At 30.6% G+C, this 72089-nt stretch overlaps 1 long non-coding RNA gene and 1 pseudogene across 2 annotated transcripts; one reads left to right on the forward strand and one right to left on the reverse strand.

The window, feature by feature from the left end:
• Window positions 1-37407: 37407 nt before the first annotated feature.
• LOC149519325 (uncharacterized) lies at window positions 37408-39251 on the forward strand. The gene is made up of 2 exons (XR_016341695.1): window positions 37408-38323; window positions 38910-39251. It is a non-coding gene; the product is annotated as an uncharacterized LOC149519325 (long non-coding RNA).
• A 912-nt stretch (window positions 39252-40163) lies between these two features.
• Window positions 40164-42118, reverse strand: LOC149519326 (uncharacterized; annotated as a pseudogene). Its single transcript, XR_016341694.1, has 2 exons — window positions 40896-42118; window positions 40164-40573 (listed from the first exon to the last, which is right to left on the reverse strand). The product of XR_016341694.1 is annotated as an uncharacterized LOC149519326 (transcript).
• Window positions 42119-72089: the final 29971 nt, after the last annotated feature.

Here is a 72089-nt window from a genome sequence, read left to right on the forward strand (position 1 = left end):
AGAATTGAAATAACTTTCATGAATAAAAAGATATAACTTATACAAGAAACTAGTTAATGGCCAAAAAGGAAAAAGAATTTTCTAAAATAAAAAAAAAATTGTTACAGCAAAGCTCAAATGGAAAAAGTATGCGTATGAAGACTAAATGATTCACCTTGATATGTACCACAAAGTTCTAAAGGGGTTTACATTTATTCCTGAATTACAAGCTTGTTTAAAAAGGTTTTTAAGAGGATGATCATGCCCTTTTTTCAGTTTAAACTTAAAAGCTATCATATACTAGTTTGCACCTATGTTTCATGTTTGTATCTAACAATATCAAATAATCTGACTACATATTTAGTGATCATTAGGGCTTTTCCTTATGAGTCGAAGTAGTTTTCAACCCATATTAGGAAAACATCCTTAACTTGCATAAAATGATAGAAAAATTTTGAAATTCAAATCATATTAACGTAAAAAATCATTCACCAACTTATTGCAATTATAATACAGAGGACTATCTTTTAATTTGCAGATCTAAAAATATCAAACTTTTGAACCTTTTGCTGTTTAGGGACATTTTGCTGGTTTCCTTTAACAAGTAGCTTTTTCTCTAGAGCCTTAATTTTTTCTAATGGATTTGAGGAATGTTTGTTCCATGTCATCACCACTACTTGGCTTTGATTCACTAATAACATTAAGATTGTCTCTACCTTCTTTGGTGGTGTTGAGTTTCGAATTAGGGGTCAAAATCTTGAAATCACAAGAAAGAAAAGAAAGAGGTTAGGGCAGAGGTAGAGAGTGTTTCTTGCATTTGCACTCTGATGTTTAAGTTAGAGGTCATATCAAAAAGGTTGAAAGAGGAAAAAAATAATGATCTAAGAATAAAATGAGAATGGAATGATAGTACTTGAATGTCTCTATTTATAGGTGAAGGGTTAGAGGTTTATGAGGTAAAAAGGTGATGTAGTCAAGCTGACGTGTAACTATACATGTTAGGTCAGGCTGACATGTTAAGTCAATCCAAAAGTTAGAAATGCCTCTAACTGTCTGCTGGTGGTCTCTAATGTAAGGAATGACTTATATACCCTTTGGACCCAAAAATACCTCAAAACTCTATGCCCCATCGAACAATCTGAGTATCAAATTGATGGGTGCTTGATTGAACCCTTTTAATGTGTATACTCGCTAATCCAACCTTAGTTTTTGTGAGTGCGAGCTTTTGAAAATAATGTCAAGGATCTAATCTTACATGCTAAGGTTTGACGTTGACGAGGTTGATGTGGAAGTATCGGAGAAGTTTGTGACATGTTGAGTGTAATCGTGGTTGTCTTGACTTGATGTGTGATTGTGGATGTCGAGCTAGATCTTGAGCGTGGGTTTTAAGTTGTTCATGTAGCATGTCCATTTTGAGGTTGCTGAGGTAAGTGTCTTTATGCCAATGAGCCTCGAGGTTAGGCTAACTAGCTTATGAGTAATTATTTTTGAGGCTCTTATGCCCAACATGAGACTTGTAAACTTTATTCAAAGTTTGATCCTTAAACCTAGGTTAAGGTTAGCTTGGTACTTATCATTTAACTGGTCCGCCCTGGGTTTTGTAATAAGTGTAGCCAATTTGAATAAGTGAGGAAATTTATTTACCCCTAAAATATTTGAAAATCACATTTAATGATGAAAAAGATTTTTAGGCAGTAAAATCTAGAACTAGGAAAGTGAAAAAACTCTCTCCAATAGTAGTTTGACACATGGCTTGATTTGGACTATTTATTTGATCTGAATTTTGACTACATAAATGGCTTATTATGGCCTTCATTTTTTATCTTTCTATTTTTTTGCTCTTAATCTGATCTATTTTAACCAACCTAAAAGCTTTCACCCTTTTTTCAACCTAAAAGTTTTACCTTTTTTGGTTCATCCGTCCTTCTTTCACTTTCATACATTCTATTTCTTTTTCATAATGTCTACTAATGCAAGCTTTGAGGTTCAAAAAGTTTTAGGATAATACCCAAGATAGGTCAGCTCAACTGTGAAGACAACAACAACAGGGTCCTTCAATCATTACGGGTAAGATTACAGTCAAATGGCATATTGGTTAAATCCAATGTCAAAGAAAGAGCAAAAGAAAATTGAAGACAATGCTTGCGTTAAGAGAGAACGAGTCTATCATAGTATAGATGAGTTCTATGATGCCATTGACTTCAAGCTTTAGAACCCTTTAGTTATATTTCCTTAGGTCTGTCAGGCTTCTCTAGCTAACCTTCATTCTTCTATTATTCTTTCTTCTGCTCATTCTAAGTCAATTGTAGTTGACATCCTTCATTACTCTTCTTTTTTTTTAGAAGTCTCTTTGTCAGTTTTCTTCCTTTGATATTATGGTGTTGTCCAACACTGTTCTAGCTCGGAATCATACTCTTGCTCAAAAGTTTAAGCCTTTTGACAATAAAAGCTCCTATAATAAAAAGGGTTCTAAGAAGGAGTAATAAGGGAAGGCTAACCAAGCTGAGAAAGCTGAGGAAGAGGATGAATCCTTTTCAGATTCAAAGGCTTTGGCTCAGGTCTTTTTTTTTTTACTCCTTGTTCCTTAGGCTTAAATCCTAAGAATGTAATAAAGAGCTTAAAAGGTAGAGCTAACCTTAAGGATTACCCTAACATGTGCTCTGCTCATCACGTTTGCTCTTTAGGGGTCAACTTTGACTTTCCAAATAAAGGGTACAATATGTTAATGACAACCACCGAAGATCCGGTTACTAGTCCTCTAAAAGGTCACCAACTCTAGGTGTGCTAGGATTCAATAGTGATCGATTTAAGGTTCCATTTACATGTTTTGTTTATTGAAATTTTTTTTATAATTTAACTATCACTCAGCTCAACTTAGATTCTTTCTAGTATATAGTAGCTTTTATTTTTTCTGTAGAAATTTAGGTATTTTTTTCTCTTAAGCTTTATTTAGAAAGTTCTTTTTAGTCAAGAGGTATCTACATGATAAAATATGGTTCTATGTAATAGCTCATCCGTTTAAAAAACTATTCATAAACTACTCGAGCTCAATAAAGAACTAAATGTTATTTTTTCTTTGCATCTAGAAGGATAAAAAAAATAAAAATAATGAGCCTAAGGTGTGGGAGGTTTTGAATGAGCCCAAAATTTTTTGTGTCGAGGCCATTCATCTCTCCGTGTCTGACCAAATCGGGACAAAATTCTAAAGTTCACCAAGAGGGAAGAGTTGGTAATAGACATGAATGAGGAGACCATCTTTGAAATAGTAAACAAGTCTAAGTACTAAGTTAGGTGTAAAGTAATCTCGTAGGGTACTTAGTTTTATCAATTTTTTCTAACTGTTAGCTTGTCTTGTAGATATGTCTTCCTAACCCTCTAAGGATTTTGACTTTCACAAGTACATTCATAAGCTAAAGGCCAAGAAAGCCAAAAGCAATTGATTCAGCTTGGGGCTTTTTCTTGAGGAGAAATAAAGTAATAAATCCCCCTACTAATCAAAAGTCGAGCTCCTTAGGTTAAATTTTTCTCGCTACCAAAGAAAAGCAAAAGTGATGGCAAGTGGACCTCGAGATCTAAATTTTGAAGCCTAGTTTGAAGAAGTTCTCTATTATCCTGGGTACGACATTGGTGAGAACCCTCTAGAGAATGTCGACGTGGCCAGGAAGTTTGTAAAGGTCACGGTCCCTCTAAATAGTAAATTGTCCTTTAGTTTGGTTTTTATATTGTTCTTGTTAGTTCCACAAATTTTCAAGTTTGAGCTTTGTTTTCTTTTGTAGTTTATGACAAGTTTCAGTTCAACCAAGCCCTTTACCATGCTTATATGGCCTTGGCTTGTGCCTTGAAAACCAAAAAGGATCTGAAGGTTTAAAGTTTGAAAAATTACAAAAACAATGACATGATTGCCAACCTATGGTCCAGCATCATTATCTCCCATAAAAAGGAGTTTGAGCAAAAGAAGAAGGATGACAACCAAATGGTCAAATTAGAAGAGATGCATGTGGAAAAGGCCTTAGCTAATTCTATGAGAAAATAGGCCAAGCTTAAGCTCAATAAACCTCAAGCTAAAATTACAAGGCTGGGTCTTAATTGGAAGTTGAGCAAAAGGCAAGGGAAGAGGCCAAAGAATAATGCAAAAAGAAGATCATCAAGAAATATCTCCAATCTAGTCTAACGAAGAGGAAGAGGATGATAAGGATGATGTTGCCATGAATGCGAAACTGGAGGTTGCCTTTGCACTTAAGGCCAATGAGGTACCTGCCACTGTTGTTGAAGAAAAAAAAGATGATTGAAAAGGATAAGCTTTTTGTTTGTTATTTTTTGGTTTCTTTTTTTGTAAATTTTTGTTGAAATATTTTGTAGGTATGAGGTTGAATTTTTTGTAAGGACCTTAGGTCACTCAACCAATCTTCTATCAATCAATTTTTTGTAAACATATTCACTCAATGAAGATTTTGTCAATGAAAATAAATATTTTTTGCCCAAGTTTTAACTCGTTTTATTTTAGTACTTCTTTTGTTACTTTCATAGCTTGTTTGGATAAAGTTTCAGCTCGGATAATGAGCCTAAATAATATAAAGTGATTTAATAAATTAATCTTTTGGTAAATCAAATAACCATGAAGTCTTAGCTCAGATTAGACAAGCTTAATGGAATTTAATTAATCACTTAGAGATTCATTAAATTAACTTTAAAATCTAAATTAACACAACTCTCTGCTTGGTTGTGAGGATTTAATGAATTTTCAAGGTTAGATCAGTCAACACTTGAGTTCAGGACTTTTATAATAAATGTAATCATGTATAAACTTTATTCAATAACTTATGTATTACAAGTGTGAACTCAATTTTGTCTAAGCTATTAGTGGTAAACTTTGAGATTATCCACATTTCATGTCCTCGAGATGGGATTACCATTCATATTCTGTAATTTAAGGTTGCATCATGGGTGACCTGTTTGACTACGTAAAGGCCTTTTCAGTTTGGGTTTAACTTGCCAAATAGGTCATCAACTCTTAAGGCTTCAACCTTTTTAAGCATCAGGTCATCTTTCTTTATATTTTTACGTCAAAACCTTTTGTTGTAGTAATTACTTACTTTCTCATGGTAAGCTACTATTTTTATTCAGAACTTCATCTCTCTATTTTTCTACTAAGTCCTGGTTTTATTCTCATATTCTGATCCAAGCTCAACTCTTAAGCTAGGAAGGCTAATCTTAATAGACACCACAGCCTTTATTCCAAATGCCTAGTGAAAAGGGGTTTCTCCTGTGAGACCTTAGTGGTTGTTTCAAAGCCCATAAGACTTTATGGAGCTCATAAGCCTATTTGCTTTTGGCTTCATCAAGTTTTTTTTCAAGGCTTTCAGTATTGTCTTGTTGGCCTCCTCAACTTGGCCATTGAATTGAGGATGAGTAACAGATGTGAACCTCAGGTCAATGAGAATATTAGAACATTACTCTTTAAACCTTGAATTTTCAAACTGTTTGCCATTATCTGTTATTATGGATCAAAGTAGGTCAAATCTGTAGACTATAGTCTTCCATACAAACTTTTTAACCAAGGCTTCGACCTTAAGCAATTTTGTGAAATAATCAACTACTACCAATACAAATATTCTTTGTTCTATGATTGAAGTAAGTAGGCTGAAGATGTTTTTTTTTCATTGCATAAAGGGCCAAAGACTGATGATTGGGGTTAGCTTGGTAGATGAAAGATGTTATGCATGGATAAATCTCTAGCATTTATCACATTTATTTATAAGGTTAGTCATATCTTTCCTTATGGTTGGCCAATAATAACTTTGTCTGAGTACCTTGTAGGTGTCGTAACATATTGGTTCGGAGATTCGATTGCTAGGCGTAAAAATTTTGAAAGTTGTGAAAAACACAGGGAGTCATTACCAATTTTTTTTAGGGTGTGATTGGCCACCCAAAAATTTATCTTTTTAATAAAAGAATAAAACGGGTTTAAAGCTTTATTAAAAAGACACTTTTTGTCTACAAAAACAAGATCAGGTTTAAGAGTTGGTTACATGTGGGGAAAGATTAGCACCTCCATAATACTCATAAATTATACTAATTAATTATGCGCTATCATTGGTTTTTGGATAAAAATGGTTTGATTTTGAGATTTAATTATAATTCCCTTTGTCTGTAATAAATAAAATTAGTTTTAAAAAATCTTTTATTGAGGAATATTAAGAAAATCTTCAAATTAAAGAAATACCCTCAAAGTCCCTAACATAAAGGCAGAATTCGAAAATAGTCTTTTTATCTAAGATTTATCATAACATTTCTTATAAAAATACTAAAATAACATTATTTGTAAATGATAATTATTGATGATTCTCTAATGTCTAGGCAGAGTACCAATCAATTATATTTCACATAATGCTATTTTAATTTTATTTATTTAAAACAAAAAATTTAACAAAACTTTTGATGTAAAAGAAAATGGAATGTAATACAATTAATACTAAACATCCATACTAGAGCAAACATGTATATATGCATTATAAGTGAAGACATTAATTTAAGAATGAAACATATGCAAAGTGATGATTAAGTGTGAATTTAAAAATCGAATCTTCAAATATAAAGAGACTACTTTGACTCTCCAATATCTAGGCAAAGTTTGGGTGTGAGTTTTTATATTTAAAAATCTCGTTCAATTATTTTTATTATTGTATTTTTATAATCAAGATTTTAACATAAACAAATTTATTTTTAAGCCGTGGAAATGTATGAAAATCCTTAATGAAATAAAATTTCCTAAATACCTCAACATCTAGGTAGCATTCGAGAACAGATTACTTCACAAAAGGTTTTCAAATCCTTATAAATTTAAGACAAGTTTTAGGTTTTAGGTAAGTTCAGGTTTAAATTTTAAGAATTTATGAACCTTTCTAAATGTTTCCAACATCTAGGCAAACTTTAGGATTAAGCTCATTTTTATAATTCTTTAAAAAAATGAATTTTGATATTTATTCGAAAGAAATTTTTTTTTCCATAATTTCTCGAAAATAATCTTTACAACTAGTTGGAACATGCTCATTTTATAATCTCTAAAAATTACTTTTATGTTTTATACATTTTCTTTTCTAAAAAAAATTTATTTAGTTATTATTTGATAATTATCCAACATTTAGGCAGAATTATTATTTATTTTTTGAATCCCTCAAACATCTAGATAGGGACATAAAATTTTTATTATTAATGCATGGGAAATGAATGGCATCAAGAACAATATTGAAGCACGAAAATTTAAATGATCTAATAAGTATAGAGATCCAAACATTAGTACACAAAATTTTGATTTCAACAACAATGAAAGAAATACGTATGAGATCAAGTTATCCACGATGGAAAACATAGGTAATTAGACTTTTAAGAGAAAGGCTAGGTAGTAAACTTCCTTAACCCATGAGATCAATACAAGCAAAATGCTTAGAAGCAGTATGCCTACTGACATACACAAACCATTTAAAAAATGAAATTCTCGATTTTTCTTTTTCCACCATAAACCACCTTCATGGAACAAGATGGCTTCTGTGGGCATACTAAATCAAAACAACACAAAAAACAAAATAAAAACTTTAGATGTTCCAAATAGCAAAAATGATAAGCAAACAATGGTAGGACCATAAGTAAATGCAGTATGCCTATATCTATAAGTGATTCATGCACTGGTTGAATGGACAAAGCATGTAATAAAAAAAGGCCAAGCAAAAAAAAAAAAGAACATCCTAGTTTAGGTAGGGCTTATACTACTAGAATATTTTTAGCTTTCCATTTTTTAATAAGAACCAAACTAAACAAACCCCATACCAAAGAAAAAAACTAAAAAAAAACATAAAGCTTAAAGCTTTATAGCTTGTACAAGACCTCAACATGTGAAATAAAGAGATGGAAAAAAAAAAAAAACCTAAACTTTTAAACCTTTATTCTCCTTCCAACAACTTATCTCCTTACTTTGGAAATAATTTTTCTATTAAAGCCATCTTTTTAGTCGAATAAGGGGTAGTATATAAAAACATCCAAATCATGATTGCTCATGAAAAGCTAGGCAGCACGATTTGGTCACTCCAAGCTGATTTTCATGTCTTTGTTTGTCATAGCTTAAGCTAACTAAAAACCATTCATGAAAGATGGAAAAGTTTGTGGTATAGACTGAACAACTGCTGTAAGAAGAAAAAATAGAAGCAATTTGACAGTTCTAGCTAGTTTTCAGGTCTTTATTTATTAGTTTATACTAACTAGAAAATTATTCATGCAAGATGGAAAAGCAACGGTGGAAGAGTTTATGGCATGGATTGGACTGTTGCTACCATTGGAAGAGGCAAAAGCTATTCTGCGATACTAGAAAAGAAGATTAAGTCCAATCATTTTGAAAAAAAAAATGAAACAGAAACATAGAACAAATAAAGCTTGAAGCTTTATCAATAAACACACCAAACACAAAGCATGTAAGGAATAAATAAGAATATTTTACAGAAAAGATCATGGTAGGTTTAAGAATGGTATAAAAACATGTGATATAATCGGCAAGCAAGTGCCCTTCTATGGGCTATCTTGCCTTTTTGAATTTTTTTGTTTTTTTTTTCCTTTTTTGTGTGTTTGTGCTCTCTCTCTTTTTTTTTTTTTTTTACCAAAAGTCTTACTTCTCTTCCTTCATTTCCCAGCTAACCTTTTTTTTTCTGTTTTTTTATTCAATAGACATTTCCTTAAGAGTAAGATCTTAATCTTGATCAATAAAGGGAGCCACCTTTGGCCCTTAGATAAAAAATAAGCAAAAGATCCAATGGCTCACATTAAACACTGCAAAGGTTGAATTTTTATGCCCCCTTAAACCCATGAAAAAGACCATTTCACCTATAGTGCAAAGTTTTGGTATTTATGATTATTTTCTTAGAAATCAATGTTTCCATGATCATTTTTGAGATTTTAAAGCACCAAAAATCATGAAATATTATGAAATTAAGATCTAGAAAGTTTTGTGAAAATCTATGGTTAGAAAGGTCAAATTACAAAATACCCCTATAAGGGTATTTTGGTAATTTCACATTTTGGGTATTGTTGTTGTTTTAAATGCACAAAAAATCATGAGATATTATGAAATTAAGATCTGAAAAGTTTTACAAAAATTCAATCTCAAGAAGGTTAATTTACGAAAATACCTCCTATAAAGGTATTTTGATAATTTTACCCTTCTCAGTGCACGATAAAAATTTTAGTGTTTCAAAAATATCTCAAATTTAATTTTTAACCACATTGATTTCAGTTAGGATTTTAAGTTTTGAGAATTGATTCATGCTCTTATCTATTTTGATCAAGTTTTGTGCAATTAACTTTTTTAGATCAGATTTGACTCGAGTTGACTTCAGATTTTTAAATAAGTAAATTTATAATCCTTTTATGGGTCGTAAATGGTCTTCCTAAATGGTCTCGGCCCATGTTTACAAATGAACCTCAGATCAATCATGTCAAAAAATATCCCAAATAAAATTTGGTGTTTACAGCTACCCCTCTTTGTATACTTCTGAAGAAAGAAGTAATGCAAGGACATAGACAGTGATTTTGTCTAAATAATCCTTACGAGTGAGCAAACCTTTGCTTTTTTTTTTTGCTTTTGTTTGTTCTTGCAATGTCACCAGTTGGAAAGTAAGGGATGACCGGGATGACACCATAAGTTAAAAAATAAAAAATATGATCGGAACAATACTACAAGTTAAAAAATAATGGACGACTAGGACGATACCACAAGTCAAAAAATAATGGACGACTGGGATGACACCACAAGTTGGCAATAAAGAATGATCGAGATGACACCACAAGTCAGAAAATAACAAAATGACTGGAATGACACCACAAGTTGAAAATAATGGACAACTAGGATGACATCACAAGTAAGAAATAAAGAATGACTGGGATGACATCATAAGTTAGAAATAAAGAATGACTTGGACAACACCACAAGTCAAGAAATAACAAAATAACTAGGATGATACCATAAGTCAAAAAATAACAGATGACGAGGATGAAATTATAAGTTAAAAATAAAGATTGATTAGGACGACACTACAAATCAAAAAATAACAGATGATCGGGATGACACCATAAGTTTGGAAATAAGAAAATGATCGAGATGATACCATAAGTAAAAAAATAATGGATGATCGGGACAACACCACAAGTTAAAAAAAATGAATGATCAGGACGACACCACAAGTTAAGAAATAAAAATAATTAAGATGATACCATAAGTCAAAAAATATGGATAACTGGGATGACACTACAAGTCGAAAAGTAAAGAATGATCGGGACGATACTATAAATCAAAAAATAAAGAACGATTGAGATGACACCACAAGTCGAAAAGTAAAGAATGACTAGGATGACTCCACAAGTCAAAAAATACGAACGATCGAAATGAAACCATAAGTCGAAAGTAAAGAATGACTGGGATGACTCCACAAGTAAAAAAATACGGACAACTGAGACGATACCATAAGTTGAAAAGTAAAGAATGACTGGGATGACACCACAAGTGAAAAAATAATGGATGACTAGTATGACATTACAAGTTAAGAAATAAGAAAATGATCGGAACGACACTATAAGTCAAAAAAATAAGAAAACGATCGAGACGATACTACGAGTCAAAAAATAACGGACAAGCATGATGACACCACAAGTCAAGAAATAAGAAAATGACTGGAAAGATACCATAAGTTAGAAAATATGGACGACCGGGATAACAAGCCAAGTTGAAAAGTAAAGAATGATCTGGACAATACCGCAAGTCAAAAAATAAAGGACGACCGGGATGACACCACAAATTGGAAAGTAAAAAATGACCAGGATGACACCATAAGTAAAAAAATATGGATGATTGGGCTGACACCACAAGTTAAAAAGTGAAGAATAATCGGGATGACACTACAAGTCAAAAAGTAAAGAATAACTGAGACAACACCACAAGTCAAAAAATACAAACAATCAGGATGATATCACAAGTTAAAAAGTAAACAATGATCGGAATGAAACCATAAGTCAAAAAATAACGGATGATCGAGACTACACCATAAGTCAAGAAATAAAAAAATAACTGGGACAACACTACAAGTCAAAAAATAATGGATGAATGAGATGACACCATAAGTCAGGAAATAAGAAAATGATTGAAATGACACTACAAGTCAGAAAATAATGAACGATCAAGATGACACCACAAGTCAAGAAATAAGAAAATGATCAAGATGACACCACAAGTCAAAAAGTAAAGAATGATCGAGACGACACCGCAGTTAGAAAATAAAAAGACAATTGAGATGACACTATAAGTTAAAAAGTAAAGAATGATCGGGATAATACCACAAGTCAAAAATTACAGATGATTGGGATGACACCACAAGTCAAAAAATAATGGATGATTGAGGTGACACCACAAGTCAAAAAATAAGAAAATGATCGAGATGACACCACAAGTTAAAAAATAATAGATAATCAGGATGACATCATAAGTCAAGAAATAAGAAAATGACCTGGACGACACCATAAGTCAAAAAACAATGGACAACCAGGATGACATCGTAAGTCAGGAGATAAGAAAACAATCAAGCGATAACATAAGTCAAAAAATATGGATGATTGGGATGACACCACAAGTCAAAAAGTAAAGAATAATCAAGACGACACCATAAGTCAAAAAACTAAAAGATGATTGGGACAACATCACAAGTTAAAAAATAAAAAATAATTGAGATGACATTATAAGTAAAAAAATATGGACGACCGAAACGATACCATAAGTTAAAAAGTAAAGAATGACTAGGATGACACCATAAGTCAGAAAATAACGGATGATCAAGATAATACCACAAGTCAAAAAATAAAAAAATGATTGAAACAATACCATAAGTAAAAAAATAACGGATAATCTGGATAACACCTCAAGTCAAAAAATGAGAAAACAATTGTGATGACACTACAAGTAAAAAAAAAAAATGGATGATTGGGATGACACCACAAGTTAGGAAATAAGAAAATGACTAGAACGACACCACAAGTCGAAAATATATATGATCGCTAATTTGGGTTTATATGCTAGCTAATTTTATACTTATGTACCAGTTAATCTAGGCTCATGTTTAATCTTGTATCATATCTCATTTTTCAATAATCCTGTTGCTTTTTGCAGATCATTTTTTTTAACTTTTTTAACTTTTTTGACATTTTGGTCTCCAATCAAACTATTTTTTTCTTTTTTTTTTAATCTTTTTATGATAGATTTCCTTCTCTCTTTTTGTCTTTTTTTTTCTTTTCCTCTTTCTAATATTTATAAAGTTAATAGATACAATATGATATAAATATTTGTTTCCATCAAAGATGCAAATGTCAATGCGAATGCAAGAATATGAATGCTTAATGCAAATACATGTGGCTTTTTCATAATGCAAATGCCAATGTTCCTTTTATATAAATGCCCTTACAAATACTTTTTCTATGATGCAGATAGCATGATGCAAATGCTAATGTCTTATACGAGTACAAATGTAAGTGATACAAATGCAAATGTCTTTCTTGTGATGCAGATGCAAGTGATGCAAATGCAAATGTCTTTTTTGTGATGTAGATGTGAAAGCAAATATTTTTCTAATAATGCACATGCAAGTACAAATACGAGTGATGCAAATATGAATTTTTTTTATGATACAGATACGAGTGACGCAAATGTGAATATTTTTTTTGTGATGTAGATGTGAATGCAAATGTCTTTCTTGTGATGCACACGTAAATACGAATGTGAATGTCCTTTTTTATGATGTAGATGCAAATGATGCAAATACGAATATCTTTTTTGTAATGTAGATATGAATGCAAATGTCTTTTTCATGATACACATGTAAATGCAAATGCAAGTGATGCAAATGCGAATATGCTTTTTTATGATGTAGATGCAAATGATGCAAATGTGAATATTTTTTTTACATTTTTACAACATACAGATTAAATATCTTTTACAATTAGAGCAAATTCAAAGTCTTTTTTTTGTTTTATTTTTTTTAAAATCTTTGTTCAAAATTTCAAGGTTCACTTTTCACAAAAAATGAACTCAATATCTTGTACAAAAATGCTTAACTAATTTATTAAGTTTTCAAAAATGATCACAAAATTGCCTCACATAAAGTATCGTTGCAATCAATGAGAAAAGTTAAAAAGTCATGACTTTCGAATCTCTAATAAATTGATGATTACTATTGGGAATGCTTATGGATGGCATGATTGACAATTCAATTTTTTCACTAGTGGGCATATTTCAAAGAAAGCTTGATGATTACTATTTGAAATATTTGTGGATGGTGTGAATGATAATTCAAAATTTTCACTGATAGGCATACTTCAAGAAAGGCTCCACAATAGTTGCAAGGATTTCTCTTGGGGTCAACAAAAAATAATTTTTTTAAAACACTTTTCTTTTATTAAAAACATGATACTTTAATGTACATAAAAACTAATCAATATTTTTTAAGAAAGATTTGGAAAAAAAAAAAGGGGCTAATTTTTTATTTTCATGTTTTGGTAAAATACAAAGTCTTTAATGGGTACTGATCCTTTAAAGGGTTTTGCATTATGACTTTTTATTTTGGATGGAACCTTAGAACTCTAAAATTCTTTTGGGGTCTCAAAAGTGATTGTAGCTCTAAACTACCCTTTTTGAGTTTTTACCTTAGAGTTGTATTTTTTAACAATGAAGGACTTGTTAAAATCTTCAAGGACAAAACTCTTCAATTCAAGTATCCACATCAGAATAGACTTTTCAAGGTAAATAATGTAGGCCAAGGTTTGGGGTTCAAAAAGAATGGATAAATAGGTTTAAACTATATTATTTAAGGTAATTAGGTCAAGGATCTTATGGGGCATTCTCTAAAAGAAAAAGCCATGCGTCTGTCATTCTTTGCTCTTTTTTTGTGATTGTTTTTTTGTATTAACACACCATGCACTTAAAAAATTCAAAACTAATCCGAAAGAGTAAAAGAATTTTTTCAAAAGGGGTTAATGGTCCAAACAAGAAATTATGTAATAAATAGGGACTTAAAAGATTCGTGATCATTTTTTCAGGAGAAACTCTTTAATTTTAAGCTTTCATGCTTGATTCAATATGAACTTTTCAAAGGTTATAACGTAGGTTAAAGTTCAAGGTTGTCAAAGAAAAGGATATAAAGGCCCAAAACAAGTATTTAAGGGTATTTAAAACCAAAGATCATTTTTCTATTCAAAGGATACACTTTGAGGTCTATTCCATTTTGCTTTCTACCCATTCATTTCTTTTCTTTTTTCTTTCCTTTCCTTTCATTTTTTTCTTTTTCTTTTTTTTTTTCATTTTCATTTTCTTTTCTTTCTTTCTTTTTTTCTTCTTTTACTGTGTGGATTTAAAACCTATTGTGAACTTTCATATTAAGCCTTTGTCCTAATATATGGGATTCCATTCAGATATCCCCATTCTTAACCCTTAAATGTGTTTCTTTTTTACCCTCTAGTGTAGATGGTGATCCTTAGTTAGGGATTATTTCGAAAGAATTGAACAGGCTTAAAAGGGTAACAAGAGATAAATTTTTACATTTATAAAAAGATAATGAAAGATGGCCATTTGTCATTTCAAGTATAAAAATTTAAATTGAATAGCAGTTCTCTTTAGAAAGATGATCTCGAAGAAAAATTTTCATTTCAACAATTTTTTTGGTATTTTTTATTTTGGGCTTTTTTTTATTCCCTTTCTAAAACTTTGAATTTGTTAAGACTTTATTAGAATTCGTTCAAATTTCTTAAGTGTATGATGTCATAATTATTTTTCATTCTCTCTTTTTTTTAGGGACATTTGACTTCATTTTTAGTAATCAATTTCTTGAATTCTATTTTCCTAAAATTTCACTCACTTCTTACCTTTGACTCTCATTTTCGAAATGCATATTAGATGTTCTCAGTATCATACACTTTTCTTGAAGTTGGACTTTTGAGGATATCCTTATTTTGCCCCCAAATTTTAAAAATAATCCTTGGTCGAGGTTTATTTTGGGAACAATAAATTTAATAGACTCAAAGAGGTAGTAAGTGGATAATTTTCTATAAGCGAAGGATAGAGAAAGATGGCCATTCATCATTTTAAACACGATCACTTGGTTAAAAGAGCAATGTATTTGAAGAAATAGATAAAAAACTCTTCATTGTTTCTGTTTTTATTTTCATCATTTTTTATTTTTTTATTATTACCATCAATCATTTTTGTGTGACTGATGTCCTATCTTGTTTTCCTACTCAAGGTTCGTCATATGGGATGTCCCAATTTTGATTGCACAATTCACAAAAAGGCTCATTTTAGTTCTAAATTGTTTAGCATTTTGGTAAAATGAGGAAACTATTATTAAGACATGAAACAGATTGTCTTATGTGAGAAGGAAGTTTACTTCTTTTAGTCAATGTGCCTTAAAACATGAAACAATGATTACTTGAGAAAGAAAGTTCAGGCATTTTTTATGTCTATGTCACTAAAAGAATTTGGATGGTTCAATCATATTGGCAAGAGTATCAATTAAAAATTTTGAAAGAGTATCTTACTTGGTTTTCAAGATGAGTTTTCAAAATTAACCTATTTCATTCATTGCCCAAAAAGAGATTATAGCCTAAATGTATCAAATGACAACAAGTTTCACCAGTGGAAATTCATATCCCCTCAAGGATTATGACTGGTGAATAAAATTATTCAAAAAGATTGAAACACAAAAGTGGTCAAGGAAAAATGTAATGGTATTAGATGAGGTTTTATATATATATATATAGTAATCACCAATTACTTTGAGATTCTCGCCAAAAAAATCGTATAATTCTTTTTGAAAAAAACTTTTTTTTATTATTTTTTATATGAAAACTATTTATATAGGACTTTATTGCGAATCATTTTTTTGCTTTGAAGGTTTAACAAAAATATAAGTACAATCATCATTCTTTATCCTTAGCTAGCATGAAAAATAATAAATTCAAATAAATGATGCATGCTATGCAAGTCAAATTTTATTATTACTGAGGATAAGCTTAAATACCCTCCTATATTCAAGTTATGTTATTTGAAGACATTATTTTGCCTCAAAAGCTTGGTTTAGGCATATTTACAACCATCATTCTTTTTTACGAACTCTTTTAGGTACATTATCATTAAAAATGAAATGTAAACAAAGACATCCATTCATTAAAAATTTAAAAGTTTTCCTTTATTCCCAAAAGTTCTAAGTTTATCAAGCACAATCCTAGGACAAAGACCACAAAATGATAGACTAGCTTTTACTTCCTCTTGCCTTACCTAAGAAATCCAAAAGAATTAGACTATGATTATTAGTAAGAAAAACCATTTGCTTTAAGGCTTCTTCTTTTCATTTATCATCTTAGTCAGTTTGACTACCACCTATAGCATTACTTGCTATCTCAACATGGATCAATGAATGATTCCAATCAAAACTTAAATATTTGACTTTCATCAAACCTTGTACCCTATGTTTCAAAACCATGTAGTCTTTTAAAGAATGGCCCGCGATGCCAATATGGTATTTACATCAGGTATTGGGGTCATACCATTTGGAAAAAGGTGGTTTACTGGGTTTAGCAAGGATGAAGGTAATAAGGTAGCTTTTTAAGAGCAATGGATATAACTTTGTGTAGGATATGGGTAATGGGTTGATAAGAGTTTTTCTTTGATGAGAATTTTTTTGTTCTATAGTTAGTTTGCTTTGTTGGTAAAATGGTGGTATAGTTGGTCTTAAAGTGAATTGGGAAACCCTGGGTCAAAAATTGGGTTCAAAAGGTAGTGATAGGATAGCATGTTGAACAAGTAGTTGTGAAATGTGAAGTGGTGGGCATGAATTCAATTGTGAAATTCTAGGAGGTTGCGTGAAATTTGGGGGCTTAATCCTAAGTACTTTGAAAAGATATTGAAAACAATCATGAGAAGAATTTAGGTGTGGGTTTGGAATCGATATGGTTAGTAAGGGTTGTTTGAAGCCAGGTGACTCTGTATTGGAAATGAAACTTTTGAGTTCAATCGTTTGTGTGGCCAATTCATCCATTCCTCTTTTAAGCTCACCCAAACTTTGGTCACTATTCGAATCACCTAGTGCCTTAGTATGCTTGGGAAAAATGTTGAAACTAATAGGAGCTAGTTGATTTTGATTTGATGGAATCGAAAGTGACAACGGTCCTTGAGGAGCAACAAACTCAACCATGCCATTACTTTTAACCATTTCTATCAATTGAGCAATTTGTTGTTTCATCTCTCAAAGTTCAAGCCAAAATTTCTCTTGAATCAACTCCAATACACTAATCATTGCTTCTAATTGATCTCTCATTTTTGCCATTCTAATTTCCACCAAGATAGACACCTTATTCCAGGACTTAAGCAAAAAATTTTATATTATTATCTTTATTATATGAATGCCACAAAAATAATTTTTAACTTATATGACACACAGAATCATGTTTATGAATACATGAATATGATGAGGGTGTAAAAAAAATCATGAAATGCAAATATGCTTAAGGCAAATGGATTTTCACATATATAAGCCCAAAATGATAAAAATTTCCTCATCCATAAATGTGTATGCAAGGAAGGTAATGTTATGTTGCAATGATGGTGGGATATGAAATGCAATGCATTTTCTATAAAACCTTACCATTCATGAACCCATATGCATGAAATGCAATGACATATTTACATGAGTGATGAGATATATACCTATGACTAATGTAACATACTTGTATGGAATGCATGAACCTATCATATGCATAAAATATATCTACTTGAAATACAATGCATGTGTTATATTGGCCTAATGAGGTTGACACTGCTTTAAAATATATGATGAGATGGAATACATGCACCACCTATTAAAATGTGCATAAGAGGCATATGCATTTATCAACATGTGCATGAAATGAGATGCATACTATCCACTAATGTGAATGGGATGCAATTCATGTATTATCTTATTATGATGTGTATCAGATAGGATGCATGTATTATCTATAAGGATGTATGGAATGAGCTGTATATACTACGTTATTATTTTTTTCTTTAATCATGATAAAAATGTAAGTAAAAGATTAAATGAAAATGTAAAAGATGAAACAACATTCAAATTTAAAGTTCCTCTTTTTTCACTTCTCGTCATTTTTTTTTACTACTGATGACTTTATGAATGCTTCATTTACTATCGATTGAACCAAAACAAATACCCCCTTTAAGAAGTATGATATCTATATAATGCATGTAGCAATGTTAAGAGTAAAAAAAAAAAATCAGTAATGCTGATAAATAAATAAACAAACAAATAAATAGTCAAGCATAGCATATAACAGAGTAAATTATACATAGTGTCCTAGCTTTAGGTAATTTTCTCCAAGAAGGATGGCATGGTTCTATCTTAGGTTGGATCCTTAGGGTTCTTGATATGCTGGGTTTGGATTTATATGTCTAAAGGTTCCCAGACTATTCTTTACATCATTGTTCATCATAGGCTAGTAAAGCTCCCCGATCCTCACTCATTATAGGCTACTAATGGAAAATGTTCAATCTAAGTGGAAGTATTTTGCTAGCAAATGTATAGGCTATCATCTCACAAGAGCATAACTACTTTACTTCTTCCTAAAAGGAAAAGAGCCCAAGTCTAGAGCTTCATGCATGCAAGTGCATATGCAAAAATGTGCAAAGTGAGATATTAATCAAAATATCACAAATAAATCATAAGCATAAAATTAAAATAAAGTAATAACTAACATGCAATTTATTTTATCGAAATAAAATATTAACTAACATGTAATTTATTTTATTTGTTAACTTGTATTTTTTTAAAAAAAAATTAAACATAAAAATAAAGGGAATTAAATTAAATATCAAATAAAACCAACTAAATCCAACAATTATTAATAGCGCATAATTAAAACTTTTGGCCTGACTCTCAAAATTTTTCAGTGAAATCACCAAGCTGTTGTAACATATCAGTCTGAAGACTCAATTGCTAAATGTAAAAATTTTAAAAGTTATGAAAAACACGGAAAGTCACCACCAATCTTTTTTAGGGTGTGATTGGCTACCCCAAAATTTATCTTTTTAATAAAACAATAAAACAAGTTTAAAACTTTATTAAAAAGATGATTTTGGTCTACAAAAACAAGATTGGGTTCGAGAGTCGATTACATGTGAGAAATGATTAGCCATCCCACAACACCCACAAATTAGTACCAATTAATTATGTACTATCATTGGTTTTGGATAAAAATGGTTTCATTTTGAGATTTAATTATAATTCCCTTTGTTTGTAAGAAATAAAATTATTTCAAAAAATCTTTTATTGAATTAAAAAAATCTTCAAATTAAAAAAATATCCTCGAAGTCCCCAACATAAAAACATAATTCGAAAATAATCTTTCCATTTAAGATTTATCATAACATTCCTTCTAAAAATAATAAAAAAAACATTCCTTATAAATGATATTATTAATGACTCTCCAACATCTAGGTAGAGTATCAATCAATTATATTTCACATAATACTATTTTAATTTTATTTATTCAAACAAAAATTTAAGAAAACTTTTAATGTAAGAAAAATGGAATGTAATACAATTAATACTAAACATCTATACTAGAGCAAACATGTATATATGCATTATAAGTGAAGACATTAATTTAAGAACAAAATATATGCAAAATGATGATTAAGTGTGAATTTAAAAATCAGGTCTTCAAATATAAAAGACCACCTAGACTCTTCAATATCTAGGCAGAATTTGGGTGCGACTTTGTTATATTTAAAAATCCCGTTCAATTATTTTTATTATTGTATTTTTATAATCAATATTTTAACAAAACAAATTTATTTTTAACCTGTAGAAATGTATGAAAATCCTTAATGAAATAAAATTTCCTAAATACCCCAATGTCTAGGCGGTATTTAGGAATAAATTACTTCACAAAAGGTTTTCAAATCCTTATAAATTTAAAACAAGTTTTAAGTTTTAGGTAAGTTCGGGTTTAAATTTTAATAATTTATGAATCTCTTTAAAAGCCTCCAACATCTAGGTAGACTTTTAAAATAAACTCATTTTTATATTTTTTTAAAAAAATGAACTTTTATATTTATTCGGACAAAATTTTGTTTTCTATAATTTGTAGAAAATAATCTTTGTAACTAGTTGGAACATGCTCATTTTATAATCTCTAAAAATTAATTTCATGTTTTATACATTTTTTTTCTAAAAAAAAATTATTTAGTTATTATTTGATAATTCCTCAACATTTAGGTGGAATTATTATTTATTCTTTGAATCCCTCCAACATCTAGGCAGGGACATAAAATTTTTATTATTAATGCATGGAAATGAATGACATCAAGAACAATATTGAAGCATGAAAATTTAGATGATCTAATAAGTATAGAGATCAAAACATTAGTACACAGAATTTTGATTTCAACTGAAATGAAAGAAATACATATGAGATCAAGTTGTTCACCAATAAGCTAAACCTAACCCACGATGGAAAACATAGGTAATTAGACTTTTAAGAGAAAGGCTAGGCAGTAATCTTTCTTAATCCCAGGATACCCATACAAGCAAACGCTTAGAAGCAGTATTTCTACTAACATACACAAACCATTTAAGAAATGAAATTCTCAAGTTTTCTTTTCCCATCGTAAACTACCTTTGGATAAAGGGAACATAGTTAAAAACTATGAGACAAAATGAGGCCTTAGGTTTCTAAGCATGGAATATGATGGCTTTTACGGGCATACTAAATCAAAATAGCAAACAAGAAACAGAATAAAAAACTTTAGACTTTCCAAATAGATAAAATGATAAACAAACAATGGTGGGACTATAAGTACATGCAGTATGTTTATATCTATAAGTGATTTTTGCATCGATTGAATGGATAAAACATACAATAAAAAAAAAGGTTGAGCAAAAGAAAAAAAGAAACATCCTAGCTTGGGTGGGGCTTGTACTACTAGAATATTTTTAGCTTTCCATTTTCTAAACAAACCCTACACAGAAGAAAGAAACCAAAAGAAAACATAAAGTTTGAAGTTTTATGGCTTGTACAAGACCTCAACAGTGAAACAAGGAGCTGGAAGAAAAAGAAAACCTAAACTTTTAAACCTTTATTCTCCCTTCAACAACTTATCTCCTTACTTTAGAAATCATTTTTTTGTTAAAATCATCTTTCCAGTCAAATTAGGGGTTCTATATAAAAAAAATCCAAATTGTGACTGCTCATGGAAAACTAGGCAGCATGGTTTGGTCACTTCAAGCTGATTTTTATGTCTTTATTTGTCCTAGCTTAAGCTAACTAAAAACCATTCATGAAAGATGGAAAAGCAAAGGTGGAAGAGTTTGTGGTATGGATCAAACAGCTACTGTAAGAAGAAAAAATAGAATAATTCAGTGGTTCCTATTGGTTTTTAAGTCTTTATTTGTTTTGAGTTTATACTAACTAAAAAATTATTCTTGCAAAATGAAAAAGCAATGGTGGAAGAGTTTGTGGCATGGACCAAACTGTTGCTGCCATTAAAAAAGGTAGAAGATATTCGGCAACACCAGAAAGAAGATAAAATTTCAACCATATTGAAAAAAAATAAAATAGAAACATAGAATAAATAAAGTTTAAAACTTTATCAACAAACACACCAAACATAAAGCATGTAAGTAATAAATAAGAACACTTTGTAGAAAAGATCATGACAGGTGCAAGAATGGTATAAAAACATATGATATAATCGATAAATTAAGTGCTCTTCTATGGGCTATCTTACCTTTTTGAATTTTTTTTATTTTTTATGTGTTTGTGCTCTCTTTTTTTTTTTTTACAAGAAGCTACCTTTCTCTTCTTTCCTCTCCCAGCCAGCCCCCTCTTTACTTTTTTATTCGGTAAACCTTTCCCTAAGAGCAAGATCTTAATCTTGATCAATGAGGCCCTTGGATGAAATCTCATCCAATGGCCAAAGTTTCTCTTTTTCTTTTTTTCAAAAAGTCACCTTTGGCCCTTTGATTAAAAGTTAGCAAAAGATTCAATGGCCCACATTAAACATTGCAAAGGTTGAATTTTGCCCCTTCAAACCTAAGAAAAAAACCATTTCACCCTAGTCAAAATTTTGGCATTTATGGTCATTTTCTTAGAAATCAATGTTCCTATGATCATTTTTGAGATTTCAAAGCATCAAAAATCATGAAATATTATAAAATTAAGATCTAAAAAGTTTTGTGAAAATCTAAGTTTGAGAAGGTCAAATTACAAAAATAGCTCTGTAAGGCTATTTTGATAATTTTACACTTTTGGGGGCACTGTTGTGGTTTTGAATGCACCAAAAATCATAAAATATTATGAAATTAAGATCTAAAAAGTTTCATAAAAATTTGAGCTCGAAAAGATTAATTTATGAAAATACCATTATAAAGGTATTTTGGTAATTTTGCCATTTTTGGGGCACAATGAAAATTTTAGTGTTTCAAAAAAATTCAAAATTCAATTTAAAACTATATTGATTTTATTTAGGGTTTTGAGTTTTGAGAATTGATTCATGCTCTCATCCATTTTGATCAAGTTTTGTGCAATTGACTTTGTTTGATCAAATTTGATCCAAGTTGACTTTGGATTTCTGAATAGGTAAATTTGTGAGCTCTTTATAGGTCATGAATGGTCCTCCTAAATGATCTCGGCTTATGTTCACAAATGAGTCTCAAATCAATTGTGTTGAAAAATGCCCTGGATAAAATTTAGTGTCTATAATAGGTAAATGGTCGAGGTCTAAGATAATTTTCACATATCCTATCATGTATTTCCCTAATTACATAGTTTGCCCTCATCGTTTATACATCTCAAGTAAGGCAAATTGAAAGATCTTTTGTATTATTTTTTGTTGATCATTATATATCGAGAAGCCTACCTCATTAAGGCTTTAGCTCAGGCCTTATTTTTAAGAAGTTTTCTTGTAACCAAGTAGGCCTTGATCAAGGTCATCTATAATTTTTTCTCTTAGACCTGTCAGACCGATTTTTCTTCAATGCTCATTTATGCTAGCTTTTTCATCAGGATGTGGGATGAGATTTTTATTGTCATCTTCAAAGCTAGCTTAGATAAAGAATCTACCAATGTATTTTTTTATCTCGATATTTTTTTAACTTCAATCTTTTGAAAAGGTAGCTAGAAGGTTCAGTGCTTTGTTTAAATACTTTCTTATCCCCTTTTCTTTGGCTCCAAACTCACTGTTTATTTAGTTGACCACCAATTGTGAATCATTGTATACAATGATGTTCTTCACATTCAGCTCAGCTGCCAACCTTAGGGCAACTAGTAGTGCCACATATTTGACCTCATTGTTTAAAGCTTTAAATCCAAACTTAAAGGCATACTAGAATCAAAGTTTTCTCGTTTGATTAGGATCAGGCTTGCCCTACTTCTATGGCTGGTAGCTAACCCATCAACAAAGAGTTTATACATTTTTTTCTCTAACTTTCTCATTCTCTTTAGGTCGATCATCGATCCTAGTCGAGGTACATTCCATAACAAAATCTGCCAAGAGTTAGGATTTCATAGTCGACTTGGGCAATACGTGCAAGTTGTATTCATTGAGTCTATTACCCATTTAATTAATCTTTCTAATAGCTTTGGTTTCTGTAAGACTTACCTAAGTGGCTGGTTAGTTGTTACATTTATTATGTGAGCTTGAAAAAATTGTATGAGCTTTCTTGTCGATGTGATTACTACGTAAGCCAATTTTTCTATTTTAACGTAGTTTATTTCTAACCCTATTAGCATTTTGCTTGCAAAATATAATAGCCTTTACCTTTATTCTTCTTTTCGGACCAGTACCGAGTTGATAACCTGATCGATTGTTGTCAAATATAAATATAATATCTTGCCAAGTCTTGATTTAGAGAGAATAAGAGGGAATGAGATAAACTCTTTAAACTTTTCAAATACTTTATGATATTGGGGGGTTTATTTGAAGTCATTGATATTCTTAAAGATTTTGAAAAATGACAAGTAACATTCTCCTGACATGGACATGAATCTACTTAAAGTAGCTATGTTGTCTATTAATCTTTGTTCCTCTTTCACTAAAATTTGTGCTTTCATGTCTATGATGGCCTAAACCTTTTCTAGGTTCACCTTTATGCTTTTTTTATTAATCATATAGCCAAAAAACTTACCTGATGTGACTTTAAAGGCATATTTGCTTGAGTTAAGTCTTATGTTGTATCTTGTCAGGGTGTCGAAGGTCTCTTTTAGGTTTTTCAGGTGCTCAATAGGGCACTTGCTTTTCACAGTTATGTCATCTATATACACTTCCAAGTTTTAGTCGATCTGATTTTTAAAAACCTTATTAATCAATCTCTGGTAGGTCGTTTATGCATTCTTTAGGTCAAAGGGCTATTTTTTCGTTATCCTCTTTCAGTGTTTTGATTTGATTATAGCTTAAATAGGCATCCATAAAACTAAAAAAATCATGCTCGACACTATCATTAATAAGCTGATCTATGCTAAGGAGAGAAAAACTATCCTTTAGGTAGGTTTTATTGAGATCAATAAAATCAATGCACATTCTCTATTTTTCATTATTCTTTTTATCATAATCATATTGGCTATCTATTTGAGGTAATAAGCTTCCCTAATGAAGCCTATTTATAGTAGTTTACTGACCTTTTCCTCAATGGCCTTTTATCTCTTTGAGGTGAAAATGATCTTCTTTTGTCGAATTAGTTTCATACTCAGGTTCATGTGTAGCTTATGAAACATTACCTCAGGGTCAATCCCTAACATGTTAAATGATATCCATGCAAATAAATCAACATTATTTTTTAGAAGTTGAATTAAATGTTCTTTATGGTTGAGTTTGGTTCCAATTTCTATACATTTTTTAAGTTATTCTCCTAGAATGGTACAGAGATAAGGTCTTCTGTCAGTTCAAATCGATTTCATCTATCTTAAGTTTTTTATCAATTATTTCTTTTTGTTCAATTAGATTGAGATTATTTTTTACTATGATAGATCCCGACATGGCAATTAGTTTGCTGTTAATAAAATGAAGCATAATAAAAATGTAGAGTTGAACAAAATGTATATTTTCATTTCATTTTTCTTTAGTTTGCTTAAGAGCTCAATCTTTGTAAAATCAATTCAAAAATTGTAAAAAAATCTATGGCTTGCACAAGTATAGAGCTTAAGAGCTCAGAATGGCTTAAGAGCATGCTTCTTTTAGGTTGGTTTATATTGCTGTTGCTTACCCTTACTTTCTTATTTTTTTCTTCTTCTCTAACTTTAACCTCTATGGCTTTTTTTTTTCACTTTTTCAACCCTAATCAAGTTGTCAATTTATTTCCTAATCCTTTTTTTCATTGTCCTGATATAGCATTGTCGTGCTACGGACTAATCTCCCTTAACTTTTTTAATCCTATGAAGTATTGAAAACTTTACTTTCAAATGGAGAGTTGAACCTATGAGCCTTATAATAGACTAACTTGGTCAATCCAATATCATATTATAAGCTAATGGGATGTTTATAACCATTAACTCTATAACCGAGGTGACCGTTTTCAATTCTGTACCCAAAAAGATTGGTAGCTTGATAGTTTTTTTGGTCGACACCTATTCATTCCCAAATTAGATCAATGTAGTGGTAATCAGTTACAGTTATCTTTATTAATTCTCATTTTCTTCATGGTATCATAGTATAAGACATCGATCGAGCTCCTAATCCTTTTAGTCACATAATTATACACTACTACTATAATTAATATGGTGTCATTAAAAGGATGTTGGGTTCCCTTTAGATCTTTCGCATTGAAGTAGATTAGTTCATCTTTTCAGTCATTTTCACTTTTAGCTAAGGAGCTAACTGCCATAACCAAGCCCTGACTAAATTTTCTTTTGGTCAAAATAAAGCTCCCTCCAATAATTACATTAATTATGCTTGCAATAGGTTGATTATCTATAACTTAGCCTTTGTTCTTCTTTTGCTCATTTCTCTGATTTTGACCACCCTTATTGCTTTTTTCTCAATGCTTTAGGTTTCTTTTTATCCATTTTTCTTTAATCCTTTTTCTATATTTCATGCTGCCTTGACCTTATCTCACTTAGTGCATAAGTCTATCCAATTGGCCTCTCTTGATTAGATTTTTTATTTCATTATTTAGGTCAACACAGTTTTTTTTATTATAACCAATGTCTCTGTGGAAAGTACATCTCTTGGTTAAGTCTCTTATAGTATTCTACCTCAGTAGTTTTGGCTATCTGAGCTCTGAGTCTTTTTTATTTGCACCAAAATCCTCTCTCGGAAGGTATTCAATATAGTGTAATTCCTTTCTCTACATAGACTCTTGTCCCTGTGTTTTCTCTTTCTTGAAAGAATATCATAAAATTTTTTAACCTTTTTTTTTTACCAAAGAGGTAGATGACCTTCTCTCACATTGATTGTTTTTCATGGTAGCTTCAGCATTTATATATATTTCAACCATGAGTAAGATATCGACTAGTGTCATTAGTGGCTCTAGAGACAAGGTGAGCTTAAGGTGGTACTCTCTATCACTAAGTCTGCTAGTCAAGGTGGTTACAATGGCCATTTGCTTTAAATCTTTCACTTGTAGAGCTTGCACGTTAAAATGCATGATGTAATTTGCTTAAGACTCATTTCTACCTTGATAGATTGACATCAAGCTTAGAGTAATTTTCTTAATTCTTTTACTGCTGATGAAACAAAAGAGGAAAGAGTGGCTAAGCTTTTTAAATGTGGTAATCAACCTTGACTTGAGGCTACAGTACCAGAACCAATTTGCCCATTTGAAAATTGTGGTCAATCTTTTGCACATCAGGGCTTTATCTACACCTTACAACATCATGTTAGTTCTATAAAGTTCTAAATGATCAAAGTGATCATATGTACCATCATATGTTTCTAAAGTCGACATTTTAAATCCCTTTAATGTTATGATTCTATCAATTTCCTTGGTGAAGAATGAGGTCTCGAGGAATTTCAGTTCATCCTTAAAAGTGACAGCTTTTTTCCTCAGTTTTTTTTCCATAGCCTGTATTATAGCGTCCAAGTATTTGTTCGGTTGGGATTATAAGTCAATTTATTTAGATTTTTATGTTGTTGCATGGGGTGAAGTTGTGGCTTGGATAATGGTGATAAATGATTGGGGTAGGTTGTTACTCTTTCCTAAAGGCTGAAAAGGCCTTTACTTCTTCATAGCTTGGTTGTCTTTCTATGGGTTATCTACCAATGGTGACCAGGTCGGGTACTTTTGAAGCTTGGGTTGGCATTATGGTTTGCAACATCTGTTTTAAGGCTTGAATTTGTTCGGTCAAGGCTTAGAATTGTTTCATGATTAGCCTCACCTGTGGTAGCAGAGGTCGATTTATATGCTGGCTGTTGTGGGTTTCGATCCTAGCCGTGACAACTGTTTTTCCTTCTTCATTAACTCTTTTTTTGGGTGGCATTGTGTTTAGCTCAACTAAAGAATAATGCCCTTGGTGCCAAACTTCGAGCTAAGGGTTAAAAACCTATAATCACAAGAAAAGAAAAAAGTGGTTAGTAAAGGTAAAAAGTGTTTTCGATGTCTGCACTTCGACACTCAAATCAAAATTTGATATAAAAAAGGTCAAAAGGAGAGGAAAATAAAGATGTAATAATATAATGGAAATTGAATGATAGTACTCGAATGTCTCTATTTATAAGCGAAGGGTCTGTGGGACAAGAAGGTGACATAGCCAAGTTGACGTGTCACTCTACATATCTTGTCGGGCTAATATGTCAGGTCAGCTCAATAATTGAAAATGCCTTTTATATGCCCTTTTATTGCTTTTTATTGCTTTTTTTGCCTTTTTTTAATATTAAATAAACATTTTTCTCTTTAAATTTTTTAAAAGTGGGACTACCTTATAGCTTTTTTTTGCATTTTTTTTTCTTTACAATTTTTTATAAATATATTTTTAAAGATTTTAAATTTCTTTTTGTATGAAACCTACCTAATATCAAGATATGCAACATATTTGTTTTTTGTTTAACTTTTTTCATTTTTCTATTTTTTTATATATTTAATAAATATTTTAAAGATTTTAAATTCTTTTCTGTGTGACCTACTTGATACCTAAGATATGTCATGTGTCAAGTTAATTACTTCATTTTTTTTCTTTTTTTTTCCTTTTTTAATATTTGATGAATATTTTTTAATATGATAAAATTTTTTAGTGATGGTCGTATGATATTATTGATTAAAAAGTATTTTTTTTCTTTTTTTATTATGTATATTTTATTATCTATTTAATTTTATGTTTATATATATATTTATTATATTTATTTATTATTTGGTATTTTAATTGAAGATATTAATATTTTAAACTCGATTTAAATGTTCATATAATAGCTCAATGATCTCTCTTTTCCCTTTTCCTTTTTTTTTTTCTCTTTTTCTTTGTTTATTTATCTTTTTTCACTTAATTATCTTTTGTGATTTTTAATTAATTAATTTATTATTTGATACCTTAATTTGATATATTAATATTTTAAACTTAATTAGAATAATGAATGTCACATTATGCCTAATGAGTTTGATTTTCCTTTTTCTTTACTTTTCTTTATGTTTTTTTTTATGGTTTTTTAAGTTAAATTAATTTTGTGAAAAAGGAAAATCAATAAAAATGCCTGCATGGCACCCCTAATTGACTTTTTATCTTTCATATTTTTATTTTTTTATTAGATAAATTTTAAAATAAAAAGTATTAATTTATAGAAATAAGAAAATAATTCGTTTTTAACGGATTTCGATCCATTATAATCCAATAGGGATAATTTTTTTAAATCGAAATGAGCTTAAGACTAAGTTGAGTTTTTTTAGAGAAAAGAAATCGAAGTAGAAACGTGATTAGGATACTCTATCTCAACTCATTTTTTTTTGTATATATAAAAATATATATATTCTATTTTTTAATTTATTATATACATTATACCAATAAAATTATTATTACATACTTTAATTTTAGAAATTAATCTTTTAAGCTCAATGGGAGTGTCTATGTAACATCCTCTATAATTTTTGTATTTTTTGTGTTTCCTTTTCTTTTTTCTGATTTGTCTTTTATATTTTATATTTTTTTAATTAGATAAATTTTATAAAAAAAATGAGATCATTTGAAATATTATTGTGCTACCCCCATTTGAATTTTGTTGATCTTTCATATTTTTTTAATTAAAAAAATTTTGTAATAAAAATAATATTTAAAAATAGCAAAAAAAAAAGACCTGCGACATCACTAGGGACGACGAACTAACCCGTCTCTGACGGGTTCCAGCCTGACTCGACCCCACAGGGTCGATTTTTTTTTTTTAATTTGGATTTCGGGTCAGGTCGGGTCGAGTAAAATAAAAAAAACAATTGGGGTCGGGTCGGGTTCAAGTTTACCTAAAACCCGACCCAACCCGATCCGATATTATGTAAAAAATTATTTTTTAATTAATTATTTAATTTTTTATTATATATATTTATATAATTATATTTTTAAATATTTATATTTAAAAAATAATATTTTATATTTAAAAAAATAATATTTTATTAATTTCGGGTCGGGTCAGATCGGATCGGATACGATTTATATGGCATCGGAGTCGAGTCGGGTTCGAGTATGAAAAAAAAAAATTTCAGGTAGGATCGGGTTCGGGACGAGCCAAACCCGCCCCGAACCCGACTGGATGCCAACCCTAGAGATCACCCCTATATTTTACTAATTTAGTTTAAAATTTATACATTTTCCTTACCTACTACAAAATTGGCGACAAGCCGGGATTATTTCAGGTCGGCCAACATTTGAGTTTTGGGAGACATTGTCTAGTAATAATGGTGAAAGTAGAGGTTTCTTGTAAACAAAACCAGCAGTTTGAAATGGAGAAATAATTTTCTTTGGTGTTGTTTAAATGTTAAAAAATTCATTTTTTTTGTGCTACTACTTTTGTGTTGGTACTCTTTTCAACCATAAATTACTGGAAACATACACTTCGAATTTAAAGATGAGTACCATGAAGGGAGAAACAATGAATATGAAAGCCCTATTAAACCAGAACCAGGTATTCAATCTTGAACAATTTCACCGGATTATAGACCCAATCTTTCTATATTAGGATAAAATGGAATTACTTGCCTAGTGAAAGAAGATGCAAAACAATACCTGGAGTAAAGAAAAATCTATGCCATAAAAATAGTCTCAAGAGGCATTCACTGCCCGGCGGATGATATTAGGTCCCTCAATTATGCGCTGAATATGTCTAAAATAAAACCAAAATATATGCCATTTGAAGCCAATCTGGCAAATTTCAGTCGATTTCAGCTGTCGTTGACATGCCTTTGCCATAAAGAAAAATGGCATTCATATTTTGTTCAACACGAGCTTGAAGGCCAACGATCATATGATCATCAGGGGTTAAAAATTCTAAAAACTTTGCACCAGCACAGGAACAAACTTTAGCCCGAGTAACAAAATCCTTGACTCGTTCTTTATAAACGTATTCTAGAACAAACCCAAAAAAAGTCTGCCTGCAATCAATTTCTTAGGCTAATTCCTCCTGGATTTGACCTTCTGCAACAGTAGAAAGATCTCATAAACATCCAGAAATAAATTGATTAAAAATAAAACTGCAGAAATGTTAAACCATATCCTGCAAGCCTCACCAGCAAGTTTGACAGCCAAGTTGGCTTGAGCATCAGCCTCGGCATTCAATTTCTTTTAGAGGAGAGGTGAGCAAGAAATGCAATCAGAAGGCAAAAGTGGCAGCAAAAGAATCTTATTCAGAAATGTATTTGTATCACCCAAGCTTTAAAAACAAAGTTATAAAACACCAGCAATGGTATAACAAAGAGGCGATTGTGGCGCTAGAAAAAGAAACAATTATTCTACCCATTACATAGCTATCAAGCATAGAAACTGGTCATACCCTTAAAATATGATTGATCTGGAATGAAAGAAAATTATTTTTCAGTTTCAGTGCTTGCTCACACAACTCAGACATGTGCTCATGTTTGACTCTCCATAAACCCTGTATCTGTTCAAGGAAATAACAGCTATAAGCATACTTGAACAAATGAGAAATGAAGCTGCTTAGCTTGAAATGATAATACTTCAATAAAATGGAAAAGTAAACTAAATAGCTCTAAGATTTAGACCCTTATTTGAAGGCCCAGGAATATCAACACTTGAGCTACAAGTTTGTCCAGAGTAACAGGACAGACAAAAAGTAACAAAAAATTTCTTTCTTTTTTCTTTTATTTTTTGGAAGAGAGGGAGTGTTATAACAGGAAAGACTCTAAATCAGATTAAACACTTTTCCTATAGAACCAAGTTGAGAAGGAAAATTATGACTTTCTTATTTTAATAGTTTGTGGGGAAAAGGGGAGGAAAGGGAATGTTCTTCCCTGCAAGACCAACTAGCTAAGGGAACAACCGTCTAAAGGCTACAACTCAAAACATCTAGTCCAAACTAATGGGGTCCTAAAATGAGGAGTCTACTAGCTCACTAATCGAAGTCCGAGAAGAGATTGAAAAGGAATTGGCATACTGCATTTGTTCTAAAGTATTAGCCTAGTTCCCAACATTGTCAATCCAGAATTTTCTTTCTGAGAAAAATAACATCAACAAAGCAACAATAAACTGATAAAAAGTTAGAATACCTGCATACAAACGAGCTTTGAGTCACCTTTAACAGAAATGCTTGTATAACCTTTTTTAAGAGCATGTTTCAACCCTAAAATTATGGCACGATATTCAGCAGCATTACATGTTGCTATGCCCAAACCCTCACGCAATTTGCAAATCTGTTCAAATATCATATTATGGAGAGAAGTGGTAGTTGTAAAGATACAATTTCTAGATGGTGAATTGCATACCACATTTCCAGCATCAGTTCTCAACACAGCTCCTGCACCAGCTGGTCCAGGATTTCCTTTTGATGAACCATCAAACTCAAGAATACAGGACTGCTGCCATAAATACATAAGTTCAGGCATCAGAGCCTATTTTTGGAGCATAAAACTATCACTTTATCCAGTTAAATTAATTCAGAAAACCTTTACTATCCTCCCTCTCACTCTTTGCTTGAAAGAAACCCTCTTCTATCTGATGAATAAAAAACCTAATAGCCGGATCTTAAAGCAAGAAGCCCTCTAGTTTTAGGAACTAGATTCAACCGTTGACTTGAAAAAATAAATAAATAAACAAAGAAAAGACAATGGCCTTCACTGACTATTTTTTATTGCATCTGCTCAATTCTCTGAACTAAGATGATGCCTATATTCACCTGCATACATCAGGTGTTACCATCAAATCTACTTATACGATCAGAGGATGCTATTTGAACCTGAGCATGACGATCCAACTTGATATGCTTTCTCACATGATCAGCTACAGCTACTGAACCAAGTGCTCCCATTCTCTGCAAAAGGTTAAAGGTATAACGCAAAAAATAATGTTACATCCAATCATATGTGTGTGCATGAGTATTAATGATGATGTTGTAGCTCAGGAAAAATTACAACTGCCAACCTACCCCATGCTCTGATTCGAACAAATCCTGTGATCTCTTTTTGGTCGCATCATTCTGAGATGCTTCACACCTGGAAGAAGCTGGTTCCTTAAACCCAGAAAGAAATGGGAACATTAACCTTCAAAATTATAAGAGCCAATATCTTCACCTTCTGTGAATGGTTTGAAACAGTCTTTGTAACAAAGTGAGCATGTGAAAGAAGTCAAAGTACAATAGATTGATGGCAAAGTACAATAGATTGATGGCCTATTCAAGTAGACCAGATTACTAGGGAGATGCAACTTTTAGGTGAAATTGCTGTCAAAAGAATTCATTCAAGTAAACAAAGGCATGGTGCATGTGCAGAAAGAGGGAGACAAGGTCAAAATCTTTTTTGAGCACAGTCCTCTATAAACAAACAGAAAATTCTCCATCTGCATAAGGTTCAAGCTTAAGGTCCCACCTGGAAAGTGCAGGGAATAAGTGCTCCGAAAAGATCCTCTGTCACATCTGCAGCTTTAATAGTGTAGAGGGCATTCTTAAGCCCGCAGGAGGAGAGATATTCCTCAGTGTCCTTTGCCAAAGAGTAGCCTTTGTATACACTGACAGGAGGATCACATATCCACTCCGAAAAGAACAATAACAAGTCGATGTCAAAGTTAAACAGAAGAGAAAGCATCTAAATTTTAAACATTACTATGTTATTGCATTAGGATTATTATTTTAAATTTTAAAAAGTACATAAATTACCATAATGCAATAACATAGTATAGCTCCATAAATAACCATAAGAGAGCGAGAAGAAATACCAAGGATCCAACTTGGGCCTGACAATCAGCAAAGCTCTTGTAAACACCAACAACATCTCCCTTTCGCACTACAAAGAATGCATCGTTATCGTTTTTCATCATCGGTTCAGGATCGACTTTTTTGGTCCTAGATGCTTTTTTTCCAGGGTTACTCTTGTGGGAAGAGTAGCACTGAGCCCGAAATCTTGTCAAGAGAAACACTAAATCAACAGTCTTAATACCCGCGTGCTCAAAATTTCTTTTCGGTAAGGGAACATGGCACTGGTTCAAAGTACTAGTTGCAATGAAATTACCAGCTTTTCTGAATATAGCCGAACCGTAAGCACGCATTTGTGACAAGCAGTTCATCAGAGAGTAAATTTATCCAGATTGTCCAAATTTCCAGAGGTAAATATATATATATATATATAAATATATAAATTTCTAATTATATAATAACTACCAATAACAACCTTTCTGTAGTATTATGTTTTAATTGTTTTGCCCAAATAAAACCGATGAAAAAAAAGTGATCTTGGTATCTCCTTTTTTTTCAGCAATTGTTATAGAAAAGGTAGTAACTGGAAACTCTAGGTAGGAATTGACGAGGAAAACAAAGACAAAAGGGCACTTGGTAATGCCTTTCGGCCTGACCAATGCACCCTCTGCCTAACAAAACTTGATGAATAGCTTGTTTAAGCTGTGTTTGATGATATTTGTGTTAGTTTTCTTCGAGGACATCTTGATTTACTCAACTGGATGGAAACTACATTTGGAACATTTTAAGACGGTCTTTGAAGTCTTTAAGATCGATTAACTTTCCCTTAAAAGAAGCAAATGTGAATTTGGGCTCATGAGGTAGAGTACTCGGGGAATGTGATCTCGGGTAAGGGAATTTCTATGGACATCAAAAGGGTCTCGGGTGTGTTGGACTGGGCAGCACCTAAGTTTCTTAAGGAGTTGAAGAGGATTTTTAGGGCTTACGGTTACTACAGGAGATTCATTAAAGATAATGGTGTCATTGCTAAGCCCTTAACGGATTTACTTAGAAAGTATGCTTTTGGGTGGTGTGAACACGCACATGTAGCTTTTACCAAGCTGAAAAAAGCTATAACCACAGCTTCTACGCTAGCTCTCCCTGATTTCTCTCAAGATCTTGTTATTGAAACGGATGCTTTTGGAACATGTGTGGGTGCTATTTTAACCCAGGAAGGTCGGCCATTGGCTTATTTTAGTAAGGCCTTGTCCCGGAAGCACCAAGCCTTATTTGTCTATGATAAGGAGATGATGGCAGTCTTGATGGCAGTCTTGATGGCAGTGAAAAAATGGAACGCCTACTTGGTTGGACGACACTTTAAAATTAAGACAGACCATCAAAGCCTTAAGTTCTTATTAGATCACCAAGCTACTACGCCAGTCAACAGCTTTAGGTCACCAAAATGATGGGTTATGATTATGAGGTTTGTTACCGAAAGGGAATTACGAATACCATAGCTCACTTACTTTCTAGACAACCCAAAGACACTGAAGCCGGTTTACTGGCAGTCACTACTATGGACATAGACTTGTTAGAGAGAATTAAGAGATCATGGAAGCAAGATCCTGGAACCCAGAAGTTGGTCACAGAGTTGCACCACACTCCAAACTCTAGCTCAAAACATACATACCATGGTCAGTTGCTTAAGAGGAAGGGCAAATTGGTGGTAGGCAGTGACATGGATTTAAGGAAAGAACTTCTTCACTATTTCCATAATACCCCAACTGGAGGGCATTCGGGCATACAAGCGACCATGAATTGGATAGCGGGTATATTGTATTGGAAGGGTTTGAAGAAGGAAGTTAAGAGATTTGTTAGGGAATGCTTGGTCTGCCAACAGCATAAGTATGACACTGCAGCAAGTACTGGGTTGTTACAGCCACTTCCTATACCTAACAGAGTGTGGACAGACATTTCCATGGATTTTGTTGAGGGTCTTCCTAAATTTCATGGTAATGATGTCATAATGGTGGTTATGGATCGATTAAGTAAATATGGCCATTTTATTGCCCTTGCTTATCCCTTTACTGCCTTGACAATAGCCCAAGCTTTTATGGATAATGTCTATAAGCTTCATGGGATGACAAATAGCATCGTCTCAGTTAGAGACAAGATATTTTTGAGCCATTTGTGGCAGGAGTTGTTTAAACGACATGGCACTGCTCTTAACCTCTCAACTTCTTATCACCCTCAATGCGATGGCCAAACAGAAGTAGTTAATAGGTGTTTGGAGACCTATTTACGATGCATGACGAGCGAAAAGGCTAAGGAATGGAGTCAATGGTTAGCACTTGTAGAATGGTGGTACAACACCAATTACCATACTGCAACACATACTACCCCTTATGAAATTATCTATGGTCAACCAGCTCCTGTCCATTTGCCTTATCTATTCGGAGACTATTGTTGGTACGATTGACAGAAGCCTTCACGCTAGAGTGGCATCCATATAGATGTTTAAATTCTACGTCCAGAGAGCTTAAGTAAGAATGAAGAATTTGGCTGACAAAGGAATAACTGATAGGGAGTTTGAACCAGGAAATTGGGTATATGTGAAATTGTAACCATACAGGCAAAAATCTGTTGTTAAAATGAGCTATCTAAACCTTCTACAAAGTATTTTGGTCCCTTTCAGATAACTGAAAAGGTTGGAAAGGTGGCCTACAAGTTATAGTTGCCTTCAGGATCTAAAGTGCACCTAACTTTTCTCGTGTCCCAGCTCAAAAAACACATTGGACCTCTTCCTAAACAGTCTCTACTTCCACTGGTACGAGAGGATGGCACCATTTATAAAGAACCGAAAATGATCATTGACAGATGAATTGGAAAGAAAGGTAACAGGGCTATCACTAAAGTCTTAGTGCAATGGTCCAATACGTTCCTAAAAGATGCAACTTGGGAGGTTCTACATGATTTGCAGCAGAAATTTCCATTATTCAATCCTTGAGGACAAGGATTGTTTTCAGGGGCAGGGTATTGATATATGCGGTATGACAGTGCAACTGGTTATTACCGTTATATTTAAATAATTGTAATTGGGCTGGTCAAGAGGCCTAATCAGTGTGGTGTTTTAGCCCATGCAGGTTAAGAGAGTCATTTCATTGTATAGACAATTCTGTTATAGGTTGGAAGAACTTATCCATAAGACATAAAAAATTATAAAGTTATCATCAATCTTTTTTAGTTAGGTGTAATCGATTATTTGATTGAATCTGTTATATTTAAAAAAAAATTTTCAAACTTGATTAGAATATTTTTAAAAAGTAGATTCTAGTATACAAAACTAGATTTTATATTCAGGAATACCATTATGCGTGAGGAATATTATAGTTATCTTATAGTATCCATCAAAAGGATGGTATCAGTTTGATTTTAAATTATCCAAGCTTTGAAATATTTTTATAATTTTATTAAGTAATTTAATTATTAGAAATTGATTTTAAAATTACTCAAATAGTTTGGTAATAATTTAAAATAATTTTCTCACCTCAAAACTATTCATAGAGACTAATGTCCCACTCTAAAGAGGTTTTATTGTCAAGTTCATTAATATATTTTACTTAGAAAATAATCAATAAAATCCTTTAATAGTTTGGTAATATTTTACTTTGATACAGATCTCCTAATAATTTAGTGAGATTTTATTTGAAAATCAATTATAAAATTTTACTTTGAAAAAATTCATTAAATCTTTCAATAATTTAGTAAAATTTAGTTCAAGATTTTGATTCTTTAATAGTTTAGTAGAATTAAAAAATATATTATTTTATTTAAAAAATTTATTAAATCCTTCAATAATTTAATAGTATTTAATTCAAGATTTTAATCCTCTAATAATTTGGTAAGATTGAAAATTTATTTATTTTTTATAAAATTTTATTATAAAATTCTCCAATAATTTTGTAAAATTCATAAAAAAATCTAGATCAATGAAAATCTTTCAATACTTTAATAAAATTAAGATCAAAATCTTTTCAATTCATAAAATTTTCCATATTTTATTTTATCTAATATTATGCACATACAAAATATATAACGAAATAATATACATATAAAACCAAATATAAAAAATTACCTAAATAGTTTGGGCTCAACTCAAAATGAAATCCAAGACAAACATCAGACTAAATATAAACTTGGGCTCGTGAATAGCTTAGACGACTGGGCCCTGATTAGTTCAAATCTTGGTTTGCTTAGTACGGTCTTGGATAAATTTGTCAGGCCCAAGATAAAGGCGGGCTTCGAAATTGGGTTGGGTTACAAAACGGGCTGAGATGCGGGTTAAAAGAACCTGGGTCCCTAATGCCGAAACGTTGCTGTTTTTACCTTGTATATGAACCCAAATTGTACTCCTCTTTCATTTTTAATTTTTTGCTTACCTCTGGAATTCCTTTTCTCCTCCACTTCTATCTAACCAGAACCCTAATCAAAAGCTAGGAACCCGTGACGTTGCCCCTTCCTGCCGTCAGTTGACGCCAGAGACTACGGCTGGCCCGGGGCCAAAAACCTTACTCCTTCGCTCTCTATTCTTCTCTTTACCGCAAATTCAAGAACAAACAACCGGTTCGCCCGCCCAAACCCAAATACCAATAGAATCCGTGACCGTCGCCTACCATCGCCATATGAAAATCAAACTACTTCTTGAACCACCAGTCGCCGTCGAAATAGCCAAGGATTTCCCTTCTCTTTAGCTTCTTCATTCTGCCTCTGTTTAATTTTGATGGGTTTTGTTTTCTGAGTTGAAGCTTTTGATTGCTTGTCTTGCTTTTGATTTGCAGGTTTCAGGTTTGGTGAGTTGATGAGTTTGCTTCGGGCTTTTCTGCTGGCTATTGGGTTTGCAAGGTTGCCTCTGGGTAGAATTTGGGTTCCTGGGAATTTGGTTTCGAAGAAGAGTGTGGGCAGATGTGGATGGTGAGCGTGGCTACTTGCTATAGCCGAAATCAATGTGTTGCCTTGCTCTGTTGAATATTTTTGCCCCCCTCCCTTGATCAGAGATTTTTTTTTTTTGTTATTATAATGAAATTCATGCTAAATCAATTCCCCCTAAATCTGTGATTTGATTTAATTATGAATTAATTTTTTTGTGAATGATTTAAGAATCAAGAATTAAATTCAAAGATTGAATCCAAGATTTTCCTACAAAATTTTCGTTTCATTTTCATTAGGTTTTCTGGCTTTTTTCCTTTTTTTTTTCTTACTAATTAAAACACTAAAACCAAAATTAAAATTAAAATTTTTTAACTTTTAATCTTATTGGACCCATAACTTCCTAATCGAGTTCACTTTACGATTGAAACCTATTTTGATTCCGAAAAAATTTCTGAAAAAAATGAAATGTCTACAACGGGGATACAAATGATGGGGGAGGGGGGGGGGGATGAATGAAAAAGACAATCTGGAATCTTAAAGAATTTTGTTATTCTATTCTCTCTCTTATTTCATTTCTCCTTCTCTGTTTTCTTCTTTTTCTGTTTCTCTGTTCTTTTTGTTATTTTAGCTAGACGATCTTCAAGGAGCTGCATCAAAAGACCCAAGGAGTCATATATTGTAAAAACATACCAGTGAAGCAGCCAGAATTGGAGACGAAGTTAGCCTTCCTCTGTTGATATTCACGCCAGAGAGTAAGATAAAGAGAGATTGAGGAAGAGTAGGAGAGATGGGTTGGGGGTTTAGGTGGGTTTGAGGTTTTGGGTTTCAACGAATTGAAAGTAGAAGGGTTGGATTGTTTTTATTTTTGGGTCTAGTTTAACAAACTTTTCAATTTTCGAACTATTTTTAGTTTTATTTTCTTAATTTCATATTTTAAAAAATTTAATTATACAAATATTTATTTATTTTATTCTTGCTTCTCTACATTTCTTCTTTTTTTATTAATTTGGTTTTTCTTTGATTTAATTTTTTTTGGCAATCATTTCTTTTATTTAATTTGAATATAAGCAACTGATGTTTACGAAGAGAAGAATTGAAATAACTTTCATGCATAAAAGAATATATATTATACAAGGAACCAGTTAATGGCCAAAAAATAAAAAAATTGTTACAGCAAATCTCAAATGAAAAAAGTATGCTTTTGAAAATTGAATGATTCACCTTGAAATGTACCACAAAGTTCTTAGGGAGTTCACATGTATTCATGAATTACAAGCTTGTTAAAAAAGGGTTTTATGGGGAAGGCCATTCCCTTTAATGCACAGGCAGGCAGTTTAAACCTAAAAGCAATCCTGTACTAATCTGCACCTATGTTTCATGTTTGCATCTAGCAACATCAAATAATCTGACTACATATTTGCTGATGGTTAGGGCTCTTCCTTGTTAGTCGAAGCAGTTTTCAACCCATATTTGGAGAACACCCCTTAACCTACACAAATTTATAGGACAATTTTGAAATTCAAACCATATTAAAGTTAAAAATCATTCACCAACTTATTGCAATTATAATGCAGAGAACTACCTCTTAATTTGCAGATCTAGGAATATCAAGCTTTTGAACCTTTTGCTCTTTGGGGACTTTTTGTTGGTTTCCTTTAGCAAGTAGCTTTTTCTTCATAGCTTTAATTTTTTTTTAAATTTATATTTGATACATTGATAGTATATAAATTTTATATACTGTCAGTGAATTAGATTATGCTGTCTTATTAATGAAACAAATCAAATAATATCATCTCATTAATAAATAAATTTTTTAAAAAATATTAACTTTTATATATTTATTTTAAGAATTATTATTTTCTCATTAATAAAGTAACGTCATATAATTTATTGAAAGTGTATAAAATCTATATAATGATAATATATCAAATATAAACTTTTTTTTTTTATTTGAGGAACGTCAGTTCCATGTTGTCACCACTACTTGACTCTGATTCACTAACAACTTTAAGATTGTCTCTACCTTCTCCTAGTTCTACTCTATCAAACTCATCATCCTGGTCATCAAGTTCATCGGATAAACTCTCCAATGATATATCTGAGGAAGAGTTATTCCTATCAAAATCAGCATTCGGTCCGTCTATCAAGTCGGAAAGGCAGAAACTGTCACTTCAGGTGTTATGGAATCATTGTCACTCAATTCTTCATTAGAGCAAATTCATCATCTCACAATTTATTTGCTTTTGAATCCTACTAAACGTCAGATTATATCCCGAGAAATTTTGCACAAACCTGCCATAAAAGAGCATTGTTTCAGTTGAAAATCATAGTACAATAACAAATCTCTATAAACAAGTCAGATATGCCACCTGAGGTCAATCAGACCAAGATGCCATATTGCACGTAAAATAAAAACTTAAAAATCCTCCAAGAAAAATCAATCCACACCAAATACTAGTTGTTATACATAATTACTAGTGGTTTTGCAAGTTCTTCATCTGACTGTAAGAATTTCATACTGTGTTCTTAATCTTATTGTCATCAGTCTCTCTTACACAAAATTTTCAACTAACAATAATTAAAGTTTGAAATGTAATCTCTTATCATAACATACCTAGTTGCATCCACCTCACGCTTGAAATCAACAAAGGCAAAACCTTTGCAAATGTGGTCTTTAGCCTTCTTATTCCCAGAAACAGCTGGAGATAGATATTAATTGTTCCTGAAACCCCATCAAAAGCAGCTTTCAAATCCATGTGAATGTTCTTTTTCTTAGGAATCTTTTAATAAATTTACAACTTTAATGAAGTTCGAAAGGCCCAATCTTTCTTGTTTTGCTGATCATCTTTCTTGGAAGCTGAGATGGCAGGATTGCTTTTGAGATTATTGACATTAACAATTTGTGCTTGTCAGCTTTTGCTCTATTTCTTCAAGCAGCTTGTCTTCAATAGAGCCTACGTGGCTTGTTCTCAAGCCACTCTGTCATTTTCCCGAAGAAACATCCTCTCATCTTTGTCCTCATCACCACTTTCAAATTCATCATTAAAATCAAAGAATCCATCGTCGTCGTCATCAGAACCTTCAATTTCAAAGAGGATACTGCCGACTTCGCTTCCTTTCTTAAAAGCAGAAGCCCGCAACTTATTAGAATCTATATTCGGGAAAATAGAAAAAGAAGGGAAATGGGTTGGTTGGGAAAGTGGAGGCAAAGAAAAAGAAAGAAGGGTTTTGTTGAAAGGAAAGGAGAAAAACAAAGTGGTGTTCTTCTTCTGGTTACAAGTTACAACTGTGCTAGCTACTGCTGTTGCCTTAGTGAAGAGAAACGTTGAATTAGAAAATGAAATTGAAGATACTCTCATCTCCCGCATCTTCCACAGTTCCACTTACCTACCCACTCGGCTGCTCCTACCCTGTCCAATCGAATCTGTCTGTCTCTTTGTGAACTTAAGCTCATAAAATTGATTCAATAATTTTCATGCTTACTAAATTACACAACATATAAAATTCTACAGAAGAATAACTACGTTGGTATCGTGGTGTAGTTGGTTATCACGTTAGTCTAACACTCTGAAGGTATTCCGTTCGAGTTCGGGCGACGCCAACTGTTAAAAGTGTATTTTTCCATTATCTCCTTTGAGTGAGAGGGTGGAGGAAGTACGCTGGGTTTCCTTTATCTGGGCTGGATTCAAACTGGCAAATTTAAAGCCCAAGAAAACTGGACTTAATTTTTGAATTAGTTAGAACTTGTTGACGGGGTTTTTTTATTTTAATTTTTTTTAAATAACATCCTTATAAATAAAATCCATTATTATATAAATAAAAATAAAATGCCTTATAATGTCGGCTCCATAAGATCAAGGAATAAATTGATAATAAAATTTTTAAATTTCATAAACAAAATTAGAGTGTTATCAAGTATCATTTAATTATTATATGATTTATCAATTTCCTTAAATATAATCTAATAAGACTTAATTTTTTGTTCAAATCTTACTTTTAAAATTTAATAATTCTTGTGACGATGTATAATAAACTATAGTAATATCACCAATCTATTTACATTAAACATTACTAGTTCAATAGTTGACTAATCTGTACCAAGCTATATTTGCATGTTCAATCTTTTTTTTTTTTTTTTTGTGTTTTCATTTTAATCACAGCATGAATAAAATTGATATCTCATTGACATTTGTCTTAAAAGATGGGTTGATACCACTGTTAAAGATAATTATCTAATCAAAGAAACATATTTGTGAATATTCTCATTTGAACTTTAAAAATTGCAGTTCAAACACCCGAATCACTCAAAATTAAAAGATAATATCTATAAATGTATATGTTTGAATGTTTGAATTGAGATAGTCAAAGATTAATTAATTGTCCTGCCAAACACAAGTGACTGATTGAAGTAGATGGAATGGTATGGATAAGAATTAAATAGAAATTCTAACTTTGTGATTTAATGCTATCTTTTTCTAAAATAAATTAAAATGTTATTAATCAAACCTTTCATCTTCACTGATTTCAAAAGGTTTTTTGGTCACAATTATTATGAAGTCAAGAAAAAAAATGAAAGATTAAAATTAAAATTTAAGTGACACTGCATTTTGACCAGGCACTAGGCTGGTTCCAACCCAAAAGCTAAAATATCAGAAAAAGTAGTAGAACAAATTAAACGATGAAGTGTTGTATCAAATTCTCGGGGAAGGTAACCGATGCCATTGGCATTGATACAAGGAGCACATGGAGTTCGTGTCCGCATCCTCCTGCAAAACCCGCAGGCTTGACCACCTAAGTCTCTGTCCATGGACCATTTCTACAGTACACTGCTCATTAATGGGAACAAAAAATCTCTATCAGAAATTATCATATACAGTATAATTTTTTAACTCAATAAATATGGTTAACAAGGTGATATTTAGTATATATTTAAAAATAAAAAAATTAATAAAAAAATGTATCATCCTATTAATTTTACATATGGAATTAAAAATTTTCATTAACAATGTATCAAATAATTTCTCTTTGTTATTTTATTTTTTTAATATTACGGGATTTTGTACAAAAATAACCAAACTCTAACTCAATAATTGAGAATTGAAACTCCTAGCTGGGGGAGGGGACACAGCCTGAAGTCCATACCTACTGGATACTGCTTATCTTGCCTTTCTTGTTGATTTGATGCTATAAAACAAGAAAGAAATGAAGAGTCAAATGCAAATGAATTGGACAATTGGTGAATGGAAAAAGATAGCAGAACATTATAGAAAAAAACAATGTTTTTGAGTAGACAAAACCGAAAATGCTAGGCTGTGTAGACCCCGGGAGTTAACCGATTCTAGTGTGTCCATACCATTCTTGATTTAGAATTTGCGAGTGGAAGGGGATAGGATGGGGAGGCATAGTTGCATGCATGTTGGCATCTGGTAAGTAGATGTTTTCTATAAGTTTTTTTTTTCTTTCAGTTAGATTGACATTTGATAGTTTTTTTACTAGCGTTTGTCAAAAAGATTTCTCTTTGATTATTGAAGGATTGATTTTTATTTTTATCAACAATCATGTTAACGAATATTGACGACATAACTCTTTCGATGGTCAATAAAAGAAGGCTGAAACTTGTGCCTTTTTTCTGTGACGGTGAGGTGTGTGAGGCAAGCCTGGTGGTTGATAGGTTTTATATGTTTGCATTGAAATAAATAAACGATGCATGCCAAGTCAAATTTAACGTTAACATAAGAATTTAATTCCCTTATCCAACAAGGTACTTGGGATTTCAGTTTAAGAAATTGGGTTCCAATATCAGACAAATTAGCTAAGCATGCCATTGATGAATCAATGCTCTCAAACAAAAGATCAAATACTATTAATTAAATGCAAAGAAAGAGTTCTAATCATGGACAAGCCTATTTGTCAGTCGCGTGAACATAAGCACAAACTCACAACTCTTCCCACTTTTTGCTAAATTTTTGTCTTGAAAAATTTTAGGTTGAAGGCCTGCCCATCCACTCATATATATGTCAATGATGTTGACTAAACAAGGCTCCCGGGGAAAAAAAGAAAACGTTAAAGAGTGAAGAGGACAGAAATGAGTTATATAACCCAAAAAAATGTTTTTTTTTTCTAATTTACTACTACTAGCATTTATTTTGGTTTTTTCCTTCCTGGGTTTTTATCAGACATGCATAGGTCTTGGGAGTAGAAAAATGTGGGATAAAGTATGTACTCACATGGTCAGATACCTCCAATAATTGGGCATGGCAAACAAAATAAGGTGAAAATTTTATACATGTCAATCGTTTATTTATATAATATATAAATCAACCAACAACTGCATAATCTGTTGGTAAAATCCTTGATTTTTAATTTTAATAATTATATTTAAATTTTATCAACTTCAAATACAAAAAAAAAAAAAAATCTAAATCAAACGATTGTGAGTCCTCGTTTTGTCCCCATAGTTTCAAATATGTAGATCTTGCCAAAAGATCTAATAGGGAAATTATGATAAACTTGAATGAGATTACATTGAAGATCATAAATTATATGTTTTTGTAAAAGATTGACTATTATTGATCTTGGAACATTGGCCTCCGTAGGAGCCTATTTGATTAGAAAATGTTGCAGTTGGATAATTATTTTCCCTTGATTAACTGTTATGTACCTCACATTTCTAATATGAACAAAGTCATTTGGAAGGGCTCCCCTAGTGGAATTTATTTCTCGAAATACTTCTGCAGTTGTTTCTAAACCTCGACACTTCACTCGAATAACATTGGGAAAGCTGTATGGTTCGGACTTGCTATTCCCAAGGTCGAAGTTTTTTGTTGGCAGGTTATCAATGGTAAGGGGCCGTCAAAATTGAGTTACTCAAGAGAAGGCTTATTGATCATAACTAGTGTTTTGTCCATTCTGCAAAATCGAAGCTAAATCTGTTAGTTATCTATTTTTTATTTGTCAATTCTCGTAGAAAGTTTGGATGGCATATAGTAAATTATGGGGAATCGGTGGGGTTATTCCTGGCTACGCATATTCTTTCTTTAATTCTTGGCAAAAATCTTCTCCCACATAAGCAAAACATAAGAATTTGGAGAATGTTTTTCTTTGCCATTCTATGGCCTATTTGGCTTCATCGTAATGGAACTATCATTCAAGGAAAAATACCTGACTTCATGCAATTGATTGACGTAATCAAAGTTCGTCTTGTCAATTAGTGCAAAGGTCAATGGCTCTCACTTGTTGCTTCTGTTAACGACCTCTTTCTTAGCTCTCACGACATCTATTTCCCTTCCGTTACTACCAAGGCCAAGACTCCAACCTCTTGGACATGTTCTACTTTTGGGATTATGAAACTAAACATTGATGGGGTCTACTTATGCAAACTCGGGCCAATTGTGTTTAGGGATGTTTTGCGAGACCATCATAGTTCCTTTAAAAGCTTTTTTTCAAAGCTCATTGATATTGAGGATTCCAACCTTATTGAATACATGGTAATCAAAGAGGTCTTTATTTATTTGCTTATTTAGCATGGGCTAATACTCATTATCTTGTTGTGAAGAGTGACTCTACCAACCCTATACTTTGGGCTAGCAATAGTTATGGGATTCTATTTGTACCAAGCTTCAAGCTGAAGGGTAAAACTTTGAACTTATAAGAAAAAGAAAGAGAGCGATTAAGGCAGAGGCAAGAAGTATTCTTTGCGCTTACACTTCGATGCTTAAATCAGAGGTCAGCTATAAAAGGTAAATAGGATAGTAAAATAGAGAGAAAATAAAAGAAAGCAAGATGATTATATTGTACCTAAATGACCTTATTTATAGATTAAAAGTGAGGGATCTACAGGTAAATTAGTGATGTGGCCAAGATGATGTGGTATTATACATATTAGGTCAACCCAAAAGTAAAAAATGCCCTTAGTTGTCTACTGACAATTCCTAATAAAGGAAAAGACCATTAGCCCTTTATACCCAAAAAAACCCCTAATATTTTGTCCTTTCATCGAGTAGTCCAAGTATCAGACTGTTGAACGTAGACTTGGCTGATCTGGTATATGCCAAGCTGGTGTGTGCTCGATGGTGTTGAGCTTAACCTTGTGTATGGGTTTTGAATTAGACATTTAATTAGTCCATCTTAGGATTACCAAGGTGAGTGACTCGGTGTCGATGTGGGCAAAGGTTGGACCAAGTGAGCTTGTGAGTAATTGCCTATGTGATTTATATGTCTGATGTGGTGTTGAACGACGTGAGACTTTTTTTTTTCTTGGTGTTGGAATTTGATTTTCTAATTTAACATAGGGTTGACCTAGTGTTTGATCAGTTTGGCCAATCTAACTTCGGTTTTAACCAATCTAATTGTCTGAGTAAATGAAATGATGATTTACCCTTATGTTGTCTAAAAGTTACATTTAATGAGGAGTGAAAAAATTAGGTGATAAAAAACCTAGAGTTGGGAATGCGAAAAATCATCCTTGGTAATCATTTGGGACACGTGGCACGATATGGAGTGTTCATCTAATCTTTAAGTTGGCTATATAAAGGGCCTTTTTGGGCCTTTATTTTTTTACTTTACAATTGTTTTGCTTTTAAACTGACATGATTTAGTTGACCTAAAATTTTCTAGCTTTCTTTAATTGATCTTTTTTTTTCTCTTTTTTATTGGTACATTTATTTTTCCTTTGTTTTTTTATCATGTCTTTTTTTTATTATGAGAATTATAGTTTAGGGGAAGTCAACTCAAAGGTCATGTGATAGATGACTTAGTCTTTTTTTTATTGTAAGAAGCGATTATTCTAAAGTTACCTTTTAGTTGAACCTGATGTCAAAACAATACTAGAAACTAGTTAAGATAATGTTCGTGCTAGAGGAGAACAAGTCCATGATGGGATGGAAGAGCTTCTGACGATATTTAACTTAGAGCTTCAAAACCTTATAGTTCTAATGTTTGAGGTCAATTTGGCTTCTTCAGCTAACCTTTCTTGTTTTTCTTTTATTCCTCTTCATCATTTTAAACCTTCTTTTGTTCCTTCTACTTTTTCTCATAGCCTTCTAAACCAATCTCAATTTTTATCCCTAATTCTTTCCTATTGTCAGATGAATCTCTTTGTCTTTCTTCTTCCCCAATATCATGGTGGTCTCAGCTACTGCTCAGGCAACCAATCTTACTCTTCTAGAATCTGAGTCTTCTAAAAAAGAAAATTCTGATGGTAAGGAAAATTTTGATAAGTAGTGAGAAGAGGGGTTCAATTGAGCTAAAAAACGAAGTGAAGTGGAGGATGGGGTCTCCTTAGATTTAGAGGCCTTAAGTCAGATTCTTTTTCATACTTCTAGTAACTTAGGTTCAATCCTTAAAGATATTATGAAGAGCTTGAAATGTAAGGTCAATCTCAAGGACTGTCCTAATATGTGCTCTGTACATCATGCCTGATCTTTGAAATCAACTTTGATCTCTCAAAAAAGGGATATAGTGTGTTGATGCCAACCACCAAAAATCATGAGAAGCCTGGGGTGCTGAAGATAATAAATGAACCAGCATTTTTAAGATGATCTTGTTCTTTTGACAAGCACTGACTCTAATGCTCATGATAAAATTTTAGAGTTAACCCACAGGGGAAAGTTGGTTATTGATGCCTATGAGCTGACCTCCTTCGATGTAGTCAAAGAGACCAAGTATTGGGGTAGGTCCAAGGTAACGTCATAAAGCATTTTACTTTTGTAAATTTTTTCTCACACATAGCTCATTTTGTAGATATGTTTGACACTACCAAACCTTTCAAGAAGATCAATTTTGCTCGATTTGCTCACATACCAAGGCTAAAAAAAGAAAGAAACAACTGGTTCAGGTTGGAACTCTTTCGAGGGGGCATCAAAATAACAAGTAAAAATAAAAGTGATAGTAGGTTGGGATGCAGTTTCTCAAAAAAGGCATAAAACCGAAGCCTTCTCTTCTAAAATAGCAGTTTCAAGCTTTAACCCACCTCAGAGTGTTCCTCTATCAACTTACTCCAATCTTTTTAAAGATCTGATGGTGGTACAAAATTCATGAAGGTTACAATCCTTAAGAAAAGTATGTCTTTTAGCTTGATTTTTATTGTACCTTATGTATTTCGTTATTCGCCCAAGTCTATGCTAGACTTTTCTTTTGTAGTGTCCAAAAGTCTTTTAGTCTTTCATTTTCAGTCGGTCAACTAAGGTTTGCTCAGTGCTTACAAAACTTTGGCCTATTATCATAAGACTAAAAATGACCAAAGGAAGTACGCATAGGATCTTTACAAAAGCAATGATGTCATTGCCAGCTAAGGGCCAAAAATTTTGAGATTATAATGAAAAGGAAAAGCTCAAAAAAAAATGTGATGATTTTGTTATTTAACTCGAAAATGGACAAGTTTAAAAGGCCAATACTAAATCTCTTCAATAATAATCGGAGTAAAAGCTTGATTAAGCCCAGGCTGAAATTACAAGACTGAGATTAAAGCTTGAGGCTGATAAGAAGGCTAAAAAAAAGGCTAAAGAACAAGCAATGGCAGAGTTTATGGCATCTAAGAGGTATTATAACTTGCAAAATCAAATTTGCCAAGGAAAATGTTCTTGGTGCTTTTAATTTTACACTAGACAAAGTAAAGTTCCTCCATTCTTACATTGATGTCTCTGACATTAGCATAAACAACATCAGATCTAGTCACCACCAAGGTAGGCTGATAAGGATGGTAAAAAGGGTGGTGAGAATAAGGATGAGGATGTCGAGGTCAACGCTATTCTTGGGCCTGTGACTCTGAGCTAGAGGAGCAGAGGGGAGAGGAAAATAGAGCTACTATGAAGAAAAAAAATGAAAAAAATGAAGAGAATGAATAAGTTTTTTTTATTTTTGTTTCTCTTTATTGATTTTTTGTTCAAGTCTAAGGTCAAATTTTTTGTAAGGACCTCTGGTCAGATCATTTTACTAAAGTTTTGTTAGATCATACATTGTAAAGAACATTCAATAAAATTTCTATCATCTCAATTTTTGTAATCACTCAATCAAAATTCTATCAATGTATCACTCAACTAAGATTCTATCATAAGGTGAATAAAAATGTTTTTTTCTTAAAGTTTTAGTTCTACATTTACTTTTTTACTTTATAGTTTACTTTAAAGATACGATCAGAATAATTATTCAAGTCTCATCTCAAACAAAACAATTAGATTGGCTTATTGAATTTAATAAATTGACTTGAGAGTCTCTTAAATTAACTTGAAAATTTAATTGAATGATTTAAAGTATCAGCTCAGTTTAGAAATGTGAAAAAGGTTCTAACTTAAACTTTAAATATTATGTCATAAGGTGAATAAAAATATTTTTCCCTTAAAGTTTTAGTTTTGCATTTACCTTTTTACTTTATAGTTTACTTTAAAGATATGATCAGAATAATTATTCAAATCTCAGATCAAACAAAACAATTAGATTGGCTTATTGAATTTAATAAATTGAGTTAAGAATCTCTTAAATTAACTTGAAAATCTAATTGAATGATTTAAAGTATTAGCTCAGTTTAGAAATGTGAAAAAGGTTCTAACTTAAACTTTAAATATGTTATTCGAGATTTGTTTTAGGAAGATTGGATAAGAAATTTAGCCAAATACCAAGTCGAACAACCTGTTAACTCAGCCTTTGGTGTGGCACATTACCTAAATTCTAGGTTTCATAATATCCTAAAAGGTTAAATACATATTTAGCTCCTGAACTTCAAAATTTTTGTCACATTGGTACCTAAAGAAATTTTCTATCACATTGGCACTTGAACTTTCAAATCGTTATCATGTTGCTACCTCAAACTAATATTATTAGTCAACTTTGCTAACATAGTAAAAACATCCAATAAGATGCTAACATATACCAAAAAAGTCCAATTAGCACTATAGCATTATTCCGATGTCAGCTTAAAAAAGAAAAACTCAAAAAAAATTTAAAAGAAATCTTAAAAAATCTAAAACATTATAACAAATTCAAAAAATTTTAAAAAGTTCAAAAAAATTAAAAACATATAAGAAAATTTTAAGAAATTCTAAAATGATTTTATAAATTTTTTTATAAAATTTTAAAAAATTCAAATAAAAAACATTAAAAAATTTTCAAAAATTTTTAAAAATTCTAAAAAATTTTAAAAAATTTTAAAAAATTCAAAAATAATTAAGGAAACTTGAAATTTAAAAAATATATATATTTTTCATAAATTTATAATATGTTATTTTTTATGAAATTTAATTTTTTTATTTTTAAAATATTTTCAAAATTTTTAAAAGTTTTCAAATTATGATAATTTTAGAATTTATAAAAATATTTCATATTTTAAATTTTTATAAATTAAAAAAAATTATAAATTTTTATAATTTTAACAATTTTTAGATTTTTTAGAATGTTTTAAAATTTTTAAATTTTTTGAGAAATTTTTATAAAAATTTTGAAAATAAAAAATTTTTATATAAAATTTTTGAATTTTAAAAAGTTTTAGTATTTTTTTAATAATTTTTTTAAATTAAATTTTTTTATAAATTTTTATAAATTTTAAAACATTTTTATAATTTTTTAAAATTCTTTTGAATTTTTTTTAAGTTTGTAAAATTTTGTTAAAGTTTTTAACATTTTTAGAAAAATTTTATAATTTTTAGAATTTTTTAAACATATTTTGAAAATTATTAAAAATTTTAAAATTTTTTTAATGTTTTAAAATTTTTAGAAATTTTTAAAAGTTTTAGAAAAATTTTTAGTTTATTTTTTGAGGATTTATTTATTTATTTATTTATTTGCTAATATGGCAATGATGATGTGGTGCTAACTAAACCTATTTAACACGTTGGCACCATATTAACAAAGTTGATTGATAGTGTTTGTCTAACGTATCAATATGATAATGATTTGCAGGGTCAGGTACCAATGTGACAGAAACATTTTTTAGGTACCAATGTGACAAAATTTTTAAAGTTTAGAAGTTAAATATGTATTTGACCCTATACTAAATGTAGTTAACAGTTGAAACATGTGTTCTACAAGTATCTATCAAAATTGTAACTGTGAGCTTGGCTTTACATCTTTTACTGGTAATAAATTTTAAGATTGTCTGTATTCCATGTCCTTAGAATGAGATTGCCATGATGTTTTGCAATCTGTAGGTTACTTCATGGATAACTTCTTTTACAATGTAAAGGCTTTTCAGTTTGGGGTCAACTTTTCACCTTGCTTGTTAATTCGTGAGGCTTCTACCTATATGAGTACCAGGTTGCCTTTCCTTCTATTGTTATATCAAACTCTTTTATTGTAAAAATTAGCTACTTTCTGTTGATAGGTTGTTATTCGGGTCAAAACTATATCTTTTTATTCTTCAGTCAAATCCAAATTAGCCCTAGTGGCCTCATCGTTCTTCTTTTCAATCCGAGCTCAACTTGTAGGCCTGGAAAGCCAATCTTCATAGGTATTATGACTTGTATCCTAAATGCTAGATGAAATAGCATCTCTTCCGAAAAAAAGCTCTACCTATTAAGTACCAGGTTACCTTTTTTTTTATTTTTATATCAAACTCTTTTATTGTAAAAATTAACTACTTTATGCTAATAGGCTACTATTTTAATCAAAGCTATATCTCTTTGTTCTTCAGTCAAATCCAAATTAGACCTAATGGCCTCCTCGTTCCCCTTTTCACATCGAGCTCAACTTATAGGCTTGGGAGGTCGATCTTCATGGGCACTATAACCTCTATCCTAAATGTTAGATGAAATGGCATATTTCTTATAAGGAGTTTGGTAGTATGTTTGAGAGCCCATAATACACTAGGCAACTTGTCGATCCATTTACCTTTGGCTTCATCTAACCTCTTTTTAAAGACTTTGAGTATAGTTTTGTTGGCTACCTCAACCTAACCATTAGACTGGGGATGGACAAATGAGGTGAACCTTAGGTCAATGTGGAGATTGGCATACCATTTCTTGAACCTTGGGTTGTAAAATTATTTTTCATTATCTGTCATTATGAACTTAGGCAAACCAAATCTCTATACTATTTTTTTCTAGACAAACTTTTCAACTTGAACTTCTGTAGTAGTGGCTAAAGCCTCAGCTTCAAGCCATTTTATGAAGTAGTTAATTGCTACTATTATAAACTTTCTCTGCTCTATGGCCAGGGTGAACAAGCTAAGAACATATATTCCTTGTTATATGCAAGGTTGGGGGTTGATGATAGGGACTAGTTCAATGGATAAGAGGTGTTGTATGTGTACAAATCTCTAGCATTTGTCACATTTTTTCAACAAGTTAGTTGCATCATTTCTAATAGTTGACCAGTAATAGCCTTGTTTAAGTACCTTATAAGTGAGTGGTTGAGGTCTAAAGTGGTTGCCACAGATTCTCTCATGTATTTCCTTGAATACATAGTTTGCTTCTTCCTCATCCACACATCTCAGGTAGGGTAAACCAAAAAGTCTCCTATATAGTTTCTTATTGATCATGGTATATCAAAGAGTTTTTCTCATTAGAGTTTTAGCTTGGATCTTATCTTTGAGTACTTTTTTCATTGTTAGGTATGCTTTGATTGGAATCATGCATGATTCATTCTTTTCAATCTAGCTAATCAATTTTTTCTCAATGTTTTTCTCTATTAGCTTTTCTACTAGAACATGAGCTGAGCTTTCCATTGTCATCCTTAAAGCTAGTTTAGACAATAAGTCAGCTAATGTGTTTTTTGAACTCGATATTTTCTTAACATCAGCCTTAAAAAATACAGTCAAGTGGACTGGTGTTTTATTTAGATACTTTCTTATTCCTTATTATCTAGCTTTGAACTCTTTATTTATTTGGCTGAGCACTAGTTATGAGTCACTGTATACAATAATATTTTTCATGTTCAACTTGGTTGCCAACTCAGGTTAATGATTAAGGCCTCATATTCAGCCTTATTATTTAAAGCTTTAAATTCGAACATTAAGGCATACTAGAACTGTAAGTTTTTTAGGCCAACATTTTGGCTAATAGCTGACCCATCAAAAAAAGTTTTCAAATTTATTCCTCTTTGATTTCACCAGCCTTTTCGAGCTGTTCATCGGCTTGAATCGAGGTGCATTCGATGATAAAATATACTAACACTTATGAATTTAAAGATGACCTAAAAAGTATGTGCATGTTGTATTTGCTGAGTTTAACCATCCACTTGATTAGTTAACCAAATAATTTTGATTTTTGCAAAATTTGCCTAAGGGATAAGTAGTTCAAGACATTAATTTATGGGCCTAAAATTATGGCATGAGTTTTTTGGCCAACATGACAACTGTATAAGCTAGTTTTTCTATTTTGGCATAGCTCATTTCAGATCCTGTCAACACTTACTTACCAAATAGATCAGTTTTTATCTTTTATCTTTTTCTCTAACCAAAACTTAGCTGATGGCTTGATCAGTCGTAGTGAGGTATAGGTAGAGCATTTCATTAGGCCTCAACTTTTATAATATAAATGGAGAGGAAAGAAATTGTTTAAGCTCTTTAATAACTTTCTGACACTATGGTGTCCATTTGAAGTCCAACATATTCCTGTAGATTTTAAAGAACATTTGGCATTGTTTTATTGACCTGAATATAAATCTACTCAAAGCTGCAATTCTCCCCGGTAGCCTTTACACCTCCTTAATTGATGTCGGCGCTTTCATGTCTAGAATAGCTTGGACTATTTCAAAGTTTGCCCCTATCCCATAATTGCTAATTTCATTTTGATATTGATCATACCAGCTAGTACGCTCTAGTTATATCAAAACACGGTACACTTAAGGATGATTTTTTGTACCGAATTTGGTAAGTGATAATATCGATTGTTTTCGTTAGTTTCGACTAATTTCAATGAATTTTGGTGGAATAGCATGTTTCAACTAATATGTGAATGTGAAATATATTTTGTAATTTTTAACTTATCTTTTATTATTTCGCTATTTTTAACTTAATAAAAATAAAATTAATTGATAAAATAATCCTTAAAAGTTAAATTTCTTTATTTTTTTATTTTAACTTATTTTTTTATACCTTATTTTTTCAAACCAAAATTTATAATTTTATTTTTTATTTTTTCAAACCAAAATTTATAATTGTTTTAGCTTTTTTCAAGAAAATAATTATACTCATTTTATAAAGTCTAACAATCATAAAGCTTTGATTAAAATTCTCCATCTCTTTGTTATTATCTTAATATTTATGTAAAAAAATACTTATTTAAATATCATATGATCAAATTAAATGATTAAAAATATCATGAAAAATTTATGATATTATTTCTTATGTTTTTAAACTTATTTTTTTGATTTGAATATATTGCATATTTATTTTATGGCTTATTAATAATATTATAATATACAAGTTCATGTATGTTTATAAATATATTTGTACTAAACCAAAAAATCTAAAATAATAGACCAAAGCAACTAGTACTGATATATACCATATTTTTTTAAAAAAAATCAAAGCGTTAGCTAGTACAATATTAACAACCTTGCTCTACCCCTTTTTGTTGACCTTATAGCAAAGAAACTTTTCCAACGTAATGCTAAAAGCAGATTTACTCGGGTTGAGTTTTATGTTGTATTTCCTCAAAGTATTGAAGGTCTCATCCAAATCTTTTAGGTGTTCAATTGAGTTTTTGCTCTTTAAAATTATGTCATCCATTTATACCTCCATATTTCAGCTTATTTGGTCCTTAAAGATCTTGTTAACTAGCCTCTGGTAAATTGCTCTAACTTTTTCAAGCTAAAGAGTATGATCTTGTAACAATATAGACCTTTTTTCTATTATGAATAATGTTTTTCTTTATCTTTTTTGAGCATTTTGATTTGATTATAGCCTGAATGAACGTCCATTAAACTAAGTAGGTCATGCTCGACACTATTATCTACCAATTGATCTATACTAGAAAAGAGAAAGTTGTCCTTTGGACAAGCTCTATTAAGGTTGGTAAACCCACACACATTTTTCATTGTTCATTATGTTTTTATCATGACCACATTAGCAATCCAATCAAGATAGTATTCCTCATTGATGAAGCTTACTTTTAATAATTTGTTGACCTCTTCCTCTATTACCTTCTGCCTCTTTAGGGCAAAAGTTTTTTTCTTTTGTCGAATTGGTTTTATGTTCGGATCGGTGTATAATTTATAAACCATCACATTGGGATCTATTCTCGGCATATCGGATGGAGTCGATGTAAATAGATAGGCATTGCTTCTTAATAACCGAATTAAATGTTCTTTATGGTGAAGCTTTGCCCTAATTTGCATACACTTTTCAAAATTATTCTCTTAGAATGGTACAGAGATGAGGTCTTTTGTCGATTCTAGTTAGTTGTCATCAATTTTTGTTCTTTGATCAATGATTTCTTTTTGCTCGGTTAGACTATAATTATTTTCAATGAGAAAAATAAATCTAGATGTAGCAGTTAGTTGATTGTCAGTGAAATAATTAGAAAAAATGTAAAACTTGATTGCAAGTATATATGTTTTCAAGCTTAATAACTCTACTTCTCTAGATCTCAAGTTTAAAAGCTTAATCTTGTTTGTCATGTATGTATATATATCAACTTAAGGGCTCAGGTTCTATAGGTTTGCTAAAAAAAATGCAAAAATCTATTATATATACAATTGTAGAGCTTAAAAGCTAAGAGCGACTTAAGAGTGAGCACTTATTTTCTTTCTTTGTTTCATGTTGTTTCTTATCAAAGTTGTTTAGCTTTGCTTTTTCCACCTCTTTGACCCTCACATTAGTTGCATCTGCTTTATTTGGTTCTTTAATTTTCGTCAAACTATCAGTCTGTTTTATAATATTGCCCTTTATCATCATTAAATAATATTATCATGTTATGGACTATTCTCTTTTGACCTCTCTATCTTCATTTGGCATTGAAAACTTGATCTTTATATTAAGAGCTAAGCCAATTAGCCACATAACAAACTAGTTAGATCGACCAAAAATCATGTTAAAATTTAAAGGTATATCCATGATCATAAACTTAATAACTAAGGTGATGTTTCTTGACTCGATGCCCAATGTGATCGGTAGCTTGATAGTTTCTTTTACTGACACTAGCTCATTCTTAAAATTGATCAAAGTGATGGCGAATAGGATTAACATTTCTTTTTTTATACTTGTTCTTAACATGGTGGCATAGTCAGTACAATGGTTAAACGTTTTCTATCAAATAAAATCCTTCTCATCATATAGTTATACAACATAATAGTAACTATTGTTACATCATTATTAGGGAATTGAATCCCTTCCAAATTCTTCTAGCTGAAGAATTTCACTTGTCTTTTCAGTTTTTTTTTCTTGGTCGAAGGTCTAATGGCCATGATCATCCCCTAATCAAACTCTCTTTTGGCTGAGGTGGAGCTCCCACTAATTATCACATTAATAATGCCCGTAATGGGCCAATTGTCTATAGCTTTACCTTCTTCCTCTTATTTATTCATTTGATTTCCACTACCATGGTTCACTTTCAGTTATCCCCCTGATACCTTTCTGGCTCTTCTTTTTTATTCCTCCTTCTATTGTCAGGCTTACCCTAACCCTGTCTTGGTCAGTCCATAAATCTGCCCAACTAACCTTTTCTAAATAGATTTTTTATGTCATTTTTTAGGTCGATACAATCTTTAGTGTTGTGGCTAGTGTCCTTGTGAAATAAATATTTTTTTGTTAGGGTTTCGTTGGGTATTCTGCCTAAGCAGCTTTGGCAATCTGAGTTCAATGTCCCTTTTTATTTCTATCATAATTCTCTCTCTGGAAGTATTTAGTGTTTTGTAGTTTTGTTTTTTGCTCTAGCTCTTAGCCTTAAGGTACCCTTATTATCTCCTTTTTAGGGAAGAATTATAGATTTTCTTTATCTTTTTTTCTGCTAAAAAAGAAAGATAAGCCTCTCTCACCTTAACTGTCGAGATAGGGGCATGAATGTTTATCACTTCGATTTTTCATTATAGTTTCAACATTTATATATTTTCACTACAAGTAGCATGTCAATTAAAGTCTTTGGCTGTTCAAGAGAGAATGTAAGCTTTAAATGGTATTCTTGGTCACTAAGTCCATTAATTATGGTGGCAACTGAAGTGATTTGTTCTAAGCCTTTTACTTGGAGGGCTTCTACATTAAAACATGTTACATAGTCTTTTAGAAACTCGTTTTTACCTTAATAGATGGATTTTAGACTAACTGTTATTTTTTTGGTTCTTCTGCTATTGACAAAACGATATAGAAAGACATGACTAAGCTCTTTAAATGTGGTAATGGACTTCAATTTTAGACCACAATACCCAAACCGAACAACCTCATTAAGTGTCATTACCAAGTTTTTACATAAGAGAGCCTCATCTGCTCACTGTATCTTCATGTTAGTTTTATAAAGTTTCAAATGATCAAAAGGATCAGTTATACTATCATAGGTTTTTAAAGTCGACATCTTGAACCTTTTGAAAGGCATGGTCTAATCTATTTTTTTTAGTAAAGGGTGAAGTCTCCAAGAACCTTAGCTTGTCTTTATATGCAATAGCCTTTCCTTTCAATTTTTTTTCATGGTCTATATCCTAGCTTTCAGATCTCTATTCGATTGGGATTTAAGTCAATTTGTTTGGATTTTTGGATGGTGGCTTGTATTGAGGTATAAGTTTGGTAATGGCTGGTTGGGGTAATAGGTTCTTCTTGTCATGAAGTTGATGAGGCTTCAATACCCTTGTAGCTTGCCTACCTTTTAGCTGATAGTTTTTCAAAAGTGACTAGGTCGAGTACTTTTGAGGTTTACAAAGGCATGAGGCTTTGAATCATTTCCTTGAGGGACTATAATTGTTGGGTTAAGATTTGGAACTATTTCATTGTAAGACCTACCTACATAAGCGCAGGTTAATCGATAAGTCAATCGGTGGGCTGGCTGGTATGAGTTTTGATTCCAGCTTAGGTAGCTAGTTCTCTTTCGTCAAAAACTCTTTTTCTAGGTAGCATGATATTTAGCTTAGTTAAATGGTTAAATGCCCCTATCTGGCACACCAAATATTTGTGTTGAGTTTCGAGCTGAGATGTAAAACCCTTAAATCACAAGAAAGAGAAAAAAAAATGGTTAAAGGTAAAGGTAAGGTTTGTTTCTCGCACTTGCATTCTGACTCTCAAGTCAAAGGTTAGTTGTAGAAAGTTAGTAGAAGAGTAAAATAGAAAGAAAGTAAAAGAAAGTAAAATGACTAGATAATACTTGTATGGCCCTGTTTATAAATGAAAGGTAAAAGACTATAAAGCTAACATGATAATATAAATGTTAGATCAGCCTGATATGTCAGGTTGGCCCAAAAGTCACAAATGCCTCTTATTGTTTTCTAACAGTCTTTTTTTCAAACACATTTCCAACGAAGCTAACTCCATTGCAAATGGGTTAGTTAAAGCAAAAGCATCTTGTTCTCAGGACAAGATAGTTTGGTTATAAATGTTGTCATTTGCTTTTCAAGATTTCTTTTTTCATTAGTTTTGATTTTGCATCCTTGCTTCTTTTCTCTCTATTAAATATATTTGTTTATAAAAAAATTTGTAAAACGTGACATTCAACATGCAAGGGTTATGGGGTAGTCGTGTATAGTTTTTGGGTCAATTGATTGCACTCAAATTTTAAAAGTTACAATTATATGCATGTACATAATAGTAAATTTTGTATAATTTTTTTGTGTTGACCTCACTTAAATTCAATAGAAACATAAAGTGAGAGCTTAAACAAAAAAAAAAATGTTATTCATTTTTATAATGAAATATTAATATCTAGATTTCAAATAAGATAAAAATCTTTACATGTGTATAAACACAACCATATGCTAAATACATATAAATAATACATGTAGACACTTAATTTTATCCATAAAGATTCGATTTTGTTGATTTTTATGGTTGATTTAGGCATTTTGATTTGAGTCGACTCGAGCACTCTAATAAGATCTACATAATTATGCTCATTTGGGTTTTTTTATGAATTAATTGTTTTTGAATCATTTTGTATGGTTCAAATTCCAAACCAATTTAATTCAAGTCAGTTCAAAGTTTCATTATTTGGCCTATATGTTTAAAATGCATTATGAATTCAAGCTTAATTTTAAAAGGCCAATCTAACTGCATTTGACTTAAAGCCCAATTTAAGTCATTTCGACTTGAGAATCCCAATAAAAATCTAAAATTAATTTTAAAGCCCATTTCCATTTTTTTATATTTTAAATTAATCGAAAAGAAATTAAAAAAAAAAGAAAAAGGCAAAGGGTCGAATACCATGACGGCAGCCTTCCCTCACTTTTCCCTGCCCCAATTTTCACTTTTCCTGCTTCCTATTTGGCCACACCATTCCTAGCTATCCCTCTGTTTTTCACCTCCCATTTTACCTAGTAACTTCTAGCATTGAATCATAAAAGACCCAATATCCTAGAACTATATGCTACATCTCCTCAAATGCATCAGTAGTTGCTGCAACAACACTCCAAAAGTCCTCAGCTAAAATCTCAAAGAGATCTCCCTCAAAGGAAGCGGTTCTATAAAGCAACGAGATTTTACACAGTCAGGTGAAGGGCACAGAAAAATGATTAAAAAAAAACAAAGCAAGTTCGCACAACCAATTTTAAAACAAAAAAAAAAAAAAAAAAACCCCACTGAATTAACAAAACTAAAACCCCCTTAACCACCATCGACACCCATGGCCGAAGCACTACAGATTACCAATCTTCCTTAATCAACACCATCATAAGCCACCCATCACAACAACCCAATCACCATACCCTGCCCCACTGACCACCACCACCACAAAAGACAGCCTCAAAACCTCATTCCTCACCCCATCATCATTAACAGACACACACCCTACTACCAATAAACAACCAAAAAATTCCTAATTGGTTCAACCCCAACAAAAAAAGAACCACTCAACACCAGCTTCAGCACTTACCAGAACCAACATCACCTTACTGAAACCCCATCTGAACTGCCTCCACCTATATAAATCCAAAAAAAAAAAAAAAAAAAAAAAAAAAAACCACCCCAAACTCACCAAAAAGTCTTAACCCGAACCAAAAAAAAAATTGAAAAAAGAAAAAGGCAACAAATAAACTAAACAAAAAAAAAAAAACCCAAATCTCCTGGAAGGAAACATCGCACCAAAACAAGCAAGTTAGAAAGAAAGCACAATAAACAAAAAAAAAAGAGAGGGTTTTGGTTTACAGCATTTTAAAGGGATTTAGGGCCTAGGATTTGGACGAGATGAAGTCTAGGATGAAGGTAAACACATACTAGGAGAAGGGGCAGTTCAGTACGCAGAGACTAGTGAAAAATGGGCAAGGAATTAAGGGTTTAATTTTTAGATCTACCAAAAACTAGCTAGATTTTGAATAAGAAATAGAAAGAGGAGTAAAAAAGGAGCTAGGGGATGAATTTTGGAGTAATTCCAATGTCGACGAGTAGCGATTGGTGATTGGAGATGGAGGTCGGTAAGGTGGCTCCCAGCAACCGATTCTGATTTTTAAGGATTAACTGGTAGCGGAAGGGAGTTTGAGAAAGATAGCCTTTTTTTTTATAAGGGTTAAAATTATTTGAAAAAAAAAAGGTTAGCTTTTATCGAAAGAAACAAAAATGACATCGTTTTAAAGGGGAGGACTCAATGTCGTTTCTAGGTCCTCTTTAAGCCAGATTGGTTTCAACCGGTTTGAAGTGCCCAAATCGCCATTAAATCGCCTAAACCGCCAATAAGCCACCTCAAACCGTGAAAAACCGCTCTAAACCATGTGAAGCTAGCGAATCCGCCCCTTAGACCATTAGCCGTGTTGATCAACCCATTTTGGGTAATTTTTTTTATTTTTTATTTCTTAATCATTTTTAAATTATTTGTTTATTTATCTATGCATATTTATATTTTAAATCCTTAAAAAAAAATTTCTTTAAAAAATAAAAAAATTAGTGTTAAAAAATTGTAAATTAAAGAAACAGTAAATTTTAAAAAATGCATATATATATATATGAGATAATATAAAGAAAAAATGAAAACGAAAATCTTTTCATGAATGGGATATTAAAAAAAGTTCAAATAGTGATTTCTTAAATTCTGGAGATATTTTTCTAAAATGCTACAAAAGTAATGAAATATTTAAAAAAAATATTCAATATGAATTATTTTCTTTTACTTAGTTCTTAAAAATAATAATATTATTATTATTCATAATAAATAAATAATTATGAAAGGAAAAATGAATTCTTTTTAGTAACAAAGTTAGATCATATTATGCCAAAGGTGCCTATACTTTATGAAAATTTAAAATTTAGTCATATCATAACGGATTGATTCGGAGATTTGATAACTAGATATAAAAATTAAAAATCGCTACTAATATTTTTTATTGAGGTGTGATTAGCTATTAAAATAAAACTATCCCTTTTAAAGAAATCATAAGTTTAATTAAGACTTCGTAAAAATGATTGGCTTTAATCTACATTGTAGAGCTAAATTTGAGAGTATGATTATGCATGATTAAAGATTAACACCCCTATAACGCTCGACTAAAAGCAGTACCAATTAAATTTGTGTTATCCAAAAATGGTTTTAATTAAATGGTCTTCTATTATAAATTAAACTTAATTAATTAAAATATTAAAAATTTTTGTAAGATTTTTTCATCATTTTGATAAAATCTCTAAAAAATTTTTTTTACCTCAAAAGTATTCAAGGAATTGATTCAATTCCTTGAAAGAGCTACATTGTTGGATTCATGAAAACTTTTATTAAAAAGACTTTGCTTTTACATTTTAATTAGCTTTTCTTATTTATAAGAACATTTAAAATTTTCATCATTATGGCAAAATTTAAAAATGTCTTATTAACTTAAATTTTCTTCTAAGTATCACTCATTCGTGATATTTAGAATTTCATGATTCAAAGAGTTTAGACTTTTACAAGAAAATTTGGTTTTAATTTTTAATCATAAATTATCTATCATTCTGGAATAATTTAGACAAAACATGTTTTTTTTTTAAATCTTGAGGAAATTACTCATTCATAATTTTTTTTAGAATCTTATTTTTTATTAACAATCATTCTTTTATTCTGAAGATTTATTGAAATTTTATGAAAATTAAATTTAATCAATTAACATTTATTATTTTTTTATATTTTGAAATAAATATAAATCATCGATGTTAAAACTTGTTCTCCAAATTTTTCATCATTTTGATAAATTTTGGATGGGTTTTCACACTTAGGAACCTTTTATAAAATCACTCTTTAACTATTTCTTAATTCCATGATCAAAGCAATTTTCATTATTCTTAAGTTTCAAAAATCATATTCATTATTTGTTACTTTCTTAATAATTTTTAATTTGATGATAAAAAATTTAGAAATAATCTTCTCTAGAAAATTATATGTTCGTAGTTTTCTAGATTTTTATCATTGATTTTATCCCTGGAAATAACCCTTAAATCGTTGGGCCTTCAATTATTTAATTCTCTAGTTTTTATTATTTTATTTTTTGCTTTTAAAATAGATGTTATTTAAATTTTCTTCTAAATTTATCATCATTCAAGAGAAATTTAAAAGATTTTCATTCATCATTTGCATATTCACAACTGTTTGATTTTTTTGTTATTTATATATTTTATTTATTTTTGTTATTTTTAATTTTTCTTAAAATTTGTTAAATTTTATGGTAAAATTGTTATTATGTAAATAAATTTTAATTTAATACTTTATTTAGTAATTCAATTATTATTGTTTAAAAAATATCCCATGTTCTAACAAATTTAAAATTTAAACATTCATATATTCAATAAATATATAAAACATAAAAAAAATTAAAATTAAAATTAAAATTAAAATAATTACCATAATTGACCGATCAATGACAGTTAACGTCTATTAATGGTAATGTAATTTGGTTTAGAAGAGTGGTTCAGACAAGCGGTTCAGGTGGTCCAAGTCACGGTTTAGATCGACTTAGCTTGATTTAGGTCGATTCAGATAATGGGTTGTCAAGTCGGATGCACAGGTTATCAAGTTGGGTTGGGTAGGCATACAGATCCTAACCTTCAAAATGACATCGTTTTGCACTTTTTTTTTTCTTTTTAGGAACTATAAAGAAAAAAATTTTCTTTTATTTTAAACCTTCTGTCCCAAAAAAAACAAAAAACTTCAAGGCTTTCTCTTTAAAAAAAACAAAACAAAATAACCGCCCTTTTAAAATTGAAACCAAATTCCAATGGCTTCAACCACTACCATCATTGCTCCCTAGCGTCGATTGGCCTCCAAATTACATCGAAAACTCCTTTTGGTAATCTCGTCACCATTTCAGCCTTAATTTTGCCCAAAATAATCTCAAATAACTTAGATATAAGCTAAAAGTTTGGGTAAAAAACAACCAAAAACTTGAACACCACCACTCCAACAGCCTTGATCCTTTAGAATGTCATTTCCCTCCCTAAGTTCTTCATCTTTTCAAAGTTCAAAATGCTAAAATGCCTTATAACCCCTAAACCAAAAGCTTTTTTTGTATTTTTTTTTTTTTTTTTTGCATTGTTGTTTCATTTCAAGCATTGTGGTTCCCCACCTAGAGATGTGGTATTTTTTATGTTGTTTCTTGTTTGTGTGGGTCTTCGGCATACAGGCTTTGTGGTTTTAGAACTGAATAATAATAATTATTATTATTATTATTATTTTGTTTTTAATGATGGTGGTGTTTTTGGTTTGGATAAAATGGTGTTTGGAATGGTAAGGGTTTGTTGAGTTGATAGTGGGTGAAAGGTTACGGTGGTTTCGTGGAAGTGTGCTAGATGTCAAAAAATCAAAAAAAAATTTGTAGATTTCTTGTAAAAATTTGGCCTTCTCAGATTACCCTTTTTTTGTCCATGATTACCAGCTAAATTTAAAAAGCGAAATGATGTTCAAATCCTAGATTTTTCTAGGATTTGAGAATGATTTTTTGAAACCATTATCGATGACTTTTGGTGGCCAGATTTTGTGCTATCAAGTTAAGCAAGTGATAAAATGGCTTACAATTGGTGTAATAAAAGAACTGAAGGCCTTTGGGGAAGAAGAAAAAAAAAGAAAGAAAAAAAAAGGAAAAATAGAAAAAGAAAAGATAATAATAATAATAATACCGTAATGAGTTTAATCCAAATATAAAATTAAATTGGATCCCAATAAGTTTAATCTAAATATCTGAATGAGTCCAAACAAAAATAAAAAATTGATTCACATTTATTTTTTTAGATAAAATTAATATCTATAATTGTCCCCTCTTGTACATTATTAAAAATCAGTAATAAGGCAAAGATAAAAGACAATAATTTTGTTCAAGCAAACCACTTTACCTCTACGACAAGGTATCAACAAAAACATCATCAAATATAAACAAGCCATTTGAAAAACTAGTAAACACATTAAACCCATACTTGAATGAATAAACTTAGGCACATTAAAAAAAAAAATTTTAACTACTTTTAAAACTAAATTGAAAAGAAAACCATTCCACAACTTCCATAAGTAAATTAAAAAGAAAGAAAAAAAAAACTCTTCTCATTAAATACTCCACCATTTTTAAAAATGAACTAAAATGAAAGCTCCTCTTATTAAAGGCTCTAGAAGCATTTTAAAATTGAATTAAAATGAAAGCTCCGCTCATCATAGGCTTCATAACTTTTAAAAATGAATGAAAATGAAAATTCTTCTCAATAAAAGCTCCACAATATTAAAAATCTCATTTTAAAAATGCTCATCATAAAAAAAGACTAGGCAACTTTAAAATTCTCATTTTGAAAAAGCTTTTTATAAATAGAAGCTAAAAAACTAATCTTAAATAGAGGCTAAATAACTTTAAAAATCTCATCCTAAAAAACTCTTCATAAATAGAGGCTAAGCAATTTTAAAAATCTCATTTTGGGAAAAGCTCTTTAAAATAAAAGGTATGAAACTTTTTTTTTTAAATCTCATTTGTCCTTCAAGCTTTTGATGGGGGTGATCTTGTGAATCATATTCAAAGATCTCACAAATTATGTTTATTCTCAAAAAAGTTCTCTTCACTCAAATATTTGATTTTTCGGGAAAAAAATTTCCCATTCTTGACAAATTCTCATTCTTTTTGACAAACTTGATTTTAAACTTCAAAATTCTTTTTTTTTTGCTGAGTATATGCAATAGATACGATGAATGCAGTAGATACGATGCATGCCATGTGGTGCTGGCACCAACCAATATCATTCATCCTAGTTGTGGTAACAAAGTTCTCAATACCAACTTTCTTGTTGTTTTTACTTTCTCTTTTTAGTTTGCAAACACATCTTTAAGACTTTTTTATGGATTAAATCAACCAATTATTCATGAGCTAAAATGATTTTTTAGCTCTATCATTATCCAATCACAATTTCATACTTTTTTAAAAATGTTTCCTTTTGATTGAAGCCTCAGATATTATGTCCTCTAAGGTTTTTATTCTTCACTTCTTTTTGTTTTGCATTCTTCATTTGCCTCTGTGATCTTTAAATTCTCTCTTAAAGTAATGCAATAACCTTTTATGAACACTATCAATCATTAACCAAAATTCTTGACAAATATGATGCATCAAAGTTATGGGAATAAAATGAAAAGGAACAAAGAAAATTAAATAAAATATATTCATTGCCAAAAGAAACAATAACAAATGGGTGAAAATACAATAAAGGAATACATGATTACGATGACATTATGGAAATTTGTGTAATAAAATAGCTCTCAAATAATGAACATTTGGACAATCTCGTACACCTTAAATCAGGTTCTTTTTACAAAACTCATTTTATTGATGCCCTTGATACTTTTGAGTTCATCAAATCAAACTTTGCCCTTGTGTGATGAAATCTTCAAATGGTGCTAATAAGTTCTTATATCTAGGTCATCCTTTCAGGTTTTCAACTTAGATAGTCATTTTTTATCTTTTTTTCTCTTTTTTTGACAAAATACTTCTTCACAGCATCCGAATTTATCGAATTTAGCAATTTATCAACATCCATTTTTGTTAATATTAAAGCCTCAACTGAAAAAGCTTTCTTCACCATATATGGACCTTTCCAATTTAGCATCCATTTTTGTGACTGTTGTATTGATCTGAAAGGATCTTTTTCAAAACCAATTTATCCTCCATAAAATGTCTTGGTCAGATTTTCTTACCGTGGGCTTGCATAATTCTTTTTTAGTATATTTAACCATGGCAAAATGCTATGAATCTTTTTTTTTTTCAATATGATTCAACTATTCGTATTGATTTTGAACCTAATCTGATTCTTCTAATTCAACCTCCATCAAAATTCTTAAAGAAAAATTTTTTACTTTGATTGGTAACACTACTTTCATCCCCTATACCAACGAAAATAAGGTGGCACCTGTTGAGGTACGCACTGATGTTCTATAAGCAAAGAAAATAAAAGGTAAATTCTCATGCCAATTTTTGTAAGTGTCAGTCATCTTTTCTAGTATCTTCTAGATGTTTTTATTAGTAGCCTCTATTGTCCCATTCATCTTTAGGCGATATGGTGCTAAATTATGATACTTAATCTTGAACTAAGTGAAAATTGTCCCCATCATTTTATTGTTCAAATTGCTAACATTATATGAGATAATTCTTTTTGAAAGTCTATATCAACATATTATCTTTTTTTAATGAATTTACATACCACTGCTCGTGTAATGCTAGCATAAGAAGCTGTTTCTATCCATTTCGTGAAGTAATTAATCACCACAAAAATGAAATGAGACCCTTTCAAGGCTTTTGGAGTGATAGGTCTAATCACATCCATTCTTTATATAGAAAATGGCCATGAAGGTGCTAAAACATGTAAAAAGATGGAAGGAGCATGGATCTTATTTGTATAAATCTAGCACTTATAACATTTTAAAGCATAGTCAATGCAATCGCTCTTTATTGTTAGCTAGCAATAACCTGCTCTCAGGATTTGGTTAGCCATCTATGTCCATTTGTTTGTACCCACAAACTCTTTCGTGCACTTTTTTAAGTATTTTATTACCTTCAACAGCGTCCAAACACCTAAAAAGTGTTTTATTTTGACTTTTCTTATACAAAATTTCTCCATCAAGAAAAAATCCCATAGCCAATCTTCTAATAATTCTTTTATCATTTTTTTATGCATGCTCTGGATACTGTCGGTATTTGACATACTATATGATGTCATAATATTATGGTTGCTATAAACACATAATTTTGTCTAGATAAATTTTGAATAGTTGTGAGGCTCTTAAATTTTGACCTAGTTTAAATTTAACGTTTCTTTAATTTTGACAAGTTTTCAGAATCGATTTAGAACCAATTTGACTGAAAATGCCCTAAGGTCAAAGTAGGTCAAATAAAGTCAAACTTAATTAAAATCATCAAAATCAGTTAAATGGTATTGAACTCGGGTAAATCTTCAAAATTTACAACAAAATGGGACTGATAGGGCTTAGGTTTGATTTGTGATTTTGGTTAATTTTCTAGAAAAATTTTCTCCTTGTAAGAGTATTCAAGGAATCCATTCCTTTCCTTAAAAAGCCTCTGCCATCGAATTGATGAAAACTTTTATTTAAAATTTTTTTTTAACATTTTAATTAGTTTCTTTTTATTTATAAGAGCATCTAAAATTTTTATCATTTTGGCAAAATTTAGAAATGTCTTATTCCCTAAAACTTTCTTCTAAAGATCACTTATTCCTAATCTTTAGAATCTCATGATTTAAAGAGTTCAAACTTTTACAAAAAAATAGTTTTAATTTTTAGTCATAAATTATCCATCATTCTAGAATAATTTAGACGAAACGTATATTTTTTTTTATAAAATCTTACGAAAATTACTCCTTCATAATTTATTTTAGAATCCTATTATTAATTAATAACCATTCTTTTATTCCTAGCTAGGATTTATTGAAATTTAAAAAAAATAAAATTTAACTAATTAACATTTATTATTATTTTTTTTTACTTCTATTACTTGGGAATAAATATAAATCGTCGGTGTTAAAACCTTTTCTCCAAATTTTTATTATTTTAATAAAATTTGGATGAGTTTCCACACATAGGAACCTTTTATAAAATCACTCTTTTGTGATTTCTTGTAATTCCCTTATTATGGCAATTTTCATTATTCCCAAGCTTAACAAATAATTGTCATTATTTGTTGCTTTCTTAATAATTTTTAATTATTCTTATTTTTATTTTTTATTATCTTATGGCCTTTGATATTTTATTTTTCTAATTTTTCATTTGACAATTAAAAAAATAAAAAATAATTTTCTCAAGAAAATTACATGTTCATAATTTTCTAGATTTTTATCGTTGATTTTATCCCTAGAAATGACCCTAAAATTGATAGGCCTTTAATTATTTGATTCTCTAATTTTTATTATTTTATTTTTTTACTTTAAACTAGCTATTATTGAAATTTTTTTCTAAATTTATCATCATTGTGGTGAAATTTAAAATATTTTCATTTATTAGTAGCATATTCGCAATTGTTTGAATTTTTTATTGCTTATATATTTTATTTATTTTTGTTATTTTTAATTTTTCTTAAAATTTATTAAATTTTATGATAAAATTATTATTATGTAAATAAAGTTTAATTTAATATTTTATTTAGTAATTCTATTATTATTATTATTTAAAATAAATATCCCATGTTCTAACAAATTTAAAATTTAAACATACAGATATTCAATAAATATTAAAACATAAAAACAAAAAGTTAAAATTAAAATTAACAAAAGTTTAAAAAATTACTAGAATCAACCAATCAATGGTAGTCAACTTCGATCAATAGTGGTCCAATCTAATTTCAAAGAGTAGCTCAGATGAAAGGTTCGGGTGGTCCAAGTCACGATTCAAATGGGTCTAGCTCGATTTAGGCTGGTTTAGCTAACGAGTCACTGAGTTGGCATATAAATCCCAACTTCCAAAACACTGTCGTTTTGCATTTTACTTCTTTTTTTTTTTAATTATAAAGAAAAAATATTTTTTTTATTTCATTTTAAACCTTCCATTCTAAAATAAAAAAAAAAAACTTCAAACTTTCTCTTCAAACAAACAAAACAAAACCACCACCCTTTTAAAAATGAAACCCAAATTCCAATGGCTTCCACTACTGCTGCCGCCACTCGTCGGAATCGGTTGGCCTCCAAATTACACCAAAAAACTCCTTTTGGTCCCTTCATCACCATTTGGGCCTTGGTTTTGCCTGAAACAAACGCAAATAACTTAGATTTAAGCCAATAGTTTTAGTCAAAAATAACCCAAAACTTGAACACAACCACTCAACAGCCTTGATCCTTCAATATATCATTAGCCTACTTAAGATCATCTCTTCACCCAAAACCCCCAAACCAAAAGCCTTTTTTTTTGCTTTGTTGTTTTCCTGTCCAGCGTTGTGGTTTCTCACTAGGGGATGTGGTATTTTTGATGTTTATTTCTTGTTTGGGTGGGTTTTAGGCATATAGGCACATGGTTTTGGGATTGAGTTATGAATTTTTTTTTTTTTTGATGATGATGGTGGTGTTTTTGGTTTAGGGAAAATGGAGACAGGAATGGTAGTGGTTTATTGAGTTGACAGTGGGTGGAAGGCTACGGTAGTTTTGTGGGAGTGTGGTGGTAGTAAAAAAATAAAAAATTTTTTGGTATATTTCTAATAAAAATTTGGCCTTTTCAAAAATTTGCCCCTATTTTGTTTGTGATTATCAGCTTAATTTAAAGAGTCAAATGAAGTTCAAATGTCAGATTTTCTAAAATTTGAGAATGACATTTTAAAACCACTGCCGGTGACTTTGGGTGGTCAGATTTTGTGCTGCCAAATTGTTAGGTGACAGAGCAGTTTGCAGGCAATGTAATAAATGAACTAAAGACCTTCGATAAAGAATAAAAAAAAAAGAAAAAAAAAAGGGAAAAGAAATGTATAATAATAATAATAATAATAAAAAAAAAAAAAAACTAGATTCATAATAAGTTTAATATCGATATCTGAATGAATCTGAACAAAAATTGAGAATTCATTAACACTTATTTTTTGGACAAGATTGATATTTATAAGTTCATATACTATAATTTATAAAAATTTAATCATCGTATTATTTCAATTTGATAATTTTGATTTAATCACTAACTCTATTATTTTTTTACCATTAAAAATGTTAATATGCATTGCCTTAATGATGTAGGTGTTGACTTTAAAGACTTGACACTAATTTATTGATGTGGCAACTAGAATAGATAAAATTAGTTGTAAAATTATGTAAATAATTCATATACTCATATAAAATTTAAAATTTAATCATTGTACTTACATAAAATTTGAAATTTAGTTCTTATACTCTCACAAACTCAAAACTTTAGTTCCTCTAATATTAAAAATATTTTGAAATAATTTGAATTTATTTAGTTTTTTAAAAATATTAAATTTTAAAAATATTTTAGTCCCTCTAACATAAAAATATTTTTTGAATGAATTAGTTTTATTATATATAATTAATTATTAATTATATTATATTAATAACATTATTATTATCTTATATTAATCAATCATAATGTTAATAATTTAAATTAATATATCAAAGTTAATATTATTCTAATTAGTTTAAATATATTATATAATAAAATTTATAATGAAACAAACTGTTAAATAAAGTTACTTTATAATGAATTCGAAATAGATTATGAATGAAATGACCATTCTATCCAATCAAACAAAATAAGAAATTCAAATATAGAATTTTACAATGGACAAGCTCTTATCTATTTGAAGCACAAATTCTAAATCTTAATAAAATGAAAAGAGAAAATGATTTATTTGATAAACAAAAATATCAATATCGTGTATCATAATGACAACTTTCAATTTTTTAGATGATTGCAAAAAAAATTATTTAAATAATTATGTTAAATTAAATAATAAAAATTAATTTTAAAACTAATACACATTAAGTTTAGTAAATTACTTTAATACATTTAGAATCTTATTTGATTATAAAAAATCATTTAATTAAGTTAATTATAATTCTAATTCATTTAATAAATAATAAAAAATAATTTTATTAAAATTAGATAGGGACATATTTTTATCATATATTGACAAATTTGTGATAGATTTTTAATAGATTTGTGTAAGATTTTTTTTTTTCATATAGCCACAATATACAACAATTGTAACAAAAAAGTGTAACAAAATTAGTAATAGATTTATATTTTATGACAAAATGTAACAAGAAATAGTAGCAAAAATAGTAACTATATTTCACATGTGTGACAAAATTGTGATAGATTTAATGACAATATATGAAAATTGTGATTGAATATTATGATAAAATTTTCAATATTATGACAAAATATTATGAAAGAATATTGTAACCATTTCAAATTTCGTGCGAGTATAGGCACTAAATTTTAAATTTTGTATGAATACAGGGATTATTTGCATAATTTCATAATTGATTTTATCAATTTTAATTGTCACATTAGTAAGTTAATGGCACATCAGCAAAGTTAACACCATGCCAGTATTTGTAATGGCAAAATTTTGATAGAGTTAGTGATTAAACTAAATTATCAAATCGAAATAGTGTGAGGACTAAATTTAGTTGAGTTATAGTACATAGACTAAATTTTAAATTTTCATGAATTTTAAATTTTCGCCAAGTATGAAGACTTCTGGCATATTTTGCCCGTAAAGTTATACATAATAATGCATGAATGTTCGCATTAATTAATTTTATTTTTTTTTTTAAGAAAGAAACAAAAATGAAAATTTTTGAGAATGAGATTTTAAGGAAATC

Source organism: Durio zibethinus, chromosome 4, assembly GCF_047325235.1.
Source record: "Durio zibethinus cultivar Kanyao isolate XHJ-2024 chromosome 4, ASM4732523v1, whole genome shotgun sequence".
Classification (NCBI taxonomy): domain Eukaryota; kingdom Viridiplantae; phylum Streptophyta; class Magnoliopsida; order Malvales; family Malvaceae; genus Durio; species Durio zibethinus.